General features: G+C 41.7%; 1 protein-coding gene across 1 annotated transcript; it reads right to left on the reverse strand.

Annotated features, from left to right (window-relative positions):
- Positions 1-37,368: 37,368 nt before the first annotated feature.
- On the reverse strand, positions 37,369-57,130 carry LOC147462450 (BTB/POZ domain-containing protein At5g60050-like). Its single transcript, XM_086484025.1, has 4 exons — positions 55,833-57,130; positions 38,075-38,886; positions 37,975-38,015; positions 37,369-37,885 (listed from the first exon to the last, which is right to left on the reverse strand). The coding sequence occupies exons 1-4, from the start codon at positions 57,087-57,089 to the stop codon at positions 37,677-37,679; spliced, it is 2,319 nt and encodes a 772-aa protein (XP_086340151.1). The 5' UTR covers positions 57,090-57,130; the 3' UTR covers positions 37,369-37,676.
- Between the last annotated feature and the right edge of the window lie 14,959 nt (positions 57,131-72,089).

Here is a 72,089-nt window from a genome sequence, read left to right on the forward strand (position 1 = left end):
TCTACAAAGCTTGTGATATTTGCTAGAGAATGGGAAGGCCAACAACAACTGATGTGACACCACTCACTCTAGTACATCCATTAGGAATATTCATGAAATGAGGTTTTTATTTTATGGGGCCATTTAAGAAGGTCGCTCCTTGAAAGAATAATTATATTATTATGGCTACATTATGTTATCAAGTGGGTTTAAGCAAGGCCTCACCAGACAACACTGCCACATGAGTATATATATTCTTATATGAAAACATCATATGTAGATATGATGCCAAATCAAGATTGTCTCGGATCAAGGGATGCACTTCATTAATGAAACTATTCAATTACTCTCTAAGATCTTTTCACTTAAGCATGGGAAATCTAGGTCTTATTATCCCAAGTGTAATGGTCAGGTAAAAAGTAGTAGTAAAACCATCAAGACCATTTTCACAGAGATATGTCAAAAGGAACCACACCATTGGGATAAACTCCAGAGAGTGATATGGGCTTGTCAGACTGCTTATAAGGTTGCTACTGGCATGACACCTTTCAAAATGATGTATGGAATAGAGGAAATAGTCCCAATGGTCTTGTCATTCCCAGCCTTAGATTGGTAGTAGAACATGGCATGGACTTTAACCAGAATCTGAAGCAGAGATAAAGTGTCACTAGTCTAAGTATAGTGATTACATAAGTGTCAAAATTAGTATAGGTTAACCAAACATTAGGAAGAGAATGGGGTTTAGGAGGGCCTCTTTATTGGAAGTTTAAGGCAGTCAAATCTTTAGTATTAAGAAAGTAATCAAAGGACAATTTTTGAATTCAAAGAGGCAAAACAGCTAGTTTATTTGAATTCAAAGTTTCCCCCCAAAATGGAATTTAAAATCTAGCGGGAAAAACCATATCATGTAGCATATCTATGGAACAAGCTCGACGCACAGATTGTAGTTCTATTATCTCCTCTCAAATCAAAGATCATATGTAGGAGTTATGGAAGGCCAAAAATCATAAAATTATCCACCTCTTTTTTGGGGAGAAAAGTGCATCCTTTGACCACTCTTACACATCTCTTACACGCCCACCATTCTTGCACACATGGCGTACACCTATTCGTCAGAAAGTTAGTCACCTCCATAAGCTCATGGAAAATAAAGAGGCCCTTCTACACCCCATCCTCTTCCTAATGTGTGAAAGACTTCACTACAAGGTACTGGAAGGGCCATTGATAGACCGATAAAGGATGAAGGTCACATATGCATCACGAACAAGTTTTCTAAGTTACTCTTATTTCATATTAAAATTTAAATAGTTCTATATTTCATGAGCCATAGTGGGCATTTCATATGCAATGCCTTGAATTGGTGGGTAAGTTTGTGATATAACCGATGCATAGTAAAGACACTTTTAGCAATGTTTACAAGCTCAAGTGGCTACACACACACACACACACGTGCACAAAGAGAGAGAGAGAGAGAAAGACAGAGAGAGAGAGAGAGAGAGAGAGTCAAGGAGTATCACTAATGGTACGATAGTTGGACTTCATCAACTTGATCTACTTATCAAGAGTGTACCAAAGTGGTGGCTACTATTTCTCTTGCAAGCTCACTCACTAGTGGTTTCGGATTGACCTTGTGTATAATCTCTTATATGTTGTATTCCCTACTTATGTTTTGAATATAATCACTTTGAAAAGTTCAGACAAACAAGTAGCTTCAGCCTCCATCTCTATTGTATGTTCTCTTGGTTGTTGTGAGCATGTGTAGTTGTTGCAAGAACTCAAGATCTCTTCTTTCGTGTCTCTTTGCATGACATCAAAGCCTAGTTGTGGCAAAGAAGCTATGAGTGGCAAACAATTGTAGTGGAATAAGAAATTGAAGGTAAGGGTTTCTCCATTGTCCTCCCTTGTGTTACTATACTCACCCCACCGTTCAAAATTTTATAAAGCCTTTTGGATTGATCGTGTGTAGCTAGACTCCCATTCCAGGTTCATTGTAAGTTTTATTGAGCTAGTAGAGCTAGCTATGGTGGATTATTAAGTGTGCCATTCATGGCAACTAATAATCATTAGAAAACACTAATTTCAAATAAGCTAGATTAGGGACAGTTGATCCAAAAGAGTGATAGAATGCAAGTCTAAAATAGCTTCATTGTTCAAGATGAAAAAGAGTGAATACACATGAAGATTATATATGCTCCAAGAGGTAAGATATGTGTGACCTCATAGGTGATGTTTGTGGGAAAATTGAATATCTTACTTGTAGAGATTAAATAAAAAATATTGGTGGATGATGAATGATGGAGATCATTACTCGACCTTACGTTCTCTTGCAATAAAATTATTGTCACAATGTGCAGCAAACTCAAGTTCAAAGAGAAACTCGAGTAAGTACAAGTATGTTTATAGCACTATTTGCAACAGACTATTAGTAGACAGAGAAAAAATATTATTGTATATGTTTTGCAACGAAAAAATATTGCATCACATTGAAAGTGTTGGCTACTACAAGGAGGAAATGCAAACCTGGTTGTATGAAGAAGAGTTCAATGTGGGTGTATCTCAATGCACTATAAACAAAATAGAAGAGAATCTAATAATAGATGTGGAAGTTGAATTACAAGGAGACCCACAGCACTCACTTAGAACCAGATAACAACTTCACAAATTCAATATAGCTTGAGAGTATAATGAGATTGTGTCAAAAACCATTATGAAAGAGCTTGTATTCAATGTGTTTTGATTATATACAATGCGTCATATTTGCGATTATACATAGTTTGTTGATTTCAATTGTTATGCTCAAAACCAGCATCTTGGTCACCAAACAGATTTCTAATTGTGCTAGAGGTATCTTGGCGGGCTTGCTTGAATTTATACTCATTTTCCATGCCAAACATAGCATATATTCCTTGTGGAATATCTTGTGAACAGATTGTGCATCGGCTACTATTTTGCATCAAACAAATAAGACAGACGAAGTGATAATAATGATCACATGTCGATGTATAGTATCCACTCCATCCATCAAAATTCTTGTAGCAAACTGGGCATTGGGAAGATGAAGATGCATCCAAATTAGACGAGGGGACCAAATCTAGATGCAGTCCCTTGTACAGGCAGAGGATTCACTTGCTGTGTCAGATTCTGAACATCTTGGCTTAGGTGGTGAATACTTTTCTCCATCCGGACCTGTGAGGGTTGGGGTGTTTGGGTGGCTATAGAAAGCCGTGTTATTTTTGCACCTTTATTTGCTAGCTGTGTCGTGTAAATATCTTTCTCTCTCTTTAACTGTAGGTCGACGCCTTCAACCATCAATGCCATCTCATCTCGGGTGAAAGTGACACAACTCACCCTAATATCATGGGTGGCAATAGTTGTCTCCTTCGACAAAAAGTCTATTGGTCGCTATTGTACAAAATGAACATATAACATTTTTGCAAAATATAACGCACAATATGCATTGTGCAGTGGATGGCCATAACCTTCCAAGTAGATCCTCTCAGCGTTTTCTTTGATCGCTTCGTGGAGGCACTTTGATACCTTCCACCTTCCTTTATCTCCATGTCCTCACATGGCCATATTATTTTTATCATGTCCTTGGTCACTTCTTTATTGATCTCTTTCATTGCATGTGATTTGGATTTGCCCATTTCGAAAGTTGTCAAGTAGTGCGCATCGCTTGTTGTGTCGACATACCGTGCGCTAGAGACTTCATGCGCTGAAATGCATTAACAGCTGCTTGTTATTGATCATCAGGCACTCATTGGGTACCACAAACTTGCACATCGGCCATTTTATCTTAGAGTTGCAATGGACAAATAGACAAATATTCAATATCATTGACAAAAATATAATCTCACGATTCAACAGTCTCACAGATATACAAAGTAGATTCATCTCGTCCACGACATAAGACGCCGTAGGCAGACTAAATCAAATCACAATTAATGCGACTAAACAAAAACACAACTGACAAAACCAATTGAACCACAAGGAAAATTTGAAATACCCCAGACAACATGAACAATTGGAAATGACTAAAGATAATTAATCTGATTAAAATACAAGACAATTGATCCGATTGAAATACAAGTCATGACTCAATGAGGTGGACCACCTCAAACCAGATAACACACTTCAATACAAATGAAGTACCCTGGACAACAAGACAAATATATATCACAAAAATGTTTAGGCCGGGTAAAAAGATGGCGCAAGTTCAATAAACGATCGTTGGATAGGATTAGGGTCTGTTTTTAAATGTTCTTTGAAAAATATCAAAACATCAGATGCATTTCTTCTATTTTCCCGCTCTCTTAACTTCACCCAATAGTCTACTTTAATTTGAATAGCCCTCATAACATCTTGGTCGGGGTGTTAAATACTTCTTCTGGGAAATAAACTTTCCTGGCTGCACTCCAGAAATCTATCAACATGTCGAATAGATAAACTAATGCATAAATGTTGCTCGATTTTGTGTATGCATCTATGCATTGTGGATTGTATTGTTCTGGAGAAATCCATGGTTGCTTTACAATCTCTCCTTTCCCTACTTTCTGTGCCTCCAAAACTGCAGGGTCCAACTGTTCGCTTAGATGCAGATAATTATTTGACACGCGCTTAGCTGGCATTCTAAGCATCATTACCGAATCAATAATGCCAACATGGGGTTTATTTGCACACGTAAAGGTTAACATTATGTTGAATGGGTGCAGGCCGTTGTGCACTATACCAGTCGAGTGAGCAGCCGCAACACCATCAATTAAGGTGTGACAGATTGTTGGCATCTGCTCAATCATTGCTTTGATCCGTGTTGTCTCTATCTCTGGTAAGTGCTTATTTGCTCGTGGCAATGACCTCCAGCCGTGTTGTAGTATGTGCATGTGGCATTTTCACACTCCGTGGGAAAATGACAAGTGGCACATCATGTCCCCCAAGGTGTCCCCATTGTAGTATGGAAATATTGTGATCCAGGAAGCTTCGGTGGTAAAGCCAATGCATCTTACAATGGAGGGGTTAAGTGTTTGCATTCCTTGCTCTGTATGAAGCTATCAAATTTTGCCTCACTCCCTCCCTTGTAGCATTTTCCCACATATGTAATTTGCTCTGGAAAGAAAGAGATGCCTTTGATGGTGTACAATGTGTGCACACCAAAAGAGCCTGCTCCAATCCTTGTACCTTTTACAAGGGCCTCGTGGGGAATTCCAATTAGATAAACACACTTGGCATTCAATGTCGTGCGCATAAATGTGCCAGTGTCGCTGGCATCTGATCGACCACCTACAGCTGCTTGCGCATCTTGGGCCATCTTCAATCTCTTGGGTAAGGAAGCTTGGTCCTGAGCTTTCACCTGCTTCCTCTTGACCTTCTGTTCCTCCCATAATTTGTCCGAGAGCTCTAATTTTGTCATATCACAGGCAGGAGGGATATATTTCTTTAAGCCTTTGCAACAGACTTTTATATTGCCCAATATTGTCCTAACCTTGTGGTGGGGGTCGAATTCTCGAATCCCTGTTGGAATCAACAACTCATATTGGCCTTCACCTCGCAGCCTACGCTCTATGTTCTCCCATATAGCACTAGTGAGGTCTTTAATGAAGACGTCGCTTTCACTAATTTGTTGTATGCAACCATCTGCACATGATGATATTGCCAAAATATATTCTTTTTGAATGGCACACATAATAATTTTCTTTTGATCTAGCATTATTTTAGCACTGGACAATAAAAAACAACATATCAAACACAAATTTATGGATGCACACTGCACTAACACTCTCACACTAATTCAAGCAAACCATAACCATGACTTGAAGACTTTAAGAAATGTGCACGAATATATTGATAAACATTGAAAACAATTTTTACTTTAAAATGCAATGTTTACACGTGTAAAATGCAAAGCAAACAAGTAGTTTATAAGAACTTCATCCGGATCAAACAATACATGTTAAAAATCTGAAATATTTCAGCATATTGTGAATTTTTAACTTATATTTTTCATCGTGCACTCTCACACTAGTTCAAACAAAGCATACACTAACTTACAGACTTCAAAAAATTATGCAGATTATATTTATTCAGGTTGATAATCATTTGACTTTAAAATGGTATGTTTACTCGTGTAAAATGCAATAAAAATAAGTCACTCCTAATAAAATTGTCCAAATCTAACTGAACATGTTAAAAACCCAAAACAATTCAAAAAAATTTGATAGAACAAAATACATGAGTTTATATTTTGCACGTTATCACGATTCGCTTCAAAAATAAAGCCTCTTGGAAGATACATGCATCATGATGTACATATTGTCAATTTTATTTTAGCTCATTCAAAACATTGGAAGTATACAAACCGGGCTAAGAAATTGCAAAGAACGTCTTGCTCTTTAAAAAGATAAAAATGAATTTTTAACATGCAAATTGTGTGCATATACTTTTTTACATAGAATTTATGTAAATGTAGCATTTAAAATAGAGATGATGATTGATGAATAAAGCATTCTTTTAAATATGATTAGCTAGTATATATTTTTATAAGAACACTTAAAAACAACAATATCAAATAATTCAAACATTTGTATATGAAATACTCTTAACGGTCGTGTTACCACCAAGTATTTCTTATACTTAATACTTAAAATAACAAATTGCACATGCACATACAAATTATATAGCATTTGTACGGTCGGGTTAACAACCTAAGAACGCCACATTTATGCTTCTACCAAACGACACTCAATCAACCGTGTTACCGATCGAATGTCGCCCAAATCTAAGGAGAAATAATGGCTTGCATACGAGTATCATATAGCCGCGTTACCAATCAATGCCCATATGTTTTTTTGGAAAGGGGAAGGGAAGTTGACTCACCATAAGGATACTAGAATTGCCGCGTTATCGACGTACCTAAAGAGTAAGCCAATACTTACCACAAGGACACCATATTCTCCATGTCACCGAGGTGATGCCCTCGTGGTAAGCATTGTTCCGTAGAACAGCTTACGCACACACTCCCATTGTGTGGTAAGGTACCTTATGACTACCGTGCAATACAACAAAAGGCATGCTACCACACAACACACACACACACACACTACATACCCGGTTCTTGCGGTCAGATACTCCGCTACTGCCACGAACTGTGACGCAGAGCACACTCCCACACAATCCGACTCCTCTCTCCCTCTCTCCTCTCGATGTACCTGCAAAGTCAGCCATCTCTCTCTCTCTCTCTCTCTCTCTCTCTCTCTCTCTCTCTCTCTCTCTCTCTCTCTCTCAAGATGACTCAAAGAATAACACCCAATGGGCCTGATCAGGGCCCTATATATATTATTTTGCGGCCCTGTCGGGCTTCTTGGTTTTCTCGACGGACCCACAAGGAAAACTAAAATTCTCAGCAGGCTATTTGTGGGTTTCCAGGTTGCTCTTAACCGGCTTCTTTGTTATTATGTTAAGGGTGATTATGTAAATGTGTCAATAAGACCTTGTGATCACACAAAATTTGTGGTAATTATGTAAATATTAAATCCCTGAAGGTGACAAATCTGTCAATCTAAGGCACAATAACCTAGCTAGGGCTTGGAGGCATCACAGAAAGGAGTGTGAAAGCTTTATTGGATGCTTTAGATAAGGATATTGACTATCACTAATCTCACTCTAATCATTAATCAAGAGTGACTTACACACAAATTATGCCCACTAGAGTCCAACTTTCCAATTCATCACATCTTAAAAGCACATCTAAGCCAAGCGCACACTAATTACATTGATGTTGGTCTTCTTCAAACCATCACATGTCACTCAAGATACTTCAATTAAAAGATCACACACAAGCGGAATAATGCTCTAGTCATGATTAGACTCATAAACCTACTGATGCACAAGCACACAATTAGGCACACGCTCTAATCACAACACCCAGAGTGCACACACACTATTTATCACTATTTAAAAAAATAGAAAAACAAGTGTAAAATCAAACCAAGAAGTGATTAGTTTTCCAAAGTCTATAATAATGAGATTCTAAGGCTTACTCCATGACAAAATTAAGCACTGTAAGATACTGAAGACTAATGTGCATATTGAGAATTAAACAACTTTAACAAGCTTGACGTTAGATTTAATGTAGAAGAGCTAAGTAGTAGCCTTCAAAGCTGACATATTCAAAAAAATGACCACTCAAGAGTGACCATTCAAAAAATTAGCTACTCAATCATTTTCCTATCTCTACACTAGGCTTGCTTGAATAGGCATAGACTCCAAGCCTCTTTCCAGTATAAATTAATTGTGCTTACCTACCATACAATATACAAGTGAGCCCAAAAATATACAAGGTTAAATGGAAAAATTGTCATCCTCCCTTGCTCGGTGCATGTGTTAGCTCCCACTAACACAAATCTTGTATTGAAACAAACTTGTGTGAAGTTCCTTGCATGATTCACTACTTGCCAATCCATCACCAAAATTCTATCACAAATCCCTAATTTTGAGATTTTTTTCCATATTGGTCCATTACCTATTTCAAAATGTAGAATTCCCACTATATGGTATAATAAAACTTCCTTCTTTTTGGCCAATTCAAATGATGTTTCATTTTTTAGGTTATTAATTCAACCTCAGCTTTCTAAAATACTTTGGTAAAAGAAGAAAATACCTACTATCACATGGAGCACCTTGATAAGCTGCAAGAGTTCGAATCACAACATATTAGTTTTGAGCTCCATGATTATTGATTGTTACATGCAAAGGAGCTCTAAAATTCACTTTCTCATCTAATGTAAGTTCAATGTCAACCGCATAAGCATGTTCACCACATCCTCATCCGCTTCCATGAACTATTGCTCTTCTTCTTCCTTGTGATTGGCCTCTTCCTCCATTTTTATTTTTGGGTTGACTCGATTGCTATCTCAAACCTTGGTTTGGTTGATGATTTTTAATTTGATTCATTGTAGTAGCTTGGTCAACCATTTAAGGACAATTTGAACTATAGTATTCCTTCTTGTTATAGCCAAAACATTGGATGTTCTCCAAAGATCTTGTCAAATCATTAGCCGCATAAACATTGGGCTATATTGAGATATATTAAAAGTATTTGTGTTGGGGTATAAAGCCCAATGTGGTCGCCCAGGTAAGTGGGCGGGCCGCCAGGTATGTACACATGTTCTTTTGTAAAAACCTAATAAGAACTCACTATGCTCTACACATTACAGTAGAGCGAGTTCACCATATCATCGTGCTCTTCTTCTCGCACTCTCTCTCGCATCGCACTTACGCTCGTACTCCTTCAACTAGTATCAGAGCTCAGATCGAGGCTCGGGGCAGCACTGCAGAAGGCTAGAGTCACCAGCTCAGATTGGAGTGAAATTCGACAGGCGAAGACACGGCCCCAAATCTCGTGGGTGAGCCCGTAGGACTCGGTGTTGTCAGAATTTCATTATGAGGTCATCTCGGCCACCGTTCGGCTTCGACAAAGGTCTGCGCAAGCCATTTTCGACTACGTGGTCTCGACGGGTGCAGATCCGACTCTGCAAATTTGGGGTTTTCGACCTACGACATCCATTAGTTCATCAGGTAGCTTGTGTTTGCTGCTTGATATTCCAGATTTCATCCTGACATTGTAGGTACTTTCACATGGGATGTATTGTCAGAGATAATGTATGTTTGTTGAGGGTTTGCTGGCTGTGAGTCACGCAGCAAACAACCGCCGCAGCGGTTACAGCATATAGTGGGAAATTTGTGGATGTATGACTTTGTGGGAAGTCTATGTACTGTCATATTTACTGCAGCCTTTGTTGAGGGTCGAGTGAGGTTTTATTGAGCTGGGGGATTCTCGAATGTTGAGATCCTTTCGGTGATACAGGTCTTGGAGCTATCCCTCGAGCACCCTTAGATAGGCAGCTAGGATGTATTGACTGTGAGTTAGACAGTTGGGATTGCACCTTTGCTTTACTGCCGTTGAGGCATTGTCACAGTCTATGCTTACAGGACAGTGAGAGACAGTACAGGTGCAGGACAGGTTTACCTGCAGCTTACAGTGTCAGAGAGAGTGTTTTTTGAGCTTTTTTTTTGTCTATTTTTGAGTACACCAGAGCCATTTTACAAAGGAGACTCTGTCGAAATTTACGCAAAATGTGAAGCTTTCTTGGTTCATTTGACAGGTTGATATTGGTTCAGAGGTCAGTTTACAGGGGAAACTCTGCCAAATTTTTCCTAGAAAAGTAAACTATTGTGAAGCGTAGCTATGGCTGGATCACAGGACACTACTCTTTACAATATCAAGAAGCTGGATGAAACCAATTTCCCATTGTGGAAGAAGCAGATTTGGCACGTGTTGGTATAAAAGAAGCAGATAAAACCTATAAAGCTCAAGGGGATAAAACCAAAAGATATGGACGAAGATGAATGGAGCGAAATGGATGAATTGGAACTTTCTACCATTATGCTGACTTTGGCAGAAAGCGTTTACTTCAATGTAGCAGACGAGATGTCGGCTTATCAAGCATGGTTAAAGCTGAGTGATCTTTATGAGAAGCAGAGTGCAGCTTCACAGGTATACTGGCTTAAGAAGCTTGTTGACTTGAAGATGAAAGAAGGGACACCTATGTCCAATCATCTGAATGAATTCAACACAATCTACAATCAGTTGTCAGCTCAAGGTGTCAAGTTTGATGAACCTGTTAGAGCTATGTTCCTGTTGATCACATTGCCGAAAAGTTGGGACACTTTTCGCACAGCTTTGAGTAATTCTGCACCTCCAGATGGTTTGAACATAGCAGGTGTAGAAGGAAGTCTGCTTACTGAAGAAACCAATAGAAAGACAATGGACAAAGGCAAAGGAACAGCCTTAGTTGTCAGGGGAAGGACCAAAGAAAAGTACAAAGGTGGAAAGAGTAATCGGTCTCGTAGCAAGTCCCGCACTGCTAAAGGCAAGAGTGACATAGAATGCTACCATTGTGGCAAGAAAGGTCACATGAAAAGAGACTGCAGAGAATGGAAAGCAGAAAAAGGCAAAGAGAAAGCTGAAGACCATGGTGAGAAGAACAAGTCCTCAGTGAAGATTCAAGAAATAAATGTGACAAACACTGTTGCAGAGGATGACAGTCTAGTGTCAGGAGACATCTACTTCTTGAAGAATACGATGGACTCAACTCTTCTTACAGCATCTGATGGAAATGCACTGAGTGACTGGATTATAGACTCAGGGGCATCACTTCATGTGTCTCCAAACAAGGAGTGGTTTACTTCTTATGTGACCACTAAAGATCATGTTCGGCTAGGCAATGGGCAGACATGTGAGATCTTAGGTGTTGGAGATGTTCAATTGAAGTTTCAGAATGGCTCTTCTTTCACGCTGAAGAATGTGAGACATGTTCCCACAATCACAAAGAGCTTGATCAGCGCAGGTTTACTTGATGATGTTGGCTACGTCACCACTTTTGGACAGAACATGTGGAAGATATCCAAGGGTTCTATGACAGTAGCACATGGAGTAAAGTCTAGAGGACTTTACATGATTTATGTATCAAATGTCTCTAAAAATGTAATCAATGTAACCGAGCAGCCGAACGTTTCTTTGTGGCATAGCCGGTTAGGACATATGTCCAAGAAGGGAATGGAAATCTTGTCTCGTTCTGGTTATTTGCCTGGCTTTTCATTTAATGATTTTGAATTCTGTGAACATTGTCTGTATGGTAAGCAAACACAGCAGCCACATAAGCATAGAAGCAGTAGAAGAGATACACAGTTGGCACTTGTTCATAGTGATTTGTGTGGACCTATGCCTAACCTATCTCTAGGGGGAGCTTCTTACTTTATGACATTTATAGATGATTACTCGAGGAAAGTATGGGTTTACTTTCTCAAGCACAAGGTTGAAGCGTTTAGTGTTTTCAAAACGTTTGTGACACTTGTGGAGAATCAGAGTGGCAAGAAGCTTAAATGCTTACGCACTGACAATGGTGGAGAGTATGTTTCAAAGGCCTTTCAGGACTTTTGTGAGTCAAAAGGTATAAAACATGAACTTATTGCTCCTTACAATCCTCCTCAAAATGGTGTTGCTGAGAGAATGAATAGGACCATACAAGAGAAGGTCAGAAGTATGTTGTCTAATGCACAGCTGCCAAATGGGTTTTGGGATGAAGCTGTATCAACAGCTGTTCATCTTGTAAATAGATCTCCTAGCAAGGTTTTGCAGAAGGATTCAGTGCCAAAGATGGTATGGTCAGGCAAAATTCCCTCATACAAGCATCTCAGAGTCTTTGGCTGTGAGGCATATACTCATGTTCCAAAGGAATTTAGGAACAAACTTGAGCCAAAGAGTAGAAAGTGCATCTTTCTAGGCTATGGTAATTCTGGTGAGATGGGGTACAGACTTTGGGATCCCGAATCCAGAAAGGTTGTCCGCAGCAATGATGTTCACTTTAATGAATCCAAATATCATTCTAAACCAGAGAGGGTTGAGGAGATTAGAAGAGTTGTCTTCCAAGAAGATGGACCTGCACGTGCAAGACAAAATGTCAGGGCTCAAGAGGAGCAAGGATAGGATAGAGTGGAACCACAGGTTGTGGCTGAGCCTGAGCCACCTATTGTGCGTAGATCTGGACGTGTCACGCGACCTCCTGATAAGTTTGTTCCATCTATGAACTATGTCATGTTGACTGATTGCAATGAGCCTTCATGTTACAAGGAAGCAGTGCAAATGAAGGACTCCGGGAATTGGCAATTGGCCATGCAGTCAGAGATGACAGCTCTGCATAAAAACCAGACATGGAAGCTAGTTAAATTACCACGGGGCAAAAAGGCTCTACCTTGTAAATGGGTTTACAGGTATAAGATCACCGCTCATGATAGTCAGCCAAAGTACAAAGCAAGGCTTGTTGCCAAGGGCTTTAAGCAATAACAAGGCATTGACTTTGATAAAGTCTTCTCTCCGGTGGTCAAGATGACTACATTGAGATGCTTTCTTGCATTGGTTTCCATATTAGATTTGGTGTTGCACCAAATGGATGTCAAGACAGCGTTCTTGCATGGTGATTTAGATGTGGAAATTTACATGCAGCAGCCAGAAGGGTTTGTTGAGAAAGGCAAGGAAGATTGGGTATGCCAATTGTTAAAGAGTCTTTATGGCTTAAAACAATCACCGAGGGCATGGTACATAAATTCCACAAGTTTATGCTTTCTCAAGGCTACAAACGTAGTGAGTTCGATCACTGTCTATATACAAAGAAGGCTAAGGATGGCAGTTGGCTGATCCTTATTTTGTATGTGGATGAAATGTTGATTGCTGGCAAGCACTTGGAAGAAATTTCAGCTTTGAAGTCAAAGATGGCAAAATCGTTTGACATGAAAGACATGGGTGAGGCAAGTCATATACTTGGTATGCGCATTGAGAGAGACAGATCAAAGAAGTTGATTTGGTTATCTCAAACAGAGTATATTGACAAGGTTTTGCAACGTTTCAATATGGAGAAGGGAAAGGCACTGAGTGTTCCATTGCCACCATATGTGAAACTTAGCAAACAAGATTGTCCTGTGTCTGCGGAAGAACAGGCTGAAATGGATAAGATTCCATATGCATCTGCAGTGGTTAGTTTGATGTATGCAATGATTTCTACTCGCCCAGACATTGCATTTGCAGTGGGAGTAGTAAGTCGATACATGTCAAACCCAGGCAAGAAACATTGGGAGGCAGTGAAAGGAATATTGAGATACCTGAAAGCTACAAAGAGTATGCGTATATGCTATGGGAGTCAGGAGCTAAGTGTAAAGGGTTTTACAGACTCAGATTATGCAGGTGACTTAGACAACCGAAGGTCTACGTCAGGGTATGTCTTTACATTGGCTGGTGGAGCAGTATCATGACGTTCTAGATTACAAGATTGTGTTACTCAGTCTACTACAGAGGCTGAATATGTTGCAGCATCAGAGGCATGCAAAGAATCAATTTGGCTTAATCTACTAGTAACAGATTTGGGAATCAAAGAAGAGATGCCTGTGTTATATTGTGATAGTCAAAGTGCTATACAATTGGCTCACAATCCAGTTTATCACTCAAAGACAAAGCATGTGGATGTGAAGTATCATTTCATCAGGGAAATGCTCGAGGATAAGCAACTTCAGCTTGTCAAAGTTCACACCACAGAAAATCCTGCTGATCTACTTACAAAAGGACTTCCCTCAGAGAGCTTTGCGCATTTTCGCAAGCAGTTAGGTGTAGGGTAGTACATCACTTCTCTACATCTCTTGTATATTAGCTTGTATAGTAGCTTCTCTCACACTTAAAGTACCACATTGGACTTTAAGTGGGAGGTTGTTGGGGTATAAAGCCCAATGTGGTCGCCCACGTAAGTGGGCGGGCCGCCAGGTATGTACACATGTTCTTTTGTAAAAACCTAATAAGAACTCACTATGCTCTACACATTACAGTAGAGCGAGTTCACCATATCGTCGTGCTCTTCTTCTCGCACTCTCTCTCGCGTCGCACTTCCGCTCGTACTCCTTCAATTTGTTCTTTGGTAGTTTCCATTGTCTCTTCTCAATTGATTATTGTCAATCCTAGGAGCATGTGGCCTAGCTAGGACATGTAAACCTCTCCCAAATGTGTGAGAATTCCTTGGTTAGAATGGGAAGATGACCTATTGGAGATGAGAATCTATTCAAGAGGAGCCATGACAATGTGCCATCCTACTTTCTCTCAACCTCTTATCTCAACACAACACACAAACAATCTGCTTGTTAGTTTTTCTACTTACACAAAATCTGTTTATATGCATATATGCATGGAATAGCATAGAGTGCAATACATATCTGAGGTAAGCAAGCACACCCATGAACACTACTTACCACACACACACATGCATAGACATGAGTGTCCTTGTAAGCATTCTTGACACACAAAAAGTACAAGAAAACTAGAATTCTCCAATACACACAAAGTATGCAATCAAAGAAAGTGCAGTTAAACAAAAAAACATGTAAGCAAGAACTCATAGAAAGGTAGCAGAGAAGGGGACTAGAGGGGACAATGATGGAGAATCCATAGCCAAGCTCTCAAGATCCTAAGCTCCTCTCACCCTCACAAAAGGTGAGGTCAAATTCTACAAATTTTCTTTTATACCAGGGGTTACAATGTGCATTGTCCATCAAGCACCCAAAGCTAGAGAGATACTTTAGTTACTAGTAATCATCTATAATTTTCTAATTGTATTACTATTATAGCCTAGAATTCTCTAAGATTCCTACTGACAATATCACAATACCATTTTGTCGCAAAAATCACATGGGAGGCTTTACCACAACATAATTTTGTAGACCACTTTTTCACTTCTAACTCTAGCTCTTCATTCACCCCAAATTTTGTAGCTTGCATCTCTATAGTGCCAAAATTACTACACAATGCCCCCCTTCCTATAAGGGCACATGTCCTTGGTCTTTGCTCCAAAAGGGTTGTACAAGCATCATTAGGTTCCATTTAGGAAGAGTGGTTTCTTGATGAGAGTTCTTTATTTGTGTTGCATTCTCAAGGTTTCTAAATTTTAGGGTGTTGAGGTTGTAGAGATGCTGAAAATTTATCAAATTTAAGAGTAATTGAAAAACACAAGTATAGTTGTTGAATTTTATTAGCAAATAGCTTGGAAAGGCTTGGTCTTAATGGTAAAGTCGAATGAGAAGTAATTGTTTTATTCGATGTCTTATATTAGGGTCATAAAAAAACCACTAGGAAAATTGATGGATTTAATTCCACACAATAAGGTTTCTACTTTTTTTTTTCTATGACATATAACATTTTGTCAAGGACAACATCAACCAACTATTTGGTTGATGATCGACAAGGTTGATTCTACATAAGACATGCAAGGCAAGGCCAAAGAAAGACTTAACATGCAGGGCAAGGCCTGATGAGAAAGACAATAAGGTTTCAAGCTCAAAGCCAATCCACATAAAATGACTCTTTTGCGCATCAACAACATTCAACTTTTATGTTAATTGGTCACAAGTTGATGTATTTTCTTATCTTCGTTGCACATGAATGCATATGCAACTACTTGGTCTTTGTCTGACTGGTAGACTCTACTCAAGCGATAAACTCCTTTTGACGACCATTCTAGGTCTTTCCTTAAAGGGTCCCCCTTCTCATGGTAAATCTATTGCAAGCTTGGCATTAATCCTTTCCTAAGGGGCCTTCTCTTACGTTGTAGCTTTACCATAACCCTCAAGGGGAACTCTGCAGTTCCATGCCACTAGCCTATGAACCTTAAATTTAAGCTCCATAAAGCTATCATAAGACCAAGAGACCATTCTCATGAAGCTAAAGGCCAATAACTCTTGGTCTTAAAGCTCTTCAAGCTTCTTCAAGGATGCCACAAGATTATAAAATTATGCATAAGTTCTCAAAGGCCTAAAAGGAAAATAAAAGAAGCTCACTATTTTCTTCACTTGGGGTACCCAAATCCCAAGCACAAAAGAAATGTATGTCTTATCCAATCCCAAGATTACACAAGAAGCACTAATCCACACATTTGCACGAAGAATTATTTTTTGAATTTGTTCAAATTTCTTACATTCGTATTTGCATGTATACAAGGCATGATAGCAATTGCTCTATGAGGATGATGTTGTAAGGGGATTTCAAACACTACCATTTATTGGTAAGACCACTCCATTTTCTTTGCATGATATGAGTCCTAAGGTCAATGAAGATCCAACTGATCGAAGATCAAGAAGAGGTACTACAACCCAAAGATATCCTTCAACATGAGGACAAGGTACACGGCATGGCAAGATTATCCGATGATATCTTATTAAATTCAAAAATTATCCTTTTGAAGATGCTAGATGGATGCAAGGAACATAGCTTAATGATAGTATGAACATTGTCAATGCTTACGATGTTACACTAGAGTAATCAAATGTAAATATTTCTTTTAAATGATCAATGTTTTTGTCTTATAAGACTAGGTCTCTGCTTTTATTATGCACAAATTTAAGTAGTATGCATGCTTAGAATCATGTTTGTGATGACGATGTCCCCTCAAGCACCAAGTAGGATTTGTCACTCTACTTTGGGAGTATGATATGGACTCAAGAGCAGACATGCTTATGGCAGCTCAGTCTCCCAAGCACCAAATGGATTAGTCATCCATTCTAGAAAGATGTTGTAGGGTAAAAAGGGATCCTCTATGTCATAATAATCAATATCTAATTCTCCTAAATGATTTTCTCATATTAAAATGATCATTTAATGTGGGGAAGGCCAGGGGAGAAAAAGCTAGAATATTGGTTAAGCTAGCAAACCGGCCACAGTAGGGATCCAAAGGAGGGAAAATAGGGATCCAAAGGGGGGGCCATCTGCAAAAGATCCATGTGCAACAATGGGCTAAAAAGACCCTAAGGTTCAGCCCATTAAGACTTCCAAAATGCTAAGGTTCCAAAATTCAAAGGTTGTGTCCAAAGGTCAACCCTAGGGAAAATTGGATGCTTTGTGTGTGCCCTAAAAGTCTTTGCACATCCCTACATGGGAGGGGGCGAGCCCTAAAGGTAGGGGATGAGAGAGAAAGCCACACACACACACACACACAGGCTCCCTTTACACAAAGGGAATGAGGGACACATGTCAGCTCCCTAGGCCAGATGCTCACAAGGTGTGCCCAATTTCTATTGGATGACCCTTCAAGTGGACCAATGAAAATTAAGCTAGAGTAAATCTAGTTTAATTAATTTAAAAACATTTAATAAAAGAAACCAATGAGAATTAAGTCTCCTAGAAGACTATTGGGCAGTCTCCCAAGGGGTCCAATGAGCATTCAGGAGCCCCATGGCTTGCCTGATTTCTATTGGCCAGGAGGCAAAGGGGTCCAATGAGAGTTTAGTTTAATTATTTAATTACCTAAAGCTCTCACAAAAGGGGAAAGGGGGACACATGTCAGAAGGCTATCACTTATGCTGCTTAATTGTAATTGGCTTGACTTGGGGAGAGCCAATGAGGCTTCAGGAAGAGCATTTAGCAAGAGGGCTCGCCCAAGAGAGAGAGGGGGCTGATTTTTGCAAGGCATTATCACACACACACTCACACAAGCTCATGTGTGAAGAAAGAGAAGACTATCTCTTCCCAAGCTTTAATGGAGAACTCATCACCTACTCCAAGCTTGTGAGATAGAAGCCTACATCAACACTCTCTTGGCATGTGGATGCAAATCCAACCAAGAGCCAAGCTTCAATGCATGATCATCTCCTCTACCAAGCTAATTACTAAGCTAAGCTATGTTACATATGAGTGATTATGTGAGGAGATGTATATCTTTCTCGTAAGATACTCCTTCTTCCTCTCAATCTACTCTCATACCCTGCTAGCTCTCACCATCTTCGAAGGTGTGTGAGGTCTTGGGTCTGAGAACGGGGATAATTCAAGTTGTGTTTGTTAAGTGTTTTGCTTAGTGCATGAAGTTTCCATCTTCATTGCACTAGCTAGTCTTGAAGGAACACAAAGAATTGTATTGTACAATGTCTCTCTTGATGGGAGAAACCATAATACAAAGCCTTTTGGAGGGGGGACCGGCTCCATGAAAATCCGGTCCTCAACTGTTGTCAATAGCTTAATTGCTCTCTCTTTTGAAAGTATTGTCGATGCTATCTAACTAGGTGTTATGCTTTTTGTTGCTCTCTCCACCCAAGCACTCTTGTAATTCTCATTAGGAATCTATTCTAATGAAATGCCCACTATGTTCATGCTAATTTCCGCTACACATAAGTTATTAGGCCATTACATGTTACATTGGTATCAGAGCTCAAGGTTTCTCTTTTCTTGCTCAAGAAGGGAGGTCATCAAGCTAGCTACAAATGGTTGGTATTATTGATTGCCTGTGAGTAAGTAGAATAGGGATTTTTCAGCCTTGCAGTGCGCCTGCCTTCGTGCAGTTAACGGGGCATCACCGTCGAGAGCTATGGTCTTAATAGTGGAGTCCTACGGGGCTTGCCTACGGCTTAACCACTATTGAGCTATTAGAAGCTTGACAGGAGCCGGTGCTGTTTTGGTGTCGAAAGACCCTCTCTTCTATTCCTTGCAATTAATGGTATTCGAGCCACGGGTACAGTAGCTTGAGTGCTTTTTCTAAAGGGGTAAAGAGGAGTAGAAACTAGGGCTTGAAGTGCCAAAGTACACCTAAAAAGTTTACACCTAAAAGTTGTTAGAATGGCTGACAATAGTAAAGAGAGTGAAATTAATGTTGATAACTTTGATTTTGCTCATGAGCAAGCTACTAATGATGCTTCAATGCTTGTTAACTATCTTGTTTCTAGGCTTCAACAAGCCATGGGCAATCCATCTCTCCAAAGTGAAGTGCAACGGCAGCTCCGTGCTCACGGGATTCTCCAAGCTCATCACCATGACGAGAGAACACCTAGGAAGCCTCCTTGTGAGACTACCAAAAGAGGTCTCTCTCCGATTCGGGAAGAAGAAGAGAATCCATATGAAGGGCTCAAGAATTTACTTCTTGATGATGCATCTCCTTTCCAAAGGAGAACTCAAGAACCTCCACTGAAGGAACGAGAAAGAAGCGAGTCTCCCGCCACCTTGGCGGAGATGGCTCCACAAAGACGGCGGGCTAAACGCTCTCCATCACCACCAAAGCGGAGAAGACCATCACACTCTTCTCCACGCCATAATTCAAAGAGGGATGATAAAAAACAAGAGAAGAAAAAGGCGAGAAAGAGGACACCCTCTTCTCCATCTTCTTCATCCTCTTCCTCTTATGAAAGCTATGGTGAAGACGACAAAGATCAAGACAAGAAAAAGGCGAGAAATAGGTCACCCTCTTCTCCACCTTCTTCAAATTCTTCACCTTCTGAAGAAAGTGATGGTGCAACCTTTGAACCATCAAAAAGAAGAGGTCATAGGAAATCCTATGCCGCATGGAAGAGGTCGTCCAAGTTGAAGAAATTCAAAGAGGGAGGGAAGAGAATCTCTTTCCTTACCTATGATGGTACCTTTGGTGCTACGGACAAAGTCTTGGCCTTTATCCAACAATTCGATGCGACGTTTGGAGATGAGGGCTTCACGAAGTCCTCTAAGCTACGCCATGTAGCTATGCACTTTCAAAAGTCCGCCAGACAATGGTGGTCTAGCCTACGAGCCAACGGTGAAGCTCCACGAACATGGAAAGCTTTAAGAGCTTCCATTATGAAGCAGTTTTTGGCCACCGATACCAAAGACAAAGTACTCACAGAATGGCGAAGCTTAAAGCTCTCTCCCAATGAATCTATCCACAAATATGTAGACAAGTTTTGGGACCTACAACTCAAAGCCACTGTCTTCAAAAAGTTGGATTTTGGAGAGCAAAAGCAACAATTTTGTGCGGGCTTAACCGAAGAAATGGCGGAGTATGTCAACTCCCAAAGACCACGTACCATATCGGCGGTAATACACCACACTATGGTCGCCTCTCAAATCAATTTCCAAACGGGGGCAAAAAGAAATAATAAGCCCCCGGAAAATAAGGGTTCCAATGAGCCTAAGGGGACGGACAATGTCCAAAAGTCTCCTAAGGGCAACTCCAACAAAGCTAAAGAGAAGGGAGTTTACAAAGGTAAGAATAAACTCTCTCCTGAAGAGCTTGAGCATTATCGTGAGGATAACCGGTGTTTCAAGTGCGGCGAACAAGGGCATGTGTACCGCGCTTGTCCCCAAAAGAACAACCGCCAAGATCCTCCTAGAGCTTCCTTGGTTGAAATCCAAGAGGAGGAGACTCACCAAACTCACCACAAAGGATCTCCTCTATGCCATGCCTGGGGAAAGGTAAGAGAACATGATGCTTTTATTCTCTTTGACCCTGGTTCTACTCACAATTTTATATCTATAGAGTTGGCCACCAAGCTAGGAATACAATCCTACGAGATGGGAGATGTCCTACCCGCAGACAGTTCCTTCAAGGGGCAAGAAGCTTCAGTCACTCCCTTAATCGGGAAATTGAGGCTTCATGTCCAAGGCTATGTGGACAAAGAGGACTTCTTTATCTCTCCTCTCAAGCATGAGGATGTAATCCTAGGGGCACCATGGTTTGACCGCCTGGCTGCCGATGTTAAATTTCCTGAAAGGAGAATCTCCTTTAAGTTGAGGGAAAAAGACATGTATTTAGATGCTAAGGAAATGGGTAACACCATCCCCATTGTACATACACCAGCTTTCAACAAGTCAATAAAGAGATCTATTTCCGTGTACATGATTTTTGTTAAAGACTCTCAAAATGAACCTAATGGTTTAGCAAAAGAAAATAAAAGCAACCAAAAGGAATTAGAGTTATTCAATTTTCTCAAGGGGTTTCAAGATGTTTTTATTGACGACATCCCTTGTGAGCTACCTCCTAAACAAGGTAATGATGACCATGCAATTGAACTTCTTCCAGGAAGTTCACCGCCTAATAAACCTCCTTATAGAGTTTCTCAAGCTCAACAAGAGGAGATTATGCGGCAAGTGCATGAGTTAGTTGAGAAGGGTATGGTTAGGCCAAGCTCATCTCCATTTTGCTCACCTGTGCTATTAGTGCAAAAGAAAGACGGCACATATCGTATGTGTGTCGACTATAGAGCACTAAATAGGATCACTATCAAGAATAGGTTTCCCATTCCACGGGTAGAAGACCTATTTGATAAGCTACAAGGATCGACCTACTTCAGTAGGGTTGACCTAAAAAGTGGCTATCATCAAATAAGGATAGTTGATCAAGACATTGTAAAGACCGCATTTCGTACTACATTTGGTCTTTACGAATACATTGTCATGCCTTTTGGCTTGACCAATGCACCAGCCACATTCAACCACTTGATGGAGAAGCTGTTCAGGCCTCATCGAATCTTCACTGGATTGTTCTTTGATGATATTATCATCTACTCTAATTCATTGGAGGAACACAAGCAACACCTCCAGGTAATATTTCAAGTTTTAAGAGAGAATAAACTTTATGTTAATCGAAAGAAAAGTGAATTTTTCTTGCAAGAGATTCAGTATTTAGGTCACATTATCTCTCAAGATGGCATCCAAATGGATCCATCCAAGTTAGAGGTAATAAAAGGATGGCCTAAACCAAGGAATCTGCATGAACTAAGAAGCTTCATAGGTATGTGTGCATACTATAGACACTTCAGAGAAAAGTTCTCACAAATTGCGGGACCATTACATGACCTAACAAAGAAAAGCGTTAGGTATACATGGTCTGCTAAGGAGAACAATGCTTTCGAAAAGCTTAAAGAAAAGCTTATCTCTCAACCTGTGCTTACACTACCGGATCTCTCAAAACCATTTGAGGTCCAATGCGATGCTTGTGGTGATTGCCTTGGAGCTGTTTTGCTCCAAGAAGGGCACGCCATAGGCTATGAGAGTCGAAGGCTCGACCTTGTTGAGCAAGCTCTAGGCATATACGAAAAAGAACTCCTTGCAGTTCCACATGCCTTAGACTCATGGAAGCACTATTTATTGGGGACTCCTTTCATTCTGCAAACGGATCACCAAAGTCTTAAGTACTTCATGACACAGACCAAGCTCTCCGACAAACAAATGAGGTGGGCAAATTTCCTTTCGCAATTTCATTTTCATATTGCTCACATTGCTGGCAAGCATAATCAAGTAGCTGATGCACTCTCAAGACGGCCAAGAGTGAATGCGGTTTCCGTAGCAACTCACAATCATCTATCTTCAATGATAGATGAGTATGCTATTGATCCCGATTTTAGATATGTGATTTTAGCCCTTGCATTAGGGAAGAAAGAAGAACCATTTACTTTACAAGATGGTTATCTTCTCTATGGCAATAGACTATGCGTTACTAACTCACTACGTGAGAAAGTAATGTATGAATCTCATGCTCCACCTTATGCGGGGCATAGAGGGATTCAATCTACCTTAAAGGGAATTGAATCCCTTTAAGGTAGATTGCTCACATTGCTGGCAAGCATTTTCATATTGCTCACATTGCTGGCAAGCATAATCAAGTAGCTGATGCACTCTCAAGACGGCCGAGAGTGAATGCGGTTTCCATAGCAACTCACAATGATCTATCTTCAATGATAGATGAGTATGCTATTGATCCCGATTTTAGAGATGTGATTTTAGCCCTTGCATTAGGGAAGAAAGAAGAACCATTTACTTTACAAGATGGTTATCTTCTCTATGGCAATAGACTATGCGTTACTAACTCACTACGTGAGAAAGTAATGTATGAATCTCATGCTCCACCTTATGCGGGGCATAGAGGGATTCAATCTACCTTAAAGGGAATTGAAACATATTTCTATTGGCCTACCATGAAAGTGAGCATACAAGAGTATGCTTCCAAATGTGTGGTATGCCAAAAGACAAAATTTGATAGAGGGAAGCAACTTGGATTGCTTCAACCCTTGCCAATCCCTAATTCACCATGGGAGAGCATATCCATGGATTTTATCTTTGGATTGCCTAAGTCTATCCATGGGAATACGGGAATATGGACGATAGTAGACAGGTTTAGTAAACAAGCTCATTTTATACCTGTCAAAAAAACTATCAAAGCCCATCAAATGGCAACCCTCTTTATTTCACAAATTTTCAAGTACCATGGCTTGCCCATGTCCATAGTGTCGGATAGAGATCCTAGAATGACCAGTAATTTCTGGAAGGGTCTCTTTGAGAATTTAGGAACAAGGCTAAACTTCTCTTCGGCCTATCATCCACAAACTGATGGCCAAAGTGAAATAGCTAACCTAACCATTCTCGATCTACTAAAAGCCTATGTAACGGAAGTAGATCAAAGATCCCAATGGGAGAAGTACTTACCCTTAGTGGAGTATGCTTACAATAACACTGTACATACTTCCACAGGAAAAGCACCTTTCGAGGTAATTGAGGGAAGATCAAAAAGTCCCTTGCTACGTAAGGTACATGGGAAGATCTTCGCTGCAGATGAGTATAGCCGAGACCTACAAGAATCTTTCCAAAAGATTAAGGATGCTATCTCTATCTCACAGCAAAGGCAAAAGGCTGCTGCTGACAAGCACAGGAGAGCCCAAGCCTTTAAAGAAAATGATTGGGTCTTGTTAAAGTTTCCCAAGGATCGATTAAGGCACACAACGGGCAAGAATCCTACGGGTCACCAAAAGTACTATGCTAAACTAGCAAAAAGGTACTATGGTCCCTTTCAGATTCTTAGGCCAATCAATGAGATGGCCTATCAACTCAAGTTACCCAATCATTGGCTCATACACAATGCTTTTCATGTGAGCCTATTAAAGCCTTACAAAGGAGAGCCACCTCAAGAACCAACTATTGAAGACCCACCGGAGATCGAGGACCAAGAAGAGGTGCTGCAGCCCGAGTCCATTCTCCAACATGAAGACAAGGTACTAAGAGGCGGTAAGACTATCCGACGATATCTTATTAAGTTTAAGAATTATCCTTTTGAAGATGCTAGATGGATGCAAGGCATACAATTAAAGGATAACCTAAACCTTGTCAATGCTTACAATGCTTCCCAAGAGTAAGCAAATGTACAAAATGTTAAAAATGAACAAAATTTTTGTCTTATAAGACTCTCTTTTTCTTTATTTGTGCACAAAAATGAAGTAGTATGCATGCTTAGATCAAGTTTGCGGAGACGACGTCTCCCAAACACCCAGTAGAGCTTGTCACTCTACTATGGAATACTTATAGGACTAATGTGCAGACATGCTTGCGGCAGCCTCAGGCTCTCAAGTGCCAAACGGACTAGTCATCCATTGTGGAATGATGTCGTAGGGTAACATAGGGATCCTCTACCCGCTAAGAAAAGGACTCATGAACATGCTTTATCTTCTCTACACCATAGTCGAGGACAACTATGATTTCAAGAGAGAGGTAATGTCATAATAATCAATATCTAATTCTCCTAAATGATTTTCTCATATTAAACTGATCATTTAATGTGGGGAAGGCCAGGGGAGAAAAAGCTAGAATATTGGTTAAGCTAGCAGACCGGCCACAGTAGGGATCCAAAGGAGGGAAAATAGGGATCCAAAGGGGGGGCCATCTGCAAAAGATCCATGTGCAACAATGGGCTAAAAAGACCCTAAGGTTCAGCCCATTAAGACTTCCAAAATGCTAAGGTTCCAAAATTCAAAGGTTGTGTCCAAAGGTCAACCATAGGGAAAATTGGATGCTTTGTGTGTACCCTAAAAGTCTTTGCACATCCCTACATGGGAGGGGGCGAGCCCTAAAGGTAGGGGATGAGAGAGAAAGCCACACACACACACACACACACACACACAGGCTCCCTTTACACAAAGGGAATGAGGGACACATGTCAGCTCCCTAGGCCAGATGCCCACAAGGTGTGCCCAATTTCTATTGGATGACCCTTGAAGTGGACCAATGAAAATTAAGCTAGAGTAAATCTAGTTTAATTAATTTAAAAACATTTAATAAAAGAAACCAATGAGAATTAAGTCTCCTAGAAGACTATTGGGCAGTCTCCCAAGGGGTCCAATGAGCATTCAGGAGCCCCATGGCTTGCCTGATTCCTATTGGCCAGGAGGCAAAGGGGTCCAATGAGAGTTTAGTTTAATTATTTAATTACCTAAAGCTCTCACAAAAGGGAAAAGGGGGACACATGTCAGAAGGCTATCACTTATGCTGCTTAATTGTAATTGGCTTGACTTGGGGAGGGCCAATGAGGCTTCAGGAAGAGCATTTAGCAAGAGGGCTCGCCCAAGAGAGAGAGGGGGCTGATTTTTGCAAGGCATTATCACACACACACTCACACAAGCTCATGTGTGAAGAAAGAGAAGACTATCTCTTCCCAAGCTTTAATGGAGAACTCATCACCTACTCCAAGCTTGTGAGATAGAAGCCTACATCAACACTCTCTTGGCATGTGGATGCAAATCCAACCAAGAGCCAAGCTTCAATGCATGATCATCTCCTCTACCAAGCTAATTACTAAGCTAAGCTATGCTACATATGAGTGATTATGTGAGGAGATGTACATCTTTCTCGTAAGATACTCCTTCTTCCTCTCAATCTACTCTCATACCCTGCTAGCTCTCACCATCTTCGAAGGTGTGTGAGGTCTTGGGTCTGAGAACGGGGATAATTCAAGTTGTGTTTGTTAAGTGTTTTGCTTAGTGCATGAAGTTTCCATCTTCATTGCACTAGCTAGTCTTGAAGGAACACAAAGAATTGTATTGTACAATGTCTCTCTTGATGGGAGAAACCATAATACAAAGCCTTTTGGAGGGGGGACCGGCTCCATGAAAATCCGGTCCTCAACTGTTGTCAATAGCTTAATTGCTCTCTCTTTTGAAAGTATTGTCGATGCTATCTAACTAGGTGTTATGCTTTTTGTTGCTCTCTCCACCCAAGCACTCTTGTAATTCTCATTAGGAATCTATTCTAATGAAATGCCCACTATGTTCATGCTAATTTCCGCTACACATAAGTTATTAGGCCATTAAATGTTACACTCTACCCGCTAAGAAACATAGACTAATGACTAAGGCTTTTTCTCCTCTACCTCATAGAGGACAACTATGATTTCAAGAGAGAGGTAATGTCATAAAATCTAATATCTAACTAACCCAAATGATTTTCTCATATTAAATTGATGATTTAATGTAAGAGAATAAATGGGAACAATAGTTAGAATATAGACATGTGCTTATGGATCTATCTCAGCACGGTACCAAAGTCAATGGGTCCAAATGAGAGATAGTATGTCAAAGAGCAATGCTAGATAATGGAGCTTGAAAGACCTTAGGGTTAGCTTCATTAAATACCTCCAAAGGTTAGTGTTAAAATTCCTTAGACCTAGGACCTTAGGCAAGCTAGGGATGAGCTTGAAGTGGAAACCCGGCCCAAGCTTGAGGTGTTTGTCGTGCTCATCGACTAAGGTGCTTGAGGCGATTGTCATACTTGCCGACTAAGGTGCTTGAGGTGCTTGTCGTGCTTGATGACTAAGGTGGTTGAGGAGATTGTTGTGCTTGAGGTGCTTGTCATGCTTGATGACTAAGGTGGTTGAGGTGCTTGTCATGCTTTATAAATAAAGTGTTTGAGGTGCTTCATGACTAAGGTGCTTGAGGGGCGTGTGGTGTTCCAAAGTCAACATGATCCCTACAAAGGAGGGGGCGAGGCCTAAAGCTAGGGTATGAGAGAGAGCACACACACACACACTCAAGGAAAGCCCAAGACTCAAGAGGTAATAAGGACACATGTCAAGCACCTACACATGTTGCCCTCATGTAGTACCTAAAGCCTATTGTTTGACCTCTAAAGGGGTCCAATGAGAATTTAGTTTATTTAATTAATTGTCTAAAAGCATTATTCAAGCCCTCTCTCTCAAAGGGTTATGAAGGACACTTGTCCTAATGCTATCCTTGTTGCTTGATATGCACAAAGCATGTGATTGGCTAGGCTTGAGGAGGTCCAAGGAAGAGCTAGAAGAGGGGGTCAACCCGAGCAAGGAGGGGATGTGCTTGCCCATATACCCTCTCTCATTCACTCACACACACACACTCATGCTCATGGTGTGTTGTGCAAGAACACCATCACCTTCTCCAAGCTTGAGAAGTGGAAAGCCTACACCAACAACTCTTGGCTATGGAATGTAAATCCAACCAAGAGCCATTGTCCAAAGTACATGCTTTCCATCTCCTTCATCTCCATTACTATGCTATTGTGGTATGCTAAGAAACAAGAGCAATATCAAGTGAGGAGTCTATGTCTTTCTTGTATGTTACTTCTTCTTCCTCTTCCCTACCCTCATTCCCTGCTAGCTCTCTCCACCTTTGAAGGTGTTTGAGGTCTTGGGACTGAGGCTAGGGACAAGTTAATTCTTTCATTAGATTAAGTTAAGGGCATGATCTCGGTGCATGAAGTTTTCCATCTTCATTGCAGCAACGAGGTCTCAAGGAACACAAATCTTGTATTGTACCAAATCTCTCTACATGGGAGAATCTATAATAGAAAAGCCTTTTGGAGGGGGGACAAGCTCCAAGTAAATCCAGTCCTCAATTGTCAATTTCTCTAATCCTTTTTCTCTCCCTTTTACAAGTATTGTTCATGAGAAGCTAATTAGGTGTAATGTTCATTTTGCTACTTTTAATCAAGTACTCTTCTTATGCTACTTAAAGAATTCTCTTAAAGGAAATGTTTACTACGGTTATTTAAATTCCGCTACCATCCATGTCATAGCATATTTCATTACATCTTAGGTTGTTGGTTGTGCAACTGACTTGTCTTTAGATGATGACATTGATGTCGATAGGGAGAAGCGAGTTGAAAGCGATTGGGATTATGGTGGAAATTATAATGAGCATTCATAGTGTAATTAGAGTGTTAATTGACAAGAGATTAGAGAGAGAAATTAACACTAATAGAAGTAGCAAAACATGAGTAGATTAATAACAAACTAGATGCAAATCATGAGTACGGAGGGTGGGATACAAAGTGTGTATCTTAGTCTTCTTTTATAGAGTAAAGTTATAGCATCTGATGATGTAAGCAATGATGTCAAAGTATAGGTTCATAAAGTAGGGGGGTTTCCAGTAGTTGGTGGTGGGGATTTGTCACACACCTCAAAAAGCCTCCCCGTGGGTGTGTTATAGTAGCACCCAAATACAACGTATCCTCCCCTAAAAATTTTAACAACATAGTGGAGGAACAAAACTCCTTTACTTAGAGAATTTAATAGTAGGGTATAGACCAAATACCTCCCCCTAGAGAATGATAGGCAACTAGGTGGTAGGTCAAATACAAATGGGGCTTCCTCTGATGTCGGAGGTCAAAGGTGAATGCCTATTGCAAAGTGTGTCATCAAAGTTGTCAAAGTGAATGCCAATGGTGGCATGGCATATATGTCAAAACTTTGTGCAAATATGTTGCAAGAGAGGATGGTCCTACCCACGAAAGGGTATTGTCTGATCCTTCTACAAACATAATCTTCATGAAGCAAAATATGATAATGCTTTGTTTCCATGCAAGTGTGAATGCATAACGTATGTGAAAAATGCGAGAATATATGTGTGCAGATGCAGGGTTTTGAAGCCACTCGGGCATTCAATTTTGCATAAATTGCTTGGTCTTGTGGAGCTTGGTTTTGCAACTCTATAAAGAAATTTCCTAGCGACTATTGTGGGAGAGGACCCTTAAGTAGGGCCATGGATTAAGGCCTTGAAGCCTCTTGGAGCTCATGGGAAACACCCCTTAGGGATGAGGACCCTTTGGGCCCTTGGAAGAGTTTGAGGCTAAGTGGGGAGATAGCATGCAGGAATGCTTGCTAGGTTGGGCCAAGGTCTTTTGAGCTTAACAATGCTGCGAGCATGCCCTCTTATATGCACTTGATGAGCATTGAGAAAAGGAGGGGGCTCAATGATCGCGTGAAGGTAGTGGTGGCCGAATATTGCGTGTGTGGGGACAATGGAAACTAGTTGTAGCACCCAATGAGCAGTTGAGTATTTGGCACTGATATGTGTGAGGGTCTTTTGACTTTTTGTTAGCAGCGGCTAACACACGCTACATCGATTATGCATCAAGCGAGAGATATGCTATGGATGTACACAATATTTCCCACTCACTTTGTATAAGGCCTTGGGCTCATTGGGAGTTCCAAAGTTGTATATGCTAACTAGAGGGCTCAAACTTAAACCCATAGTAGAAGAAATTGTGGTGAAAGCTTTATAAGGAATCTTTTATGCAAAGAGGCTTCATTCTTGAGTATCCACTCTTGAGGATCCACTTTTGAGAGCTCCCTCTCTCTATAGATGACCTAGCCCTAAGCTTAATGCCCATGCTTAAGAGGCTAGTGCTAATCCATTGTAATTAGAGTAATCTCTTCTTGATTAATCTAATCCTTATTTTACTCATTAGTCTTATCTTCTCTACATTTCATTATGTCATGAAGTAGTTTTGCATTTCTCATTATTCTATATTTGAGTATGTGTGATGACTTCTTGCTATTAACCACTCATATCCTTCTATAAGCACTCGGTTTGCGATATTTAATATCACTAATTAGGTTGGTTCTTAATCTTGTAATTAGTGTGTGCGCCCTATTATTTGCTGGTGTGTGGATAGGTTTTATGAAACTCTAGCACCATTCACCTTATGTGTGTAGCTATTGATGAAGTGCCTTGATTACCATGTGATGATTGGAGAGGCCAACACCAATGCAATTAGTGTGTGCTTATCATTAGTGTGCTTTGGGTTTCTAGTCTATGGTAAGTTGGACTTCGATGGGCTTGATGTGTGTAGGAGTTGATTGATTAGTGATTAGAGTATGATTAAAGGTAGTCTTGCCATGGCTTATTTCTACTTGCATTGGTGAGATATTCTCTTGAATCCTCTATTTCGATGCATCCTATGACGCTCATGCCTCTAAACCCTAGCCGGGTTGCCGAGATCCATGGATTGATAATTTTGTGTGGGTTGACTAGGTCGTTGCTACAACGCCTCCCAAAAAAGTTGGGTAAACATTAGCTCAAAATGAAAAAAAACTCACTTTAGACCAAGCTATGAGCTAGCATGTATACAACCAAATAATTGGAATGGCTCTAAATAGCCAAGCTTCTTGGATCAATGAAAGTTCAACCTTACCATATCCCTTCAAGATAAAGCTCAATTGTTAGTGCATGAAAGCATTTGTCATTCAAAGTAAGCACTAAAAATTGCACAATCAACCACAACCCCAAAATGCTCTCATTTGGCCATCAAACAAGCTTAATTTTAGTGTTATAAATTCAAATCAAACACTAAAATTCATAATCAATACCAAGCCCAAAATGCACAATGTCACCCAAGCATCAAAGCATTAGCAATGGTAGCTCTCGGAGCTCATATGCTTGCCAAAAAATAACTTTCCTTTTAGTGCAAGGAAAATTTTTCAATAAAGGCAAGCACTAGATCATGCATAAGCCGAATACTCACACAATCATCACCCACACTATCCATGCCCACACCTTGCTCTTACATAGCAAATATGACATACATAGTATAAGAGAGAGAGCTTTAAAAAGAATTTTTAGCTCTTGCCAAATTGGTTATGAGTTGATTATCCCCCAAATATATGAAAGTGAGAGAGATAATGCACAAGAGATGTCCTCGACCCATGATAAATGGCTCTTCAATAGCCAAATTTCATAATATACTACCGTATCCACCTCTCTTAGGCAAATCATCATATGGTTTAGATGTTAGTGCTATGAGAGCTATTTGCACAAGCATTGAAATGCATACTCACATACCAAGCACAATTTTCAATGAACTCTCTCGAGGCAATTAACATTCATTTGTATCTTTGGTCAATACTTCTGCACAAGAGGTCAATAAAAGTATCTGGCATTCAAAATAAGCACTAAAAGGACTCCATTTAATTAGAAGCATCAGAAATCTAAGGCAATCCATGGAGAATTAGTCGATACATAAAATGGATGTTAGATTTAGCAAGTATAATGCTCGTAAACAATATGTCCATGCATCTCAAGAGAAGAAGATGATCAATTATTGTTTTGAACAACCAATGATTATTGCTACACAATAATCTGTCCATGCATCTCAAGAGAAGAAGATGATCAATTATTGTTTTGAACAACCAATGATTATTGCTACACAATATTTTCTAACTCCCACCATTTTATGAGAAAAGGGGTGGGAACAAGCCCCAAAGTCTCCTCTATGCTTAGATTTGGTGAATTTACTTCTAAATTATGGTTCTTTCATGTTCAAAATCTAGGCATATTAAAATTTCAACACTTCTGCTTTGTGAATATTAACTCATCAAAAAATTAGGTTTTATGTGTACTAATCATAGGTAATTGGCCTTGACCTTAGGTTAATGTAGGTTCATTTCTCATTAGTCCTAGACTCTTAGTGATAATCTTAATACTCCATTCATTTTTAACATGACCTAGGGCTATGGTTAGGCTTTAGTCCTTTAGTCCAATTGCCATTAGCTTCTCATGTTGGAAGCAATAAAAAAAGTGCTAAAAATTGAAACAATGAAGCAAAAAAGTGTCAAGAAAAAGTAGCAAAAATGCTACTAAACACATAAAAAGAAAATTTCTACGTTATGTTGCGTCTTGTGAGGCCTGGCGCCTTATTGGCAATTGGTAGGCGAAGGGAATCACCTTGGCTCGCTTGGTCAAGGCCCTAAACCGATGCCCTGGGCTGATAGGGGTTAGCAGTCACCTTGGTAGGCTAGTAGGCTTTTGAAATACCTTCTTGAGGGTTCAAAGAACCAAGAGTCGTACATAAACTTGCCTTGGGGTGGAAACCTTGTATTGTGCTTTACTTTTTTCAATGAATGACAAAAACAAACGTCCATGAGCTTCAAAAATGCTGTGACAATGTACTAATAGATTATGAGCTTTTTTATAGACCGTAGACATGGTAGGCTTGAATGATTTATTAAGATTCATCACATAGTTTTTTAGGCTAGTAGGTTTATGAACTTGCATTAGCCTAGGGTCATAATTGATTGTTTGTGTTTCATGCATAAAACTGAAATTTCAAGTGGTTTAATCTTCATGATAGTTGAGTATTTTTTTGTTTTATGTTGTCTAGTTTTTTACTATGATTCACCCATCTTTTAGAACCAAAAAATTCACTTTGCATGATTGTTCATTGTACTTCATGTTTTTATCTTTGTTTGCCTTTGATGCTCATTAGTTGTTCTTATGTTTTGCAGCTCAATATTTCTTCCATGGACTTGCTTTCTACCATGTCACCATGTTTTGCTTGAGCGACACACGAGGATGTGTGTCAAATTAGGAAGGAGGGAATGTTAGCAGCGGCTAACACAGACTACATCGAATATGCATCAAGTGGGAGATATGCTATGGATGTGAACAATATTTCCCACTCACTTTGTATAAGGTCTTGAGCTCATTGAAAGTTCCAAAGTTTTATATGCTAGGTAGAGGGCTCAAACTTATACCCATAGTAGAAGAAATTGTGGTGAAAGCCTTTATAAGGAATCCTTTATGCAAGGAGGCTTCATTCTTGAGTATCCACTTTTGAGAGCTCTCTCTCTCTCTCTCTTGAGTGTTCACTCTATGGATAGCCTAACTTTGAGCTTAATGCCCATGCTTAAAAGGTTAGTGCTAATCCATTGTAATTAGAGAAGCTATTCTTAATCTAATCTCTACGTTCTCATTAGTCTACTTCTTCTCTACTCTATTATGTCATGAAGTAGTTTCACTTTTCTCATTATTCTAGATTTGAGTTTGTGTGATGACTTCTTGCTATTAACCACTCTTATCCTTCTATGAGCATTCGATTTCCAATATTTAGCATCACTAATTACATTGATTAAGTTGGTTCTTAATCTTGTAATTAGTGTGTGTGCCCTATTGTTTGCTTTTGTGTGGATAGGTTTTATGAAACTCTAGCACCATTCACCTCGTGTGTGTAGCTATTGATGAAGTGCCTTGATTGGCATGTGGTGATTGGAGAGGCCAACACCAATGCAATTAGTGTGTGCTTATCATTAGTGTGCTTTGGGTTTCTAGTCTATGGTAATCGGACTTCGGTGGGTTTGATGTGTAGGAGTTAATTGATTAGTGATTAGAGTATGATTAGAGTTAGTCTTGCCATGGTTAATCTCTACTTGCATTGGTGAGGTATTCTCGTGAATCCTCTAATTCGATGCATCCTATGACGCTCGTGCCTCCGAGCCCTAGCCAGGTTGCCAATCCACGGATTGAACAATTAGTAGGACTAATTGTGTCCAAACTTTGCAATCAAAGGCTCTAATGAAAGATATTTAAGGATTGATTAAGTCAATTATTATGCAAAAATTCACACAAAAAGATGTGATTTTCAACCCAAAGAAATTGCAATCAATTATTAATGCAACTTAAGGCTAATTAAGTGCAAGATGCAAGAACTTATCAGAGAATACTTAATAGAAGAATCCAATGCTAATTGAGCTCAAATCAATTAGGAGGGTAATGGCTTAAGAGGTAGACTCAAGAAATGCCCATACTAATTAATTAGACAATGAAAATGCTAATGCAATGGGGATCGATTAAGCTATTAATGATGATCAAAGAAGAGGGACTAATAGGCCTAGGTATGAACCATCAGCTCTGATACCACATGAAAGGGATTGGGATGATGGAAAAAACAATAATGAGATTTTTATAGTGTAATTAGGGTGTTAATTGACAAGAGATTAGAAAAAGAATTTGACACTAATAGAAGTAGTAAAACATGAGTGAATTGATAACAAATTAGATGCAAATCATGAGTACAAAGTGGGCTAGAATGATGGGTAATGAGAGTGGGATACAAAGTGTGTAACTTAGGTTTCTTTTATAGAGTAAAGGGAGAGCATTTGATGATGCAAGCAATGATGTCAAAGTGTAGGCCTTTAAAGTAGGGGAGGTTCCCACTAGTTGGTGGTGTGGATGTGTGACACACCCCAACACGGGCTAATGTAGTGATTGTGTTATAGAGTAATTCTACTATGTTGCCTTGGGAGATTTTTGTATGCGGAAAATTTTCATGCATTTCTTTGTCGTTACTTAGACATGTATAAGAGCGGAAGATGTGCTCGACATGCACACAATATGGGTTGCTACAAAAGAATACTATCCTTGGCACTACTCTCATGAACATGTATACCGCATGTAGTGCTCTTTCAAACGCACAAGATGTACTTGAGAAGCGTTGTTCCTAGGATGTTGTCTCCTAGAGCACACTAATTGCAAGATATGTGAAGAGACCACCTTAACCGAGATACAAATGGTTGCAAACTCGACTATCTAGGTATTGATCTTTCTTAAAGATTGATATAATTTCTCAGTTTTATTGCCTCTCTTTTGAAATAAGCAAACTTAGTAGACCATTGTGTATGCTCAAGTCTATAATAAAGCATCGTCTTGAGTTGAATAGGATGATCATAGTTTTCTTGATGGAATCAAGCTCATTTTGCATGGTCAACTTCCACTTCGGTTGTGAAAGTGCCACTTCAACTATCAGAGGGTCTCTGTCCTTGATCATTGTCGACATCAAAGCATAGTTCCCATGTAATAAAGACCCATCTGTCTCAGCAATCCGAAGTCATTGAGAAGGTCATGTCGTACCCACATCACGCCAATTTGGTGAAAAATGTGAATTAGTTGTGTCTTGCAAGGTCTCCAATAGCCACTTTCCTAACTTGTCTGACTTGCCCTTGTTGGAGGAGCTACGAGTACATCTAGCTCTACCTCTACACTATGGTGAGAATCTAGAATGGGTGCATTTTTCTCTAAGCTTGAGGAACAAGAGTAGGAGAAGAGGGTTCATCGGCCTCATGAGGAAAATCATCATTGAGATCTTCCAAGTATCGGCAAATCTGGGGTTGTGAAAAACTTGGGAGCGAAAGCCCCCTTTGGGGGAATATGCTCATCAAAGACCACATCACTATTGAGTACAACATCCTTCTTCATTGGATCATAGATTCGATATCCCTCAGAAAGACTTGTGGCTGACAAAGAATGTTCTTTTGGACTTGGGGTCAAACTTTCCCCTCTGCTCCTTCAGTACATGTATGTAAGAAAATTTGGCCATGTGACGAGACTTGGTCGAGATAGAGGAAAGGAAACCTTCAAATCTGCCCACTACAGCTGAAATCAACCCCAAATGAGTGAAAAACACACAAAAAAGAAAACAACAAACCGTTTCTTTTCGTCGCGAAAATTCTGCACCAAAAAGTTACATAGATCACCGATCCGACTCAAAAGCAAGTCATGGTTTTGATACCATGTCAAAGGTGCAACGGAAAAGAGTGAATCGGGTGGTGATCTTATGCTCGACACAGCCACAAAACAACCCTCACTCCCTAATCTACTCTTGGGAGATATTGAAGCCACCACCGACAGACAGGAACCTGAACTCTAATAGAAGAAGCTCCTCACAACACCTTTAACAAAAATACAAAGATGGACTTCAAAAATGTATCCAATCTACTTCGTATAATCATAGCCATATGATCAATAGCCGAATGTGACCTCACAATATGACTTCACAATACCTGGATGCGAAGCTCCCCCATATTCTTGGTATGATCCATGAGTGTCGCAACATGGTTGGGTACAACCTAGCCAATTAAGCAATCCACCCACAAAACATCTAAATCCAACTTCTCGAAATTGAATCCATAAGCCTGCTCATATCTTCCACACTACTAGCAGATGCAACCACCTGACATTTGCATGCACATCTAATTTCCTTAGGTTTGTTCAGCAAGTACTCACTCATTTCATCTAAGAAGCGAGTGCCCCTATCACCAATTATCTCGATCGGGATCCCAGATTTGTGCTTTTTGCTTTCCCACTTTCCCACATCATGAAGCACCACTCCCCCACACTCTCTCATCTTTAGTCGTTACTTGAATTAAATCTCCATTTTGCACCTTTCTAAGTGGTAAGGAACTCCAAGGCCCTTGACTCTACCTGTCACTGTCGGGGGCAGTGGGCAGCAGTCGGAATGGTACCTGTTCCTGACACCTCAGCATCCGGTATGAAGTCGCTTGCACCTGTCAGCAGCCAATCATTATGGGTCATCTCAACAGCAAGAATGCCACCTCTTGCTGACACCTCAGCATGCGGAATGCACACTCCTGCATCAGTCACGTACACTGACCACTATCAGAGCGCCACTGCATAGACCCACTCCCCCCGACAGTGACGGTCGGGAATGGTCAGTTGAAATATGGACTCCCAGCCTCCACTGGTCGCCCATATTGCTGGGATGGTCAGTTGATGACCATTCCCTACTCCATGAAGTCCCCAGATACTCCATGGTTGGCTACTAGCAACCCCCACTTTTCATAATACAATAATTTTACATCACGCATTCACATTTCTTGGCATTCTGAACTTGAACACTTTACAACATATATTATCTGGAACTACTTCTGCATCCAATGCAATATTGATAATAACCTATGTTACATTCCTAGACATCAAGATGGGAGCTGTCTGACCAATGAAAACTGGCCCTACATTTGCATGCACCATTAGTTCAAGGGAGGTCAAGAAGGGCAGATCCTATAAATAGGAAGCTAGGGTCATTTGATCACGGCTGCCGGACACACGCAAGGTGCACATCCTATGTAACACTACAAGATAAAAACTCCCTGCCTTCATAGGAATTATCTAGAACCACACAATCGACATAAAAGTCTTTTTATTTGCAAAACTGCCTGCATGTATTTCTATCATTACCTTGGGCTCTGCGCAATTTTGTCTGGCCACACCCAAGGAGTCCTCAAACCCTACATGCCTATCCCACAAATGTGAACATTCCTACCATTTAAATGCAAGCTACATTTGTTGCCTTACAACATGCATCGTACATTTTCTTCCCATATTTGTTATCTTCATGTGTGACACTTCCATGTATATCTCCAGCCAAAAAAAAAACAAAAAAAACACCTTCATATTATTGCCACTTTGATCAGAACAATGGTGAATAAGGCCTGTTTGTCACCTTATTCATAAAACTTTCCAACAAGATGCCTCACCAAAGAAAAAGCTTCATAGCCTTCCAACTCTGCAAATTCAAATGAAATCTCGCAATCCTATATCATCACCAAACATTAGATCAAAACAATGGTGAATGAGGACTTGCTTGTAACTCATTCATAAAGCTGCCCCATTGTTTTGTCAAGGATTTTACAACCCAGGGTTCTGCACGAAACCCTAGAAGGCTAAGAGTCAGGATTCTAAATATGAAAGCCAAAAGCTAGCCAGTAGGGAGCTGCTGTTGGTTCATGTACAAAGGCCTGAAAAGCGTAACCCGCATTCAAAAACAGCATCTTCGCCCTTTGTACCACAAAATTGTGCAGGAGCTCCACTACTACATTCACAGGGAGCTTGTAGGTGCTCTGCAAAGCACTGGACCTCAATGCCGCACAATCTTTAAGCAGAGAATCTGGCCATGTTAGCCTAGCACATGAGCAAGGGCATAGAGAAAATGCGTGTTCGGCCAACTGAAAGGTACATAATGGAGCTTCTACTTACTGTATCTCTTCACGATCTCAGAAACGTCCGCCTCCACCAGACTTCAAATGCCCTCTGAAGGTTCGGACAATCATCCCCGTTATTAGAGAAGCGATCAAACCAGGCCAGCAAAATGTTTTGCTGCTGCTTCAAAGGAAGTGTAAGGACGGTTTGGCTTATGCCATCTTCGACAACATTCTTATCAAGGCCTTTGCAGCATCGCTGCATCCAACCAAAATCCTCCACTAAAGGGGGAAGCCAAGTCTGCAACAATGTGTACCTCACATCAACGGGGCAAAGTACTTGTCCTCTTCCTATGGCCACACAAAGCCTTGCCGTGAGGCGACTCACTTCATATCGGAGAACAGTAGCAATCTCCTTATGTATTCTTGCAAGCTCCGACTGATGTGCCCACATTTTCACGAAATCATTGGCCATATGTCTATCCAGGAGGATCTCCAGAAGCCACAAAAGATTGTCTGCTTGATGAGCAATTTCAGCAATTAGGGTACCTCTATCCTCGTTTCCTTGATTCATGAAATCATTCCTAGATGCTTGCAAGAAGAGTGCTGACAGAGCATCTAGGCAAGTAGTGCAAGCTTGATACAAGCTCTCCCTGCTCAAGTCTACGCCATCCCTGTTTTGAGACAAGTTCTCACGCAACATCTTGGAGACAAGTGCCTTCATTTCCCGGCGTGCTTTGTTGTCTTTTCCTTTCGTTACCATCTCAAGCAGCTGAACAACGGTGTCTTCGGAGCCACTACTCTCCTCTGTTTTAAGCCTCTTCAGAACATCTGTCGATGTAAAACTTTCGATCTGAAGCTGCCCAAGTAGAGCCTTCACTTTCTCTTCCTCCTCCTCTGCCCATGGTGCAGCTTCCAAGTACTCCAAGCAACAAATGATACAAGATTCAAACAAGATCAAAGCTGCTACCTGCAAGGCAGAAAATCAATATTAAACGACTGTACTTCATGCCAAAATAGACCAGATATTCTCCCTTTCACACAGATTAAAAATGGAAATATAGTTTTACCAACTCAACCAAACAGACTTTACTACGGAGGTTTGTCATCCTATATGACATGTCAACTGATTTTTACAGTACAACCCCCTAACAGACTTCACTTACCCGACAAGACATTTCCATGCAGCGGATCACTGGCTCTCTCTATGGGCCAGCAGAGAAAAGAGGGAACTGGAAAAATCCCTACAAGCAGAGAATCACATTAACATAAAGCCTCAATCCAAGCCACTGAAGACCTGGGCCGACTTGCAGATCCCGGCCGAGGGCCTAAACCCTAAGAGAAGAAGCAGCAGAAGAAGTTTTACCAACTTACACGTCCTTGCTGAGTGGGCCTATCTTTAAAACAAGCTCCCACCAGCTTATGGGACCCCATCAGATGGGGCCCAAGTCCCTAGGACTTTAAAAATATCAAAATAAAGAAACCCACACACTCAAAGGCCTTTTTACCTAAAGATTGATGACATAGCTGGCTTTTACGCTGACAGGATGTACGGACGCCACAAATCACGCTCACAGCTGCTGATGTGGCAGTAATACAGGATTCCGCGTTTTATGCGCTGCAAGGTTTAGAGAGCATATGCTTTTTGAAACCAAATGCTTTTAGGCTTGTAAGCTTTTCATGTATTGCTTTTCCAAGCCCAAGGGCTTTTGTATATGTGCCATGGGCTCATTCTCTGGCACGTCTCTGCGTAGGAGTGCAGAGGACAGCTTAAATCCGCTTGGTATTGAGTTGTAGCAATGTAAAGAAATACCGAAAGGGGTGCCAGGGTTTGGGACCAATGCTCGCTTGGGGTGGAGCTCCGCCACACTCCCCGTCTCGTGTGTCGTGCATCTCTTTCAATGCAATGTTATTTGAAGTGCTGAAAGTTTTTCGATCTGTTCTTTTCCGTTGGCACGTGGTGCCCCTCCCGTTACAATGTATCCAAGCTCCAATCGTGTGCTTTTCTGAGAGCATACCGGTCCTATCAAAGAGCAGACAAAGCAAGACAGCGCTTCCAACTTTTACAGAAAATTTTTATAAAAGAATCTTCGTGTCCCTGCCCCGGACCTACTAACGACTCCCACCCTTAGTCCATCATGCATCGGGCATGCTCTCGTCTTCATCACTCTGACTTACAAGGCATAAGCCATAACGAACCCAAGACCACTTGCGAAAGAAGCAAAAGATAAAGAAGGAGGAGTTCGTCTCGACAAACCCTACGCATTGACGCAAGTGGATCTTTTGGGCCATTGTTTTTCTTAGAAGTAGTGCCATGTAGTGGCGGATGTCTATAGCTACCAAGCCGCATACTCCAAGGACTTGGCAAGCTTTCAAGAAAAATTTCGCCCAAAGTTACATGCCTTCTGACATCTTCCTTCGGAGTGCAGCCTTCTGGCAGAGTGGGGTACCCTAAAATGCTTGCCACGTAAACCCTAGCAGATTACAACTTGAAATTTCTCGACATCTCTCAGCAAGTGTCTCTTCTCAACCGATAACCTTGGAGGCCTAGTGTGATTGCTATATAGGAACACTATCTGACGATTCAAGAGCTTAAGGACCATGCTATGGTCGACTACAAACTTCTCGAAAAAACCTAACCCTAATTTTTGGTGCAGGTCTCAAGATGGAAAGCCACTCGTCTTTCTGAGCTCCACTGATGTCGAGTTTTAAATTTAATTTAGCAACTTTTTGAATTCTGTTTGAGAACTTGTTTGGTGATTCTGTTGGGAATTTGTTTGAACTGAATGGTATCTATTTTTTACTGTCTTGGTGCCGATTTGAATTGTTTGACTCTGGTTTTAATACTGGTTTCAATGCTAGGTGATTTACTCCCAGGTGGAGTAATGAGAAATGTTGTTTTGGTATTATCTAAACCTCGGAACGACGCATACAAGATGTCTTGGGAGCATTTCGTTGTATGCTTGAAAACCTTGGAACAACGCAGATGGGATGTCTGGGGAGCGGAAAACCTCCGAACAACGCAGACGGGATGTCTGGGGAGCGTTAAATTGTATGCTTGAAACCTTCAAGCGACGCAGGCTACGATCTAGGGAGCATTTGGTTGTATCAATCCTCTGAGCTTAGGCCCGGATTTTCTTAGATTTACTCCCAGGTGGAGTAATGAGAAATGTTGTTTTGGTATTATCTAAACCTCGGAACGACGCATACAAGATGTCTTGGGAGCATTTCGTTGTATGCTTGAAAACCTTGGAACAACGCAGATGGGATGTCTGGGGAGCGGAAAACCTCCGAACAACGCAGACGGGATGTCTAGGGAGCGTTAAATTGTATGCTTGAAACCTTCAAGCGACGCAGGCTACGGTCTAGGGAGCATTTGGTTGTATCAATCCTCTGAGCATAAGGCCCGGATTTTCTTAGGTTATTTGTGGGGGGAGTAACGAGGTAGTCATTGAGTAGCTTCATATTGAAGACCGTCTGTCTCAAAGGAGTGCTTAGCGATGTTGTTCATTGTGTCTTGTAACATGCATATGTGAGCATTTGTATTGCATTGTGATGTGCCAATCATTGAATATTCCTGATTGGGTGAGATTGCCTGGGTATGTAATTTTAGTGCATCGAGACACCCGTTAGAGATCACCATGGCCTGGGTGTGATGGCTAATTTTGCTACACCAGAATAACATGAGCTCCGAATTGGAATGAGAAAGTTACAGCAATATAAAGAAATACCAAAAGGGGCGCCACGGTTTGGAGCCAGTGCTCTCTTGGGGTGGAACTTCGCCACTTGTCACAAATTGCTAACATGTCAAGCCACTGAAGAATGGAGCCAACCTGCAGATCCCTAGCCGAGAGGCCTAAACCCTAGAAGCAACAGAAGAAGTTTTACCAACTTGCAAAGTCTTGCTAGTGGCCTATTTTAAAGACCAATTCCCACCAACTTATGGAACCCCGTTCGAAGGGACACTAGTGACACAAGACTACTCAAATAAAGCGGGACCCACTCACACACACAGAGGATGCATCAAAATCTGATGACGTGGCAGCTGTACGAAAGACCCGAAAATTACGCTGGCATGATGACATGGCAAATTGTACGGACAGTCCTGGATTTTGCGCTGGCAAGCTGTATAGATTTCTGAAAATTGCGCTGACAGCTTTCAGGCGCCAGCTTTTGAAGCAATTGCTTTTGAGTTTGTAGCTTTTTATGTGATTGATTTTCATGGCCAAGGGCCTTTAAATATGAGCCAAGGCTCATTCTCTGGGAAGGGTGGAACATTCGCGGCACCTTCAACAATCTCAAATAGCGCCTTCCCCGTCGAAGAGTGTATCGTGTTATTGTAGGCAAATTCCACCAAAGGTAGATACTTTTCCCATTGAGTCTTCTAATCCGAGATATAAGATTTCAATAAATCTAAAACCATTGAATTGGCAATCTCATATTGCCCGTCAATCTGCGGGTGGAAAGTTGACGAGAACTGCAACCGCGTGCCAATGTTCTCCCAAATTGCCTTCGAAAACAAACTCGTAAATCTGGGGTCCTTTCGGAGACAATCGTCTCAAGCATGCCATGTAATCTGAAAATCTAGGCCACAAATAGTTTCGCTAAGTGATCCAGCTTGACTGTTTTCTTCACTGGAATGAAATGAGCCTGCTTACTAAATCTGTCAATAACAGTCTAGATACCATGGTGACCACTCTGTGTTCTCTGGAGATCAAAAATGAAATCCATTGCAATACTTTCCCAGGGGTGGGTGGGTATGGGCAAAGGCTGTAACAATCCTTGTGCTTTATGTATGTCAAACTGACCTTTTGGCATACCAAGCAACTGCGCACAAACTCTTCGACATCCTTCTTGAGTCTCGGCCAAAAGACGAATCTCTCTACCCCTTTCATGGTGGTAGCAATGCCGCAGTGACCCGTAAAAGGTGGACAGTGGCATTCAGTCATAACCTTTTCCCTCAACGGCTGTGTAACACACAACATGGTTTTCCTCATCAAGTAGCCATCCCGAATGGAATATCCCGCTTGTGTCTCCCCATCCCGAATCCGTGTGAAAACGTTTGCAAAATCTGGATTTGTGGCATACTGGTCGACCATATCCTCGAAGCTCCTATGATGTACCGCGGAAATAGCCAGAACCACGGTTTCCGAGACAAAGCATCTACCACCACATTCTTATGTCCTTGAACATGGACAATCTGGAAGTGAAATTGTGACAAGATGTTCGTCCACTGCATCTGCTTTTCCGATAGTTGCTTTTGTAACAAGAAGTAGCGTAAACTCTGATGGTTTGTAAAGACAGTAAAATCCGCTCCGAGTAGGTAATGTCGCCACTGAGTAAGAGCATGGATAACCGCCAAAAGCTCTTTCTCATAAATCTGTGTTGTCAATTCCGGCCTTGAGAACAACCGGCTCTCATAAGCAATGACATGGCCTTCTTGTATTAAGACCACACCCAGACTACGACCACAAGCATCACAATATACTTCAAATGACTTCTGCAAGTCCGACAAAGTCAAAACTGGTCCCGTAGTCAATTTCTCTTTCAAAGTCTGAAAGGCAGTCACCTCTATGGGTCCCCACCAAAAAGGGACTCCTTTCTGTGTCAAGATATGCAAAGGGGAAGCAACCTCTGCAAACTTCCGGATAAACCGCCTGTAGTACGAACACAGTCCCAAGAAGCTTCTAACTTCATGGACATTCTTCAAATCGGGCCAATCACGGATAGTCTCTATCTTGGCCGGATCCATCTGCACTCCTGCTGCTGAGACAATGTGTCCCAAAAAGTGTATCTCTGGTAGGAAACATTCACTTTTCTTTGCATTAATCACTAACTTGTGATCTCGTAATGCCTGAAAGACCTGAAGCAGATGATCTCTATGTTCTGCCTCATTCTTGGAGAAAACCATGATATCATCAATGAAAGTGCCATTCAATAGCATGTACTCTCGAAAAATCTTGTCCATCATCCGGTCAAATGTTGCAAGAGTATTAGTTAAGCCAAAAGGCATCATCAAAAACTCAAATAACCCAAAAGTCGTCCGACAGGTTGTCTTGTAGACACCTCCCAGCACGATTCTGATCTAATGATATCCACTCTTCAAATCAATCCTGCTAAAACACGAGGATCCCTGTAATCTGTCGAGTATATCATCGATCTTAGGAATCAGTAATCTGTTCTTGATGGTGATTTTGTTGAGAGCTCTATAATCGATGCACATTCCCCAAGATCCATCTTTCTTCAAAACCAACAACACTGGAGAGCAATACTATGAAGTACTAGGCTAGACAAGACCCTTTTCCAAGAGGTCTTTCACTTGGTTCATAATCTCTTCGTTCTGTGCTTGGCTCACACGATAAGGTGGTCGGTTCGATGGTGTGCGTCCAGGTATCAGATCAATTGTCACGTGACACATCCAACCCTATGTGTCCGTGGACACGCTACAACATGACAAGGGTTCAGTCAGTCAAGTAAGTCTAGAATAGGAAGTGTTCTGGCACTTTTGTGAGTCTGTTCGCAGACCGTGCATGACCAGTCACTTAGTGTAGATGCATATCCTCTAGTTGCACACAGCATGATCATAAGCATTCCCATCAAAATCCATCAGAATCCTTCAGAGGAATTTTCCAGTGTATTTGACCTATTTTCCCTATTTTTGACATTTTTCACTTATTATTTTCAAGTGACTTTTGTTGGAAAGTAGGTAGGGCAAATTGAGTAAGTTTGTATATAAGCAAACCTAGACTAGCACTAATTGGCAGAAGAGGCAGCAGGAGCACAAGCTCAACAGGCAACTTCTCAACAAGAACCCCCTTGGTGGCGTTTTCTCCTCCAAGCAAGAAGACCTTCCCCTAGCGTTTTCATCAGCAAGTTAGCATTGCCAGAAGACCTCAGCCCTAGCGTTTTTTATCTAATTGCATCGCAAGACAACCTCATGGCCTAGCGTTTCCAGAACCCAAATCGCCCTCCCTTTGCATGGCGATTTTCAGCAAATAAGGAACCAACAGATTTCAGCCTTTGAATCCCTAAAGACCAGCAGATTTCAGCCCGCCAAGACCAGCCCATATCAGCGTTTTTGGTGCCAGACAATTTCAGCCATTAGCGTTTTTGGGACAGCAGCAAATCTGCAGCGCCATTAGCGTTTTTGGACAGCAATGCAAAAGCATCAGTTTTCAGCCCTTAGATCGGTCTCGCCATCCCCGTCGTCGTCGTCGATCTAGCGTAGACTTGCATCAGTCACATGCATCCACTTTGTACCGATTTATGCAATCAATAGTAGACCACTCTCGCCAACGAGAGTGGGGCCTTCGGAGGAGGGTTTTACAACATCTCTGGTGTCGTATTCTCTTCTCTCTTTATCTCTCAGTCTCATACACTTTTCCACACAGTGTCCATTCACTTTGTTTGTGATCATTGCATTCTCTCATTGAGAACGGAAGGCTCTCCCTTCCATAAGAACAAAAGGAACCTTGAGCACAATTCGGAGCACTCATCTTGAGCAAAGTTCAAACATTCATTCTGCTGCACCTTACATCAATGGTATGATCTTCAGGACGAGCAGGTGGTAACTCGCCTGGCAGGCCCTCTGAGAAGCAATCGGCATGAGAGTAGAGAAAATCTTAGCGTTCTTTATCAAGTTCAGACATATTTGTCCTATCCTCATCACTTAACTCTTTCATAAAGATCGAGTAAACAAACAGACTCGATTTCATTAATTTAGAAATGGCCGAAGCCGATACAATAGGGACAGAATCGCCCTTCAATTGTCTGCCCTTCTCTGTAGTCAATGTCGCTTTCGTCGCCCGATAGTCGACCACGGCGTTGTTCTTGTGGTACCAGGGAATTCCCAAGAGAACATCACAACCTTCCAAAGGCATTATGTAAAAGTCCTCATGCCCCAAATACCCCTGACAATGCAACCGAAGTTTGCCAATGACAGGTGTAATGGCTACATCCCTGCCAGGTGCCGCTAGAACTGCCTCCGCAAGTGGTCCCATCGAATCGGGAGTGATCTCGAGCCGCGCCGCCAATTCCGGTGAAATGAAGTTTGCCTTGGCTCCTCCATCAAAGAAGATCAGTGCCTCTTGGTCTTTCATTTTGCCCCAAGCTTGGCAAAGTTCTATACTCTCGTCCATCGTGCTGGGATCGGTATCCACGCAATCTGGAACCAGTTCTGTTTTCATCTTACCTTTTCTTCCACGTTCCTCAGCTGCTCTCGAACTCTTAGGCCTTTCGTCGTCCTTGTCATTCTATTCTTTCTGTGCCTTTTTAGGCCACTTCACGGAGATATGTCTAGTTTTCCCGCATCCCAAGCACTTCCCCTCCTTGATGAAGTGAGCTCGCTCCTGAGGAGTAAGCTTGGGTCGTGCATCTTTCTTTTTTGAGATGCTCTTTCTCTTTCTACTTCATTTGTCGAAGTCTGTTCAGCTCTTTGTGTCATGATCTCATCGGTGGGGTAGGTCAAACTGCCAGAGTGAATGGCAAAGCCCCGTTTCGCATGACTCATCAACTCCTGAATAGAAGCTGACTTCTGTTCCAAGCAGTGATCTCGGATCTCTGCAAGTAGACCCAAGGTAAACCGCTCAATCTGTTCCTTGAACGAGAAGAGACGGGTAGAAAAGAGCTCTAGAATCTCTCTCAATAACCGTCCACTGTATCTTTCTTGGTCATCCGAAGATGGTTCCAAGCAGTTCGGATATCCTGTTCATACTCTCAAGTCAACCAAGAAGAAATAAAAAGCCTCTTGAATTTCAGCCATTTAACCGACGCAGTCTTGCTTAATAGAAGCGTGGACCACCAAGTTCGAGCATTCCCCTTAATGTAAGAGGCAGCTCTCCGAATCTTAGAGTGCTCTGAGTAGCGTCCTCCCGCGAAAGCGATGTCAAACTGCTGTACAAAAGACACAGCCTTCGAAGCATCTCTATATCCCGAAAACGTGTCAAATTTAATTGACTGTCTACCCTCCTTAAACTCTCGGACTATTTTGCTTTTATCTTCCAGAAAGTCATACTGGTTGGCTTTGTAAAAATTCTTCTTCTTTGCATAAAAGTTGTTGTCGTCAGAGTCTTAACTGTCTGTAGACGAGTACTCTGTAGAACTGTCACTCACGGGGCGAGATTTAGACTTCTTTGCCTTTTTCTTGCCCTTTCCGAAGCGATGCTTCTTGCTTCGCTTTTTGCCTTTTCAGTCTTCTTTGCTCGAGTCAGATGAGCTAGAAGAACTGTCAGAAGAAGAAGAACTGGGTACTTCTTCAAATCGAACACGCTTCTTTTGTTTCTTTGCCTTTTCAAATGTCGACTGACGACCCAAATGGCTCGGGAAGTCAGTGTCTTTCTTCTGCTTTTTGCCGTGCTTTTTAGCTTTGTTTTGCGTGTCAAAAAGCTGAGCAATTCGTGCATCAACCACCTCTTCTAATTCCTTCTCTATATACTTATTGTGAGCAGAAGGTTTCTTGAGAGCGAGTTTTGGGGGTGGTGTGGTGGTTTTCTGCCACTGCGCGTGCACCTCCTAGAAAGAAGTCTCGCTCATATATTTTGCAAATTTTGGGTCCTTCGCAAAATTGAGCATCATCTTTGTTGCATCGCCGATCGATTGACAACGCTCCATCTCTCGACACTCCGCCTGAGTAGGCCGGGGCGGGCCATACTCCTTGCCGGAATCTTCGTTGTGATCCCTCCCGCACCTCCGAATGCAGAGGGAGTCAACTGATCTTTGCCTAACCATAGGTGCCGTGGAAAAAAAAAATTGGGATCGGATTTCCCGTAGAAGAGAAATCGGCCGTGCTCTGATACCACTGTAACAGACTTGGACACTCCAAGTCAAGAATCTACCACGACAGCACCAAATAACCACTTCAAAACAGTCCACAGTTCACAATTGATTCAACAATGGCCCGCTGGAGTTCCGTGCCTAGAGATATTGGCCCCAAAGACTAGCGCCCCTTTCGGTATTTCTTTTTGTATTAATCTGAGTTCAAAGTACAAGAGTGCGGGCAGGCGCTCACACTCAGACTCTGCGTCCAGATGCTCTGAGTTGTGAGAGGCCAACCCGCGTATTTAAAGGTTACAAGGGATGCCAAAAGCAGAGCCCCAAAAGCTGAAAATCAAAAGCTCAAAAGCTTTGTAAAAATAAAGCAGGAATTACTCTTTTTCTCTCTCTCTTGCTAAAACAAAGCAAAGAGGCTCTCTCTCTCTCTCTCTCTCTCTCTCTCTCTCTCTCTCTCTCTCTCTCTCTCTCTCTAAAATAAAGCAAAGAGACTTTTTTCTCTCTCCCATCAATTGTGTAGAAAAAGCAATTCCAAAAAGCTTCCAAAAATTCCGCCACATTTTGCGGGCTGCCACGTCAGCAAGTGTACGAAAATTCCGCATTTCAAGGGTTGCCACGTGTCTTTTTTTTGCAATTAGGGTTAGGGTTTTTGCAATTAGGGTTTTCAGCAGCGAGCAACCACGTCATCACTTTGTGACACCTTCGCCAAGAAGCATGCCAAAGAATGAGCCCTAACCTCATATTTAAAGGCCCTTGGCCTAAAAAGCAATTACAATGAAAAGCCTTCAAAACTCAAAAGCTTTTGGTCCAAAAGCAAAGCCAAAAAAAGCTGCCAACGTAAATCACGGAAATCCGTACAGCTGCCACGTCATCAACCAACGCAAAACGCAGAAATCCGTACAACCTGCCACGTCATCATGTCAAAGCAATTTTTAAAAAACTACCATGTCATCAGTTTGCAGGTCCTGCTTTATTTTAATCTTTATGTCACTTGGGACTCCATCGGACGGGGTCCCCATAAGTTGGTAGGACTTCTTCCTCTGTTACTTGTTCTTCTTAGGGTTTAGGCCCCTCGGCCGGCATCTGTAAGTTGGGTCCATTCTTTAGGCTTTGATACGTCAGCAGTTTGTGACATCTCCCCTTCTTGAAAGAGAGTAATCGCCCGCGATTACAGCATATCTGCAAAACAACTCAAGTTAGCTCAAAAAAAATTCCGAGGGACAATTGCTCTTTTTGTTAAGGAGTTAGCTTCTCCTTTTGGCTCTTTTGATCAAGGAGTTAGCTTCTCTTTTCATCCAAATCGGAACTCTCGATATTCACGCGTAGTAAAATTAGCCATCACACCCAGACCATACTGATCTTCCACAGGTGTCTTGATGCACTAAAATTACATACCCAAGCAATCTCATCCAATTAGGAATATTCAATGGTTGGCACATCACAATGCAACACAAATGCTCACATATGTATGTTACAAGACATAGAAACATAAAGCCGCCGATGAATACTCCCCCCGCAAATAACCATCCAGGTCCAAGCCATGAACTGTTCAACGACTCCCTCATCACTCCTTCCGCAAATATACCTAGATGAATCCAGGATAACCCCATATTCACCCTTGAAGGAAAGTGCAAGTATAGACCCATGGTAGTCACCCACAAGACAATATAACCATCAACTCCATCATGCATAGTATTGACTAAATACCACGACATCCCCACTAACGTCGTCAGTGCCCAATAGTGGGTGTAGAACTAGGTACTAACATATGCTCCCCAACACAACACACACCACATGCACGCACACACACATGAGCATACATCAACACAAAGTTCAGCGTGCTGAGTTTCTGTCATGACTCCGGAGATCAAGGGCAAACTCAGCCATAATGAAGCCTAGCACTAAAAGAAGCATTAAATCGGAAAAATTAGCACAAAAATGAGGTAGTTGATAGGGCATACGCCACCACAAAAGATAGAAAGAATTAGCACAATATCAACTGGTCGTAACTCGGACGAAAACTTCACAATGCAAAGTCTGCATGTCTGCAATACGACTAAAAAATATACCTAGATGAATCCAGGATAAGCCCAGATTCACCCTTGAAGGAAAGTGCAAGGTATAGACCCATGGTAGTCACCCACAAGACAATATAACCATCAGCTCCATCATGCATAGTATTGACTAAATACCACGACATCCCCACTAACGTCGTCAATGCCCAATAGTGGGTGTAGAACTAGGTACTAACATATGCTCCCCAACACAACACACACCACACGCACACACACACACACATGAGCATACATCAACACAAAGTTCAGCGTGCTGAGTTTCTGTCATGACTCCGGAGATCAAGCGCAGACTCAGTCATAATGAAGCCTAGCACTAAAAGAAGCATTAAATCGGAAAAATTAGCACAAAAATGAGGTAGTTGATAGGACATACGCCACCACAAAAGATAGAAAGAATTAGCACAATATCAACTGGTCGTAACTCGGACGAAAACTTCACAATGTGAAGTCTGCATGTCCGCAATACGACTAAAAAATATACCTAGATGAATCCAGGATAAGCCCAGATTCACCCTTGAAGGAAAGTGCAAGGTATAGACCCATGGTAGTCACCCACAAGACAATATAACCATCAGCTCCATCATGCATAGTATTGACTAAATACCAGACATCCCCACTAACGTCGTCAGTGCCCAATAGTGGGTGTAGAACTAGGTCATGAGATATAGAGGCCTTTTACAACCGAACACCCCCCAGACCGCAACCTGCGTCGTTTGGAGGAGCTGAGAGTAACCACTGCTCAGACTTCTTAATACTCCCCCCGTAAATAACCATGCAGGTCCGGGCCATGAGTAACAACAATACTCTTCCCTTTAATAACCACAAGGGTCCAAGCCATGAGTAAAAACAACACTTTTCAATCATTCAATACTCCCCCCGCAAATAACCACAAGGGTCCGTGCCATGAGTATGAACAAGCATTCTCAAACATCATTTCTCACTACTCCACCCGAGAGTAAAATCACCAATCATTGAAACCAGTATTAAAACCAGAGTCAAACATTTCAAATCGACACCAAAACAGGTTCAAAACAGATACCATGTACTGTGTTGATGCAATATAAAGAAATACCGAAAGGGGCGCCAACGTTTGGGGCCAATACTCTCTGGGGTGGAATTCCGCCACTCCGTGTCGCGTGTCGTCTCTCTATTTCAGTTCAATTGTTATTGAAGTGCTAAAAGTCTGTTCAGTCTGTTCTTTTCTATTGGCACGTGGTGCCCGTCTTGTGATAGTGGTATCAGAGCATCAGGCGTGTGCTTTTCTGAAAGCATACCGGTTCCACAAAAGAGCAGACAGAGCAAACCAAAGACTATTGGAAATTTATTCGAGGCGTTGGAAATTTATTCGAGGTATCTTCGCTCTCCTACCTGGACTTAATTAGCCACTCCCACCCTTACTTCATCGCGCATCTTCACCGCTCATGTCTTACAGGGCATAAGCCATTAAGATCACCTGCAAGAAAAGGATCCATGTCACATGACACATCCAACCCTATGTGTCCGTGGACAAGCTACAGCATGATCAGGGTTCAGTCCGTCCAGTCAAGTCTAGATTAGCATTGATTTGGCACTTTTGTGAGTCTATTCGTAGACCGTGCATGCCCAGTCACTTAGCATAGATGCATATCCTCTGGTTGCACACAACATGATCATCAGTATTCCCTTCAGAATCCATGAGATTCAGTCAGGAGAATTTTCCACTGCATTTAGTCTATTTTCCCTATTTTTGGTATTTTCACTTATTATTTTTAAGTGACTTCCCAACAAAAGTAGGTAGGGCAATTTTGCCAAGTTAATATATAAGCAAACCCAAGTTAGCACTTTCTGGCAGAAGAGGCAGTAGGAGCACATGCTCAACAGGCACCTTCTCAGCAGAACCCCAGCACTTGGCGTTTTTGGTTCTCCCAACCTCGCCATACACTTCAGCCCCAACGTTTTGGTTTGCCATCGCCAGCCTCCACCACAGCCTGGCGTTTTCAGCATTTCCTACCCGCATACGACCCCTATTCCCTAGCGTTTGCAGATTCCCCATGATCGCCATCAAATCCCAGATTCTGCTAGCGTTTTCCAATTTCAGCCATTAGCGTTTTGGATTTCCATCCGCAACAACAGAGCAGAGCATCAGCGTTTTTGGTTTTCAGCCCAAATTGCAGCAGATGCTTAGCGTTTTCAGCAAGCCTTAGCAGCAGACAGTTCATCCCTAGTTGGTTGCAGAAGAACCCCCATTTTCAGCCATAAAAGCGCAGCCAAAACAGTCATTTTCAGCCACCCAAAACAGCCCAAAGATTTGCAGATTTTCAGCAGTTAGAAGACCACAGATTTCAGCCCTAAACCGGTACTCGAGACACTGCACCTTCGCCAAGAAGCATGCCAGAGAATGAGCCCTAACCTCATATTTAAAGGCCCTTGGCCTACAAAGCAATTACAGTGAAAAGCCTTCAAAACTCAAAAGCTTGTGGTCCAAAAGCAAAGCCAAAAAAAGCTGCCAGCATAAATCACGGAAATCCGTACAGTTGCCACATCATCATGTCAACACAATTTTCGGAAAACTGCTATGTCATCAGTTTGCGGGTCCTACTTTATTTTAATATTTATGTCACTTGGGGCCCCATCAGAAGGAGTCCCCATAAGTTGGTAGGAAGTCCGTACAGCCTGCCATGTCATCATGTCAACGCAATTTTCGGAAAACTGCCATGTCATCAGTTTGCGGGTCCTACTTTATTTTAATATTTATGTCACTTGGGGCCCCATCAGAAGGGGTCCCCATAAGTTGGTAGGACTTCTTCTGTTACTTGTTCTTAGGGTTTAGGCCCCTCGGCCGACATCTGTAAGTTGGCTCCATTCTTTAGGCTTTGACACGTCAACAGTTTGTGACACCATTCCTTGCCTTCAATGGTGCAAAGGATAAAACAGATGCAGACTCTTGCAACACGACTTCAGTCGCTGCAATTGAATCTTTGGGCACAACTTGTTCCACAAATAAACCTTTACAGATGGATATACCTCCAAACAATACTCTATCTCAGTCTACGACATCCCTTCAAGAGGATTTTACTGTTCCAGACAAACCAATGGAATACCTTACAAATTTTCAACCAGTGGTCTTCACTCCACAGAAAACTCAAGTTAGTTTACCAATAGTTTCACTCGAAGCAGATAAAGATTCAATCTTTTCTTGGATAAAGCTCGAAGTTACAAAAGACTTTGACAAAGGCACTTATCACGTTGTAGATATGATTGGTTTTCAGTTTGGCACAATAGTTATGGTCAATAATAGTGCCATGACGTGGAAATTAACAGAAAGAGCTTTGGATGCAGAAGCACTAGAACAATACCTTTCCCTCTCTTGGAGTTTCTACAACTACCTTGGGTTTTATTTTAAATGGGAGGAAATGTCACGATTGTGATGTATTTTTTGTCTTGGTATTACCTTCTCGCTTGGTTCTCTTGCAGATACGAAGACGTACCAGATCCAAGACCCCGATTCTCCAAAGAATGCGTCTCTTCACCCAAGAGTCGCAACTGTTTGCAAATAGCCATGCCTCTTCAGCGAATGGCTGCACCTTTATGCCGAAGGGTCACAACTCTACAACAAAAGACAAGACTATTGGCCTAGAGTCATGTCTCTTGACCTATGGTCATGTCTTTTCATCGTGTCTATTCAGTTTCTATATAAGAACACCTTTGTAACACATTTCAATCAATAAATCAATCAAACACAGAGTCTTATGAGTCTTGTCTCTGAGTCAAGTTCAAGTTTCTTAAGTCTTAACCATGAGTTTAAGTACTTAATTAAGGATTAATAACTAGAATCCTTACATCAAGGACATAGAGACATTGTCATCGGTTGCACCTCCCATTGAGGTGACCAAATGGTGTCCTCAACCACCAAAAGGTGAGACATAGTTCTCAAAGCGAAGCTCTCTCTCCCTCTTGAAGCATTCAAGCTTTGCCTACAACTTCCTCATGCTTGGCCGCTTGTCCACTTGTGGTGGAGCACTAAGAGGGCTATTTTAGCATTTCTTAGTGATGAATACAGCTGCATGTCAGAGTCTTCATCCATGGTTGGGAGAGAATGTAGAGCCCGAGCAGACGTGGAAGAAGGTGAAGACGCTTGATCCTATGGTGAAGCCCATTGTTCACCTACTTCAAGCCATTGATGGCATGCAACCATGAGTCTATGAAGCCATGGATTGGATGATTGAGAAGCTTGATGATCTTGTGACAGACGAGCCTCGAGGACAACCACGAAGAAATCACGTCCTTGTGTGTTTCTAGGTAGAACGCCTACTGCTCTCCCCTACATACAACGGCCTTCATGGTCAACCCCGAATTTCAAGACAGAAAGAAAGAGAGGGATAAAGAGGTCATGAATGGGTTCAATCTTGTCTTAAAACACCTTTTAACAAAGATCATCGGCACACGGTTAGGGATCAACTCTCTCTCTATCGGCAAAAGAAGAGCACCTATATCTCTACTAATGCACAGTTCGATCACACGAAGATTGGGCGTCACTATGGTGGGAGGATTATGAATCAGACGGGCCTAAGTTGCAACGGTTTGCCGTTCATGTTCTTTGCCAAGCCATGAGCTCTAGTTGCTTGGAGCAACTTTGGAGTGTGTACGGCTAGCTGCATTGCCTCTAGGAAGAGGAACCATCTAGGGGTCCAGAGGGCCAATGACTTAGTGTTTGTGAGCGCTAACGTGCACATGCTTTGCAAGGAACAGACAAAGAAAACAGATCCCTTCACTGAGTGGGAGATGACACAGGATGAGGCCACTTCGGCCAATGAGCATTCAGGGGACAAGGAAGAGACACAGGCAGAGGCAGACGTGGCTCCTATCTTTAGCCTTGATGACTTCGACTTTCAAGATGTGGAGATTCATATTCCGCCTTCTCACGAGGCACTTCCGAGGTTTGACGTGCCACTGTGGGTCAGCCTCACCCACTCCCTAATCAGGCTCTAACCTTTTTTTGCCTCTTTTTTACGTACGATTTTAAGCCCTTGAGGTATGTACTTATCTACTTGTAGTCTTCATAACGCCATCAATGTTTTATTGATGTATTTTACGATTATGAGTCATGTTTCTTGTCTTTTTTGGTGCAATCCAATGCTCAAAGTTTTCTTAGCACTATGATACATATGTGTAGCTCAAAAAAATCTCAAAAAAAATGAAAAAAAAAATTGCCGTTCTGGGTCTCGGCACCGACCCCGACCCCATTCCACATACCATGTTTCTATGCTCCTCTCGTAAGATTATGTCATTGTCACTTATAGAGCAAATTGTCCTGAGAGTAAGGATGATAGCATCTATCTCTCAAGTCCAATCTGGGAGGATGGCACTCATCCATCACTCAGCATTCACCTCAGGTCAAAGCTCTTGCAGATCCTTGTTAGAGCTTTATGTTCACCTTCCATATGCTTTCATTCTTGCTTATGGCTTTTCTCACGTGCACTCAAGCCCTTTGTTGTGGGTTGGCCACCATTTCACCCTCCTTGTAGGGATTCCAGGCACATATAGAGTTTGCACGAGGCATTTTGCCCATTTTATATTTTGTTCCCAATTGTGCATTTTTTATGTTTGTATTCTTAGAGGTTCTGCCCGAGCAAGTGATGGCTCACTATATTAGTGCAAGCCCTATAAGTTTTCTCTGATCAACTTGTATCATTTAGCCTCTAGATTTATTGAGTTGCAGGCTTCACCTCTCTCTCTCTCTCTCTCTCTCTCTCTCTCTCTCTCTCTCTCTCTCTCTCTCTCATGTTCCCATGTTTGTCTCTCTTCTGTTGCACACAATGACAGTCCTCTCCCAAGATCTTTCATTATGTGGTGCCAAAGGTAGAAATTTTGCATCCCGTAGACCACAAAAAGACTCTTTTAAGCACTTGTATAGACAGTGGAGGTTTTCCTTTTGTCCTTGATGGATTTGACCATTCCTATTGGTCTTCTCAGAGGAGCCCAGTCAACGCAGCTGTTCTTAACAGAAAAGGGAGCATTTTTACGTTGGTTCTCATCTTATGCAAAAATCTTGCAATGCACGAGAAAGAGAGGCAACCAAAATACAAGATCACACCTTGAGAATCGCAAGAACTCGAGGGACATTGCATTTGATGAGCCTTGCTTGCAGGTCTTGGCAATACAGCAGATGCAGTGTCTCTTGAAACACTTCCAAGTCCTCACAGTCTTCGATTTCAAGGAGGTATGAAGTTGCACCCTGCCGTTTCTGTTGATTGCACCATGCCTCTGAAAGCCTCGCACCAAAATACTTGCTACGCTCTACCAAGATGCAGCTATGGAGGCTGAGGCAGACCTCTCCTCCATCCCTGCCTTTCAGAACAAGATTAACATCGCTACACTCAGCATTGTTGAATAGAGGGTTTCTTGCATTTCCCCCGTTCAGAACAGCTACACTTGATCGTGACCTCTGCAGAGTCAAAGGTGCAGGCACAGCCCCTTCTTTCTGCTTTGACCTCAGCTCTGCATCCCTTGACATCATGTTGAAGAGAGTATTCGCCTTTGCTGGCTTATCTGGTGGAATGTTAAGAGTATTTGGCTTCGCTGACTTATCTGGTGGAGGAGATGGTGCAAAGGGGGGAGCATGCAGAGCGCTATGCACTAGGCCTGCGGTTGCTTTTCCGGTGGACGTATAGAGAGGAGACACGATCTCTGCAGAAGCAGCTATGGTTTCTTGCATGAGTGGAGAAACCCGTCCGGGGGAGTGCCTTCTTTGTGATCGTTCCATAAAACCTTGCTTGATGAGGTTGGAGACCTCACCAGACTTCAAAAGCTCCCAAGAGTTGCGATTGTCTTCTCCTTTACTGCTGTACTGCTTGCCATTGCTTGCAGCCAGGTCTACAAGGTCGTTTCGGTGACTGTGGCTACGATGAGAAGAGGTAGGCAAAGAATGCTTGCTCTGCTGCTTAGACTGCTGAGGCCGACCTTGAGAATGCTGCAGACTAGGCTTTCTGCGACCGCGAAAGAGGAGAAGCTCTGCAACATGACTTCTTTGCAGATGCGGATGGGGGGTGGAGAGTGAGGATTTAGAGGGCTCAATGTGAGCAATTTCTGAGAGGGTGGGGAGGGAACGGCGAAGAGGGGGGAGGTCCGTAGAGGACGAAGAAGAAGAAGAGGGAGAAGACGAGGAGGGTGGGGAGGGGGAAGGAAGAGAGAGGGGCTGCAGGGGGCCAGGAAGAGAGACGCAACACATGAACAGGGGAGGAGATGGAGACGGAGATGGCGAGGAAGCAGCAGCAAAATGGGGAACTGCTGGGGAAGAGCTCGAGGCAACTGGCGTTCGTTTGTTCTGGTTCGCAGACGAAGGCATGGCCATTCTTCCAGAACCTCAGAACTGCGCGACAAAGCGGGAGAATGTTTTTTGCATTCCACACTCTTTAGAAATTAGGCCTGTCTTTTGGGCAGGCTATACTGTATACTGTATAATTATTAATAGAGCCTTTTAGGCTGGTGGGTGCACACGAGGCTCACTGCCGTTCGCAATCCTCGTCAATAAGCGACACGGGGTCAGAGTCAAGGGATCGACGGCGGGTGTGGAATCCACATGCTTTGCAGCGATACGCGCTAGCTAAGTTGGTTAAGGGGCTGCTCTATGAAGTGGGAGGTTGTGGGTTCACTGGGCATCCGTTACGCGTAGGAACCCTAGTTTTTTTAATCAACCAAATGCCACGAGGGATGCGCGCTCAAAGTTGGAGGTCTTGGACCAGCAGTCTGAACCCAGCCTTAGCATTGCGAAAGCTTCTGCCTACGTATGAGAGAGAGAGAGAGAGAAGAGCGTTTCTCCAACTCTGTTGAAATTAGCAAAGGCAGTGCTTTAGCTAGACAACAAATCTTGTTGATGAAAGAGTGCGCACATGAAAGCTTCGCTTCAGCAAAGGGTTCACAATTGCAAACACAACATGCACACACGATGCAGCTCTCTCTCTCTCTCTCTCATCCCTTTGACACCAGCCATTGCGTCTAACTACGTTGTGAATCCTACTTTCAAGAATTGGACGCTGCGGTAGAAAGATTCATGCCACATCAGCTATTTTCATCGCTACGATTGATTTCACTCTCCATGTACACAGCCTTTGAGGGAAAAACGTTGCCACCACCTTCGTGCGAAAAGTACCTTTGATGCTCTTTTTCTACCCTTCAAACCGTAGTAAGAAGGGTGGATTCATGAACAACCTTGCACTTGAAGAGGTTCAAATAAAGTTTCCCTTCAATTAAGAATGGGACAACTTTTTTTTTTTTGCCAAACTCACAAATGTGAGTGATATATATTAAATTAGCATAATAACAGAACATTTACGGCAAGTCCATGCTCAACTCGAGCCATGGAGCCCATACAATCATGATACTGCCGCATCCACACCATAGAGAAAACCCAAAAAGAAGACATCACATCAATGACAAACCGGCTTTTACATGGAGCCATAACCATACAAGAGACCACTTAAACTCCGCAATACAAGTCCATACTCTTGCTTTTTACATGGAAGCCAATAATCAACACACGTCAAAACTGTTGGAATTAGGGTTGCAGGAAAACACACACAGCTTGGAGACGAAGGAAGCTCAAGGCACACGATCGAGAGAATATTACTTAGTGTGCAATGGAACGACAAGTTAGCCCTAGAGTGATGGACGTATAATACAATGCACGGGAGGGAAAAACTCCTAGTGAGGGAAAAATGCCATGGCGGTCCTAAGTGTGTTCACACACATCACTACCACGTGTATATGGTAACAAATCCCCCCTGGAGTGATGCGATGAACAAGAGCTGGCACATAGAGTAAAGGGAAGTGCCATGCCCTGAGGACATGATCAGTTCACAAAGGGAAGTAAGCCCAAAGCTTTGCGGAAAGCTTCGAACTTCTCACGAGTCTCACGAGACAATGCCTTTGTGAAAAGATATGCAAGGTTGTCGTGTCCAGACTGACCTCTCCTGCTAAGAGCCTCTCCCTGACTTAGTGGTAATGCACCTCAATGTGCTTTGTGTGAGCATGAAAAACTGGGTTTCTTGCAACTGCCAATGCGTCTGAGTGTCAATGTAGATAGTGTTTGCAGTGTCCTATCCAACACCCAAATCAGTCATAAGGCGTTTGAGCCATACACACTATAATGGAAATGGCCTATGAACTTTGAGAATAGCGGAATTAAGAGAATTAAAAAGAGCATTTTTGTGAAACTACTTTGAGAACATAGAGGGTGAACTTAATTGATGGTAGCAACATAATCATAGTACTTAATTAATTTGGCATGAACAATACTTTTGCAAGAGAGAGAGTTTAGAGAATTTGACAACAATTGAGGATCGGATTTATGTGGAGCTGGTCCCCCTCCAATAAGCTTTTGTATTAAAGATTCTCCCATCAAGAGAAACTTGGTACAATACAATTTGTGTTCCTTGTGACCTAGGTAATGCAATGAAGATGGAAAGCTTCATGCATCACAAGCATAACATAGACTTTGTAAAAAGCACTAACTATCCCCAGCCTCAGTCCCAAGGCCTCAAACACCTTCAAAGGTGGAGAGAGCTAGCGAGGAACGAGGGCAGGGAAGAGGAAGAAGAAACATTCATAGGAGAAAGAAATACTTCCTGACTTATCATCACTCTTCTTGCTAGCATAAATAATAGCATAGTAATGAAGATGTAGAAGATGGCAAGCTTAAGCATTGAAGCATGGCTCTTGGTTGGATTTTGCATTCCATAGCCAAGAGTGTGGTGTAGGCTCTCAACTTCTCTACTAGCTTGGAGAAGGAGATGGAGCTCTTGCACTTTGCACTTCACACAACGAGAGTGTGTGTGTGTGTGTGTGTGGGGGGGGGGGGGGAGTATATCCTGCAAGCAGGTCCCTCTCCTTGCTTGGGTCGACCTCCTCTTCTAGCTCTAGATGAAAGCTCTTTGGCCTTTCCAAGCCTAGCCAATCACAAGCTAGGTGCATAACAAGCAACAAGGGTAGCCCTGGTACAAGTATCCCCCTTTCCCCTTTGAGAGAGAGGACTTGATAAATGCGAAAACAATTAAGTAAATCAACTAAATTATCATTGGACCTCTCTAGGGATCAACCAATAGGCTTTGGACACTCCTTGAGGGCAACTTAGCTAGGGGCTTGACATGGGTCCTACTTGCCTCTTGAGTAAGGGGTGCCCTTTGGGGGGGGGAGAGAGAGAGAGAGAGAGAGGTTATCAACCCCCCCCCCCCCCCCCCCCCTCCCTACTTGCATGGCTTTCCTCCTCCTTGTAGGGATATTTGTTGACTTTTGTGACACCTCAAGCCCCTCAACCTTGGGCCCAGTTCTCACCACAAGCTCGGCCCTTAAGCCCCTCAAGCTTGGGTCGGGTTCCCCCCTTAAGTACAACCCTAGCATCTCAAGCATCTCACTCATCAAGCACCTCAAACATCTCAGTTATCAGGCATGACAAGCACCTCAAGCTTAGGTTGGGTTCCCACCTCAATCACAGCCCTAGCTTGCCTAAGGTCAAAGGACTTTTAACACTAACCATTGCAGGTCTTTAATGAAGCTAAGCCCCATTGGCTAGCCTTGCTCTTTGACGGATCATTTCTCATTTGGAACCCTTTACTATTGGCCCCGTGTTGAGATAGACCCGTAAGCACATGTCTATATTCTAACCCTTGTTCCCGTCTCACATTAAATGATCAGTTTAATATGAAAAAATCATTTGGGTTGGTTAGATATTAGATTTTATGACACACACTCAACCGTAGCTGTGAAGATTGCTCTGTACTCAGCCTCACAATTGGAAGTGGCCACAGTAGGTTGCTTCTTGCTCAACCATGATATATATAAACTGCCAAGCATGAAACAAAAACCACTTGTGGACACTCGCGTGTCAAAACAACCAACCCAATTTGAGCCCAAGAAAGCATGTAAGTCTAGCGGCAATGATCTACCCTTGGGATAAAACAAACCAAGATGTAAAGTGCCACTCAAGTAGCAAAAAATCCTCTTCACAGCCTGCCAATGCTTAGACCCTGGGCTATGCATAAATATGTTGACTTGTGAGACTGCAACTTAATATCCGGCCTCGTGCTACATACATAAATGAGACATCCAACGGCATTGGTAAAGGGTGACATCTGAAGGCTCTCCAACATCATGAAGACTCGATTTCAAACCTGTTTCTATGGGAGTGGCAATAGATTTGCAATCCTTAAGTCCAAACTTACATACAATGTCTCTATGTAACTTTTCTGACACAAGGAATACCACCATCACACTGCTTAAATTGTATACCCAAGTAATGACGCAATAGCCCCAAATCTTTCATCTTGAAAGTAGCATTCAAATCAGCCTTAAATTCATCAATATGTTGCTCATTTGTTCCAGTGATCAGCAAATCATCTACATAAAGAACCACAATGAGAAGTACATCACCCTCACGCTTTACATACAATGTGCTTTCTGTTGGACCGTTACAAAAGCCTCGTTTGACCAAATGAGTGTCAGCCTTCTCATACCAAGCACAAGGAGATTGCTTCAACCCATACAAAGCTTTGTTACATTTGCATACCTTATCCTCTTGACCTTTCTTGACAGAACCGCGAGGCTGCGTTACATAAACTTCCTCAAATATGTCACCATCCAAGAAAGTAGCAACAATTTATGATTGATGTACATCCCAACCAAAATGAGCTTCCAATGCACATAGAAAACGCACAGTAGTCATATGACAAGTGAGAGCAACAACCTTCACAGACATGTTTGATAGGTACTTCAAGAGGTGGCAAAGAAGCAACCATATCTGATTTCTGCAACGCAACACAGTAAACTAGCAAAATTCATATGACCAAAATGTGCATGCCAAAGTTTTGCATTTGAAATAGCCTTAGAATCCACAACTGCATTTGCAAAAATTTGCCCACACTTGTCATACAAAGCAAGCTTAAACAGTCCACGGCATAAAATGCAAAATGCAAAAATTTCATCACCGAAATTGAGATCGTGAATTGTACATCTGTCATCCACAAACTTGATTACAAGTCCAAGTCTAGCAAATGCAGATACAGACAAAAGATCTTCTTGATCCCACGTACATAAAGTGCATCAACAAGTGTATGAAAGAGCTGCCATTTGCAGCAGTAAGCACAATCTTTCCAACTCCCTGAACCAAATAAGAGGCATTGTTGGCACAAGTAACTGAATTCCCATGAGGGACAGACTCAAGAGAGGTGAACAAATCACGATGTGAGATAATGTGCTTTGTAGCACCACTGTCAAAATACCACACATGAGAATCTGCAGCAATTGACATCATGCATGTATCATGGACGGCAGGATTATAAGTGCACTCTGCACTAAAAGCCCATTCTGCATCAACATCAGCATCACATTATCCTTTCACAGAAGACTCAACAATAGCTGCATTTATAGTGGAACCAAAATTAGTAGTGGAACCATTCTTCTTAGCCTCTTTGGCCTTCAACTTACGACACTACTTGATCAAGTAATCATTATCTTTACAATAATGGCAACGCATCTTCTTTTTTCCCTTATTACCAGAATTTCCAGATGAATTGTTGCCAACAAAAGCATTAGGAACATGTGATTTTCCACTCCATGACACATGGCTGCATTACCACCTTTTCTTTGAGCAACAATAAAAGCGTGTTCAACTGCACGCTGTCTAGTCCTGTTTTTTTAGGAAAGCGACTCTTGCAACATCAATGTGCATAATGCATCAAACTTGACAACTTCAGGATTTCCTTGGGTCATAAGTCTCCAAGTACTAGCAAAAGTCTGGTAAGAATCTGGCAAGGCATCAATAATTGTTTGCACAAGGGAACTGTCTGAAATGACTTCACCTACACAAATAAGTTGCTCATTGATATCCTTGACACCAGCAAGGAAAGTGTCCATGTCATCTTCCTCATGCATAATCTTTGACTCCAACTCTTTACGCATCAATGCTTTTTTTGTCTCATTGCGACTCGCATAAAGACCAGTCAGAATATCCCAAGCCTGTTTTGCAGATTTCATTGAACGAATGTGAGGAGTAATAGTGCGCTTCACAGATACCACAATCAATGCATGAGCATGCGCATCTTTTACATCCCAACGATCTTGTTCTACCGTAGGCAAAACAAATCTAACAGCAACAATCCTTGTAGCAAGACCTGCAACATCCTCAACATCGCCTACATCCTCAAAATGAGGACGTACATCGATGCCTTGCACGCTATTCTAGACATCCTTTGACAAGAACATGTTGCATCATGTAAGCCCACATAGGGTAATTGTCCCCATCCAATATGTTCTCAACAACAAACATCTTGAACACATATGTGTTGTTCTCGGCCATGATGAATGACTGCACCTGATGTAAAAACTCCCCGAAAAGTGGAGAAACGAAGCAAGAACAACATGTGGTATATAGCACAAACCGTAGAAGACTGTAAGGGACCTATTATGCAGTAAACTACACTGACATAATTTTTGCACAAAATGACAAAATAGCATGTGCAGTATTGCATGTAGTGGAAACGGAGGCCAAATGAGCCCGAATCAAAACTCTGAGCAGGCTAAGCTCTTCGAGCTATCCAACAAAAAATTCGACCTATGAACGCTCGCCAAATCTCAAAGAAATTGAAGAAATTTAGTAGGCGTGTGTTGGAGCTGCTGGCGACTAAGCCTGGGAGGACACAACCTGCTCTGATACCAATTGTTGGAATTAGGTTGCACGAAAACACACACAGCTTGGAGAGAACGAAGGAAGCTCAAGGCACACGATAAAGAGAGTATTACTTAGTGTGCAATGGAAAGATAAGTTAGCCCTAGTGTGATGGGCGTATAAACAATGCACCGGGGAGAAAACCTCCTAGTGAGGGAAAAAATGCCCTGGCGGTCCTAAATGTTCACACACATCACTACCACGTGTATATGGTAACAAAAACCAGACCAAGATCCCATAACATCTCAGTAGAGAAACAAGACGCCCGAAATTCCACAGCAAGGTCAAACAAGAGAAGCCGCACCAAAGCGAACCAATTGTAGCCTCCACAGGGCAGAAGCCCCACCAATTCAAACCATTATAGCCACAAAGGAGAAACCACAAAAGATTTCCTCTTCTTGGACTTGGCTATTATGGTGAGCCATGCACCAGAAAATGACAGGGAACCCAGCCAAGGGCTGCCACCACGAGAAGATCCGCCTCCGCCACCGACGAGCCTCTCCACCCTTGGAGCCAGTACCCCAACCCGCATCATCAACGCAGGTAAATCCACAACCATCAAACCCAGTTGATAAACCAGCAATCCACCAACCCTGCGGAGACCACCGAGCAAAGCCACCATAAGCCAAGCCTCGGAAACAGTAGCCACTGTCTCCCTGACCCTCGTTTCCTCCCAAGAAGGGGGGTGGGAGGGAAGGTTTCCACCATCAAACTTTTTTTGCCAAGCCTGCATCGTCGAGTACCACAAGAGAGGGAGAGGCAATCGAACGCCCCTTCTCAAAGTATGCCATGCCCTCAGATCCAAGCCTGACCCCTCGTGTCTCGCTGCAACGCCCGCAGACAACATTGCATATGTCAAGGACCTAATGCACAAACTCCAGACGCTCCTCCATAGGGGCCCCCACCCGGTGAGAAGACGTTGAAGTCGTCGTGTAGCAGGCCAGAAACAGAGCCCGGGCATCGCGTAGGGTTTGTAGCTTAAGAATGGGACAACTTTACCCAATCCCTCCAAATGCCCTTCAAAATTAAAATTTAAAATATAGAAGGCCTTTGGTGAGAGTTCCTCCAACAAACCATAGTTCTAGTTCTTAATGTCCATTGGCCCTTACTGCTTGTCCATAGCCATGTAAACGCTTAGAGGCTTGTAGTCTAAAAAATTTAGCCTTGGAGGCAACACCTTGTAATTCTAACCTTAGAGCTTGTAGTCTAAAAAATTTAGCCTTGGAGGCAACACCTTGTAATTCTAACCTAAGAGCTTTAGAGAAATGCAGCAGACCACTCGTTGCTCTCACTGTGTTTGCAGATGCTAGCATCGCACCCCTAGATAGCAGGCTTCGACAATCGACCCTCACCACAAGTGGTTGCAACTTGGTGTACACAGCAGCACTAATGCGCGACCTACAACCCCTCTCCATCAGAGTGAGTCTCTTGTAGCACCTTGCCAAAATAGGTTAATGCACCCCATCTCCGTTGGCACGAAAAAGGCTACTTCATTGAGTTTTCCAATAGCAACTTGCCAAAATTGGTTACCACATGGTGCACCCCCTCTCCTCGGCACAAATCAAGAGCATCTTAGAGCAACTTACCAAAACTCCAGTGGATTTGCAACTAGCAAGTTCACTACCTGCAAATTCTCACTCAAGAATCTAGCTCGTGGATTACTGCCTCAAATTGACCTATGGATTCACAAACCAACGAACATGTATTATACTTCTCACACATTGGGCAACGACAATGATTGGCTAGTTTGGATAGCCCATTGAACCCGTCTACCTGTGGTGAGAGTTCAAGAATTTAGGCCCACTTCACCTGTTAAGAAGTGGCTGGTGCCTTTGCTTTATGGGTGTGCCCATTCCTTGGACGAGGGGGGGAGTTCTTTCATCAAAAAAGAATGTACACCCGTGACTAGACTGCCACATTTGCACCAGTGTGTACCCTTCAACTTCATGTATGAAAGAGTTTCGGATGCCCGATATAATTTTGCGAACCCTTATTGGTTGTTGTTTTTGTCCTACAAAGACGTTCGGATGTTTGTGAAGCTGCCCTTAGGTACTGTATTGTGTTGTATTGTGTCTTGACTAGTTGAATGGGTTAACTAACTTTTATCAACAGCTTTTTAAAATACTTAGACCTTGATGCTTACATTGTCAACATAGAGAGAGAGAGAGAGAGAGAGAGAGAGAGAGAGAGAGAGAGAGAGAGAGAGAGAGAGAGAGAGAGAGAGAGAGAGAGAGATCCCACGTCTAGACCACAGGGTAGTGAGGGCGATGGAGGGGGGCGGGCATGCCTAGTGAGGATGATGGGGATAGGGTGGTGGGGACGGGGGAAGAGGGATCTGACACCAATAAATTTGATTAATCCTCTCACTACAAAAAGTACACAATACAAGACAAAAGGATCGTAGTTTAGCAACCAATGAGGGAATTTAAGGAGTCAATAACATCTTATGATGGACCTAAAAATGGTAAATGTATTGACCTAGCCGAACAAAAAAAGAACCAAAGGATTTCACTAAGGAAGAAGAGCAGTTATTCATAGCTACTCTCAAACAGTATAGAGATGTGTTTGCATGGTCATATAAGGACTTTAGTGAGTTGATCCGAGCATTTTCTAGCATACTATACCCCTTAAGAGTGATGCCAAACCCCACAGACAACGTCCTTCTACATACAATGAAACGTTTGCAAGAAGATCAAAGAAGAGATAGACAAGCTTCAGTAAGTTGAGTTTATCTATGAGATTGAACACACAAGTTGGGTGTCACCAATTGTGGTAGTGCCCAAAAAGATTTGCAAATTTTGATTGTGTGTAAATGTCAAACAGGTAAACGTTTCCACCATCAGAGAGATAGCTATCCTTTACCGATTACTGATCATGTGCTTGAGAGAGTTGTGGGCAAGGAAGCTTATAGCTTTCTTGAAGGCTTTTTAGGCTATAAATATCTTGCCATAAAGTCAAAGCATCATCATAAAATGGCCTTTGAAATAGAATGGGACATATGCGCTTATAGGGTAATGCCATTTGGCTTGACCAATGCACTTGCCACATTCCAAAGATTGATGAGTCATGCATTTAAATTGGGTATTTAAGACAATTCTTAGAAATCTACATGGACAACTTATGTGTGCATTCTCTCTTGAGAAATGAACACATAGAGCATACGAAAAAGATCTTTGAGGAATGCAAGACATATTGTATTTGCTTAAACCCAGAGAAATGTGTCTTCATGGTTAGATAGGGAATGATTTTAGGGCACATTGTATCCAAGAATGGCATTTCCATAGACCTTGAAAAGATACAAGTAATTGTTTCTCTTTTAAGACCGACAAAAGTAAGAGAGGTACAAGCCTTTATGGGCCATTGTGGTTAATACAAAAGATTTATATATATGTATGCAATCATTGTCAAACCTCTCTAACAAAGTTTGAGTGGACTAATGAGTGTGAGAAAGAATTCCAACAATTGAAGCAGGGATTGATTTTTACTATGATTCTAAAATCTCTTGATTGGAATAAGATATTTCATGTCCATGTTGATGCATCAATCTATGCAATTGGATGCATCCTGGATCAGCCTAAAGAGAACAACATGGAATTTTTAATATGTTATTCTAGCAGATAATTTAATAGCGAGGAGATAAATTACACGACCACAAAAAGAGAAGGGTTAGGAATGATCTATGCTGTTAAAAAGTTTAGACTATTGTACTATTATCATCAAGCACTATTATACTTGATGAACGAACCATGCAATACATGACATATTTTTCAATGGTTTAACATATTGTTTGAGTTTGATTTCACCGTATTAGCCAAAAAAAAGACTATACATCAGTGTACTAACTATTTGTCTAGATTGACTCATGGAGAAGCACCTAAGGAGTTGACAATGACCATCTCTATTCAATATTGATATGGTACCAAGGTGGAGAGAACATGTTATACCTTTGCTCACTATTGGTTCATTGCAGATTGAAAGGTAGCCATCAATCATTGAGTAGACGTGAACACTTGTGTTAATAGCTGGAAGGCTATATAAACAATGGAATTTTGGATTATTGAGGCTATGTATAGAGCCTATAGAAAAAATATGTATTTGAGACAAGCTCACAACAAAAGAAACGCAATCATTTCAGCAATTGATGAGACTTGGTGTTTACTAGCCTAATATGCAACATAGTTTCATGACTATATCAATTCATGTGACGTTTGTACAAATTTTGTACCTGTAGAACATGCAACACTATTTAGAGTACGAATTGTACCCAAGTAGATTAAGTACATTGTAGATTACATGGAAAAAATTGTCCTGCTAGAGGGGATGAGTAAATACAAATCAAAATCCATTTAAGATGAAGCAGAGAGCTACGTGATAATTAAGAACCACCTCTACAAGTGTGAAAATGGTAACAACTTGCGAAATGTGCCACTGAAAGTGAATACATACCAATTCTTGAGCAAGCTTATGCTGTATGAGCAAGCGGATATTTTTTTGCAAATAAAACTGCAAAAGCAATACTTTTTGTAGGAATTTTTTGGTCGACCTTGTTCACGGATGTTGAGCAGTATGTGAAACATTGTGATGAATTACAACATGCTAAAGCACCTATGAGGCAAAATGAAATGCCAATACGACCTATGATGGGATAAAGGGCTTTTGCCAAATGGGGGATAGGCTTTGTTGGACCTATCCACCTTCGGCATATAGACGCAGGTTCAATATTTCATCGGGACCACATATTATCTAGCCAAATGAGTAGAAGCTAAAGTAATGCAGAAAAATGATGTAAGAACAACAACACAATTCTTGTATAAAAATGTCTTTACAAGATATGGGCTACCGATTGAAATAGTGAGTGACAGAGGGACTCACTTCATAAACAAAATGATTGAAATCTTGTAAAAGGTGATTCATTGTAAGTCCGTGCCATATCACCCTCAAGTGAGCGGACAAGCAGAGAGCACAAAAAAATTATATGCACAGTGCTCACCAAAACAATGAATGAATCAAGAGCAGACTAAAGCTCACGCAAAAATCTTGCTCCCAACCAAAAAGCTCACTCAAAAAAGATCGCTTGCCATACTTCTTTGAAAGATCTCTTCTAAGTTCAATATGGCGTAGGTACCAACTTGTGTGTCCTTCTTTTTGTGTCATGAAGGAAAGTAGGTCCTCTCTCGATCTCATCCTCGTGTCTTCATCTCCTTGATTTTTTTTTTTTTTGTTCCTCTATTTGACATGTGAGGAGAAGCGCGTCCGTGTGTATGACCATGTCTCTATTGACTTAGACAGATATTTATGCATTTAGAGAGAGAGAGAGAGAGAGAGAGAGAGAGAGAGAGAGAGAGAGAGAGAGAGAGAGAGAGAGAGAGAGAGAGAGAATTAAACTAATACAATTCTTTTGGGGGGAGGGGGTGAAATCCACGGATGCAAGAATATGTGAGTCTCTCTCTCTCTCTCTCTCTCTCTCTCTCTCTCTCTCTCTCTCTAATTGTATTAGTATACCTAGGTATCAATAAATAGGGATAAAAAATATATGAAACATGTTTTGTATCATAGTTTGAATGTGAGAACCTCTCAAAATTCTTTTGTATGGTCAAGCAAATAACAATTATGCACTACAATGTAAAAACCAATTTATGTGCATGTTGCCTTCTCTTCCGATAGTCATGCCCTAAGAGCTACTTGCATATGACCACTATTTAATAATATTTAGCTCTTGCCGCACCAAGATACAACAAAGAAAAGAGGCCGCAATTGGTGACCCTAAGGTTTAGAGACATGATCCATGGCATGATTTCTCCATCAAGTAGAAAAACACAACCTGCATAATCCACATCCATGTAACCCACAATGGATGCATCACTATTCCCAAAACGTAAGCACTTATTTGTTGTTCCTTTTAAATATCTCAAGAAATGCTTCACTGCTTCCTAGTTCTTTTTGCAAGGATTTGTCATAAATTTGCTAACCACTCCTACTGCAAGCGTAATGTCTAGTATGGCTAAAAAATATGGCACCTTGGCCATTTTTCTTTTTCAACATCAGACTTTGGAGCATCATTCTTGCTAATTTTTTCATATGCGTGCATTTGGGTTCTCAATGTAGCCTTTCCCCCTTGCATATTACAATGCAACAAGCTCTTGTGAATATAATTTCTTGAAACAACTCTAGTATTCCATGTTTTCTATCCCTCTTGATAAGCATACTAAGAAAGTGAATTCATCACCCAAATACTTCATAGAAAAATGCATGCCATGTGACTTCTTTAAGATGGTAATCCTATCTTTGGACTTTCCAACATTGAGCATATCATCAATAAATTGTATCAAGATGATAAGTGAACCATTGTCCAACTTTTGAGCATACGAGCAATGATTTTCCTGGCTCCTTTCATACCCTTGGGTCTACATGTACTTGTCGAACTACATGTACCAATGCCTTGAGCCTTGTTTTAGGGCATACAATGCCTTACGCAATGTACACACCAATTCTACCCTTGTAGGCTTCTCAGGTTTGACTTCTAGCCCTATGGATGTTTCATGTAGACATCCTCATCAATATTTCCTATGATATTCTTCTATTTGACATGTGAAGAGGAAGCTTCATTGTCTGTATGAGTATGTCTCTAGTGACTTCGACCTTTATATATGCATTTTGAAGTGTGCAGAGAGAGAGAGAGAGAGAGAGAGAGAGAGAGAGAGAGAGAGAGAGAGAGAGAGAGAGAGAGAGAGATCCATGGATTTCACCCCCCTCCCTCCAGAAGGATTGTATAATTTCTCTCTCTCTCTCTCTCTCTCTCTCTCTCTCTCTCTCTCTCTCTCTCTCTCTCTCTCTCTCTCTCTCCCTCTCCCTTTTCCAAAATTGCATTAGTAAACGTAGGTATAAGCAAATAGGGACAAAGAATCCATGAAACGTGTTTGTATCGTAGTTTGAATGTGAGAAGCTCTCAAATTCTTTTTTTGTATCAAGCAAATAACAATTTTGCACTACAATGTAAAAACCAATTAATGTGGATGCTTTCTTCTCTTCCAATTGTTCTGCCCTAAGAGCTACACATATATTACTACTATTTAATAATCTTTCACTCTTGTGGCACCAAGACACAGTAAGAAAAGAGACCGCAAGTGGTGGCCCTAAGTTGATTGAGCAAATCATTATACAAAGTTGCTACATTAGCCTCTTTCTTCAAACACCAGCTGGCTGCATTTAAAGCTTGGTCCTCTCTAATATGTATGATGGACCAATGATAGTGGTTAAGCTAGATAGTGTGAAGAGCAACCAAAAATCAAGGTCTTTGTTAAAATCAAGATTCAGAATCAAAGGGTTGAACTGATGAAAAACAGTGAACATAAACCGAGTAACAAAAACATGCTAATTACAACATTTTAGCAGCAACAACTCCATCCAATGCTCAACATATGAGCCAGGAATACCAAAACAATTACAAGAATCAAGAAAGTTACTATTTGCAATAAATAGCGATCTCTCTTAGGAGTCCAAATGAAGGACATGGATTTCACGCAACCTAGAAGGTGTGACGTGCATTGTGAACATGCGTGCAAGGTCCTCATTTGCAAGAAAGTTGCTATTTGCAATAAATAGCAATCTCTCTTAGGAGTCCAAATGAAGGACATGGATTTCACGCAACCTAGAAGGTGTGACGTGCATTGTGAACATGCGTGCAAGGTCCTCATTTGTGAGCTTACACAAGAGCTTACATTGATGAATGAACATGTAACAGTTCACATCTAATCCAAAGATACACAAGAAGATATAGTAGATGTGTTTGCATGATGCTAGGTACGGCTGGCCTTGTATTGCTCAATCTGCAAAGTCTTTGCATGTACACATTAAGTTTGTGGTTGTGTGTATTTTGTACACCTCATCACTGTTAGATTTAATGGCCATGTGGCCGACCGCCTATCGCTAACTGCTACTAACCCTAAGTGTACAACTATACACTTGTGTGAGCCACTAACACTAAGTACAATGTGTATTGTGCCTTAGTGGATAATAGCGAGAAGAAATAAAGGGGGCACACAGTACGTTGGCTCTCCCCCTTCAACCTGTGTGTGTGTGTGTGTGGCTATGGTGGTGAGTGTGTGCGTGCGTATTCCTCTTCCATTGTGCTCCCAAATCCTCCCCTTCATCTGGTATCAGAGCGGTTTCATTTCCAAAATCGTTTCTGCGTGCACAAAGGGATGATAAGAAACATAAGGGCCGTTCTTCGCAACGTGAGTCCAAGAAAGAGGGCAGTAGAGATGCATCAAAGGGTAGATCAAAGTCTTGTGGTCGCCGCAATGTTCAATGGCATTATTGTGATAAGTTTGGTCACATAAGGAAGGATTTTTATGCTTGGAAGCGTGACAAAGAGAAGGGTAAAAGTAAAGGCAAAGACTATGATGATAAAGAGGAGAAATCAATGAGTTTGTTTAAGATTGAAGAATTGAACATAGTTCATGATGACAGTGATGCGCAAGACATTAATATGTTGGCTAAAAACAATGATGTCTTTTATGATGCACAAGAAACTCTATCTTTGCAAAGTTCTATGCCAGCTGAACTCCTTGTTAGTGGTGAAGTATCCCATACATGGGTTCTTGATTCGGGTACTTCTTTGCATGTCACACCTCA

Source organism: Adiantum capillus-veneris, chromosome 2 (assembly GCF_014529385.1).
Source record: "Adiantum capillus-veneris isolate H3 chromosome 2, ASM1452938v2, whole genome shotgun sequence".
In the NCBI taxonomy this organism is placed as follows: domain Eukaryota; kingdom Viridiplantae; phylum Streptophyta; class Polypodiopsida; order Polypodiales; family Pteridaceae; genus Adiantum; species Adiantum capillus-veneris.

Excerpts from the sequence above, each read along its gene's own strand:
- LOC147462450 (XM_086484025.1), bottom strand. The coding sequence starts at position 57,089 with ATGGCCATGCCTTCGTCTGCGAACCAGAACAAACGAACGCCAGTTGCC. Across the intron at positions 38,887-55,832 it reads GAGTTCTTGCGATTCTCAAG|GTAGCAGCTTTGATCTTGTT; the intron begins GTGTGATCTTGT and ends TCTGCCTTGCAG. Across the intron at positions 38,016-38,074 it reads CAAAACATTTTGCTGGCCTG|TCTGGTGGAGGCGGACGTTT; the intron begins GTTTGATCGCTT and ends GGGCATTTGAAG.